Consider the following 72,089-nt stretch of genomic DNA (forward strand, 5'->3'; position numbering starts at 1 on the left):
TTTTAAAAGACATCAATATATACATATATATACAAGGCGAGTCTTTTAACATCAGATCCGCAAGACAAATTACAACCTGTGGGAGGAACTACCTGGTGAAGTTGATCCCGAGTTGTTGGTGTCAAACAAGTGTATACATTATAATAGACACCTTCACCAAGCGGCTGAATACCAGGGCAATTAGGGGGTTGACAATGCATACACCACCCCATTCTATGCGCACGTCATCGACGAGCAAAAGTACTGTGACCTTGTCCAATTCGAGAAGGGTGAGACTTTGTCCAAATGACGATTTGAATGTGGGCAGGAAGAGAGTAGAAAAGAGTGGAGAAAGAAGGAGGAGAAATTTTTGGAACCCATCATTTACCAGCAGGAACGTTTGCTCGTGTTTCAAAAGATATTTATACTCAGTTCTAAAGTAGATTTTTTGTGGACTATGGCTCCGGCGCTTGCAACTAGTGGTGTCAAATGGGCTGGGCTGGGCCGGGCTGGCCCGGCCCTCAAACAATGAAGCCCTCATGTTTTGAGGGCCGGACCAGCCCTACCCTCATTTACTTCAAGGGCCGAGTCGGGTCGGGCCAATGCTTAAATCTCGAAGCCTTTTTTTACCCGCCCCTCAACCCTCTCGAGAGGGCTTGAGGGCCAGATACTATGTTATACATTTGATTTACAAAATAAATTTAGAAACATTAGTTAAAAATGATAAAATCGAATGCACTTCACAATTAAACCTTCAAACTACTAAAAAAACTTGTTAAAGTTGTATTAGTCAATTAAGATCAGTTAAATTCATTTCATAAAATATTATAATGAAATTATAAGGTTGGCAAACTTAATAGATAAACGTTTTTTTAAGTGATTTTTAGCATATTAATGTTAAAATGAAATATATTGTAAAAAATTTTATTAAAATATATATAATAAATGTTGAGGGCCTAATGAGGGTCGGGCTTAAGGGAGGGCTTAAGTTTCGAAGTCTAGGCCCATACCCTCCCCTCAAAGGCTTGAGGGCCGGGTCGGCCCAGCCCACGAATGTGTGAGGGCCTCATTTTGAAGGCTTTTTCGGCCCATGGGCCGGGTCGGGGCGGGCGGGCTAAGGGTTTGAGGGCCATTTTGACACCCCTACTTGCAACCACATACTTCAAAGTACTTTTGAGATCATAAAAATAGAAGATGGCCCGACTACCAAAATGACGTACCCTCTACAGAGAAACAAGATTGAGTATGTCAAATGAAACATCTAGTCTATGTAGACTGGATCCTGAAGAAGAGTCTGTTCAACAGTTGGGGAGCATAACTCGTGGTAATATTTGAGGCGTTGGCCATTTACTTGAAATTCGTTGTTATCTTGTGGATTAAGCAAAGAGATTACCCCATAATGGGTCACAGCTGACACAATGAAAGGACCAGACCATCGTGTTTTCAATTTACCAGGAAAAATGTGTAATCTAGAGTTGTAAAGTAAAACTTTTTGGCCAATTTTGAAATCTTTACGCAAAATGTGCTTGTCGTGCACTATTTTCATATTAGCTTTGTAGGATTTCGAGAGATCATATGCATCACTCCGAATCTCCTCAAGCTCATTTAATTACAGTTTTCGCTTTTTGCCTGCCGCGTTGATATTATAATTGAGGCTTTTGATGGCCCATAGGGCACGATACTCAAGTTTAACTAGAAAATGGCAAGGTTTTCCAAAAACGATGCGGTAAGGAGACATCCCTATAGGTGTCTTAAAGGCCGTTCGTATGCCCACAAGGCATCCGATAAGCGGAGAGACTAGTCTTTCCTTGAGGGATTGACAGTTTTCTCCATAATGGACTTTATCTCTCTGTTGGAGACTTCCATTTGGCCACTCGTCTATGGGTGATATGGAGTAGCAACTTTGTGAGTAACTCCATATTTCTTCATTAAAAACCCAAAAAATTTATTACAAAAATGTGTACCCCCATCACTGATGATAGCTTTGGGGACACCAAAATGAGAGAAATTATTTTCTTTTACAAATTTCACGACAATTTTATGGTCATTTGAGCGACATGCGAGTGCCACAATCCATTTGGACACATAGTCCACAACGACTAGAATGTAGATAAAACCTTGAGAAATAGGGAAGGGTCCCATAAAATCAATGCCCCAAACATAAAAAATTTCCACAATTAAAATAGGATTTAGGGGCATCATATTGCATTGGGTAATGCGACCTAGGTGCTGACAATGAATGCAAGCTTTGCAATGTTTGTGTGCATCGGGAAAAAGGGTAGGCCAGTAAAAACCACATTATAAAACCTTGGCCACAGTTTTCTTCCCATTGAAATGACCATCGCAAGATTGTTCATAGCAAAAAGATAATACGTCAGTGTGTTACCTCTTTCATGGCGGGGTTAAGGCGACATTGCGGTTCCCGCAATGTCTTTATGCCGTCATCTAGAAGTATGTGGTGCATGCATACACTAGGGTGTATTCCTTTGATATCATTTAAGGACCAACCGATAGCTGAGCGGCGTTCACGAATGACATGAATCAAACGTGCTTCTTCGTCGGTAGTCAAGTAGGAAGGAATTATTATAGGGTGACTACCATCGGAATCGAGATGCACATATTTCAAATCAGAGGGTAGAGGTTTTAAATCCGAACTTGGAGGATTGTGGATCAAGGATTCATGAGGTACCGCCTCTTCAATGGAAAAGAGCGAGTCAGGTTCTTCTGAACCGGTTGGTAACGCAGCAGTAGGGTCAAATAGTGGTACTGACTCTAATAATGCGTGGATATCCTTAATGTATGAGTCATCGTCAAACTCAGGATTATCAAAAGAAAGAAATTGGTGTACCTCGTCTGCGGGAAAAGAGTTTGTGAAATATTCATGTGCCAGACTATCAACCATGTTAATCTCACCCTCAATGTCAGGATCGGGAAGTTGTTTCATTAAGTTGAGCATATTGACTTCTCCAGAAAGGTTCCCAAAAGACATTGTCATTGAACTATCCCAACAATTGATGAGAGCGTTAGCAGTTACAAGAAATGGACGTCCTAAAATGATAGGAATGGAGTCACAAGCAACTTCGGTATCTAGAATGACAAAATCAACTGGGTAGTAAAAATCTTGGACCTTGACAAGGACATTTTCTACTATGCCCTTTGGGTGCTTGATGGAGCGATCCGCGAGTTTCAAGGTCATGCTGGTAGGTTTTAATTAATGAAGACCTAACTGTTTGAATAAGTAGTAGAGAAGTAAGTTAACACTCATGCCTAGGTCTAAAAGGGCGGTAGCGGTATACTTGTCGCCCAACGTGCATTGCACAGTTGGTTGACCTAGGTATTGTATTTAACCACACCATTGGTAGCAATATTAGAGGGAAACTGCTCAGTGAGGAACGCTTGTTGAGGGACATTCGTTCATCGTTTGGTGGTGCACATGTCCTTCAAAAACTTTGCATGCCTGGGCAAATGCTTAAGTGCATCGAGAAAAGGTAGGTTTATGGTCAAAATTTTGAAGGTTTCTCGGATCTCATCGAAATGCTTGTCAGGTTTGTTCTTTACCAAATGGGCAAGGAACGGAGCTTTTGGGCGGAATCGTGCATATGGATCAGTGGTGTCTTTCCCTAGGGACGTGGTTGCAGATTTGGAAGGAACAACTTCGTCCGCTATAGGTTGCGAGGTAGGAGATGGAAGGACGTCAGCCGCAGCTTTCGTCGATTGAATGTCTGACATAAGTATGTGATTGTCGATGGTTCAGCTAGAATGAAGGGTGGTGATGGCATTCACCTCACCCTAGCTGGGATTACTAGATCCCGGTGCATTGGTGAGTTCAAAAGTAGTGTTTGTGGGCTTAGGGTTAGGAACGACTTGGCCAGGAAACACGCCCTTTAGACTTTTATCCTGTGATAACAGCTGAAGAGACTGTTGGATAGATGCTAGGATTTGAGGCTGTTGATTCATGTAAGTCAGTAAAGTTTCAGATGTTTTATTAGCAGTGGATTGTCCCAGTGGAGCAGCAGGAACAAGTTCACGGTTATTGTTTATGGGTTGATTTTGGTAGCCTTAACCTGGATTAGCGGGAACAGGGCTGCGGTTGTTTTGGTACCCTATATTGGTGGTGTTGGAAAACTGACTTTGCCTTTGTGGGAATTCCGTAGGATTCCCTTGATGGTAGGAATTATAGTTCGTGGATGGCCGTACAGGAGGGTTGTTGAAACCTTGATGAGCTAGCTGTTGGGCAGGGGTACGCCAAGCCAAATTTGGATGTTGTCGCCAAGGTGTATTAGGGATGTTGAAAGTACAAGCCTCTTCAGATGGTTGGGGAGGGCACTCGTATGCCAAAGGACAATAAGAATCGGAGTGCTCAGGACTTAAGCAAAGAAGATATGGGGAAGCGTTGGCAGCCATGACTTGTTTGGATTTTTGATCATTCACTTGAACAGAAAGAGCATCGACCTTTTTGGTTAGGGACTCGATTAGAGTTTTTAATTCCGGATCGGGTTTGACCTCGAACATAGACATAACTTTGGTAGGAGTGTCTTTAGAATATCTGGAAGAATCAGTGTTACCCCAATGGGTGTTTCGTGAAGCATGTTTCTCGAGAAAAGTGTATGCTTCAATAGCGCCTTTGTCCATGAAACAGTCGTCGTTCATGATATCTAAAGTTTCCTTTTGATGGTCAGAGAGACCATTAAAGAATGACCGGACTAAGACAGCGGTGTCAAGTTGATGATGGGGACATTCGAGAAGCAGATCAGTAAATCTGCTCCATGCTTCTGTAAATGATTCATGGGGATGCTGGCGAAAAAATTAAATCTTCTGAATCATCTTTATAGTTTTCTTCTGAGTAAATAACTTTATCATGAATGCTTGTACGAGCTTGGCCCATGTGTCAAGGGATTGTGGTGCTTTGCCCGTGAGCCAAACTGAAGCTTTATCAGTTAAGGTGAAGGGAAACAACCTAAGCAAGACTTGTTCGTTGGTAATGGTCGGATGGTGGAAAGTGGTGGCCACTTGCTGGACCTACTAAGGTGATTGTGTGGTTTTTCATGGTCTAGACCATGGTAAACATGTAACAATCCGAAAACATTTGGCAGAATGCAAAAATCACCTGGAATCTCATCGAGTTTAATGCAGGAAGCAGATCCTTCCTGTAAAGTAGTGTAGAAGTCCGAAAGAGGCTTCTCTACTGTGGGATTTTCTTGGGCCATAACTTTGGGAGGTAATGGCAACTGAGATACTTGATGAGGTTGGTTTACGGAGGAAGAACTATATATAGGGGATAACTTATGCAGTTGTTTATCGTATTTCCAATGACGATATGTATGTTCTAATTCGTTATTAGTACCAGACCGTAGTCTCATGCAAACACAAATTTTAATTCAAGGCTCATAAGGAACGAATTATGACATGAGGATTTATAATTACGGAAGGAGGGGGGTGAACCACGTCCTTCTGAGCTGTTGCTAATGTGAGCAGGTAAGATAAGATAACGTGTGAATATTCTAGCAGCCAGGTCACATGAGAGAATTGATGGTGGTTTTCCATGCTAGCACGTTCCTTAATTAGATAACCTCAATCTTTCATGTTTGCTAGACACTGATGGAATAGGATGATGATTAATGATGGTATATTATGCAATTATTATTAATATGATTATGATGAAAATTTTATTATTAGGAGTTTTTTTTTTTATTTATTTATTTATTTTTATTTTTTTAAGTTTACGAAATTAATGTACTATGGAGAAGAGGGGAAAAACACAGGTAATATATTTGTGCAACCGTATATGTATCCTAAACATGTGATTACGAAACATACAAATAAAGACGAGAAATGCCGAAATAGATGTGACTAATCATGCAATAAGCACATGCTAGTTATACACAGGAAGTCTACAATGCAACTTCATATTATTCATACGTGAATAGAAACATGTCCTAAGCATGCAATAATATATAACTACCAACACGTGCAACAAGATGCAAGCTAGAGGAATATCGAGAATGAACTCATGCAAAGTAATGCCACGTACGTGAATGGATGTAACATACACATACAAAAATAATCTAAGCAGACTGGTTGAAATCACGCAGACATCCAAGTATATTCAAATCATATTAACTGTATTAACGGTAATATGCAATGACGAACCACACATACTCAGGAAAAATTCAATACATGTAAAGAGTTATCATGCCAACATACAAATATGCGATGTAAAATAGGTTATAGCAATCAACCAAATAATTTCCTCAACAAAGTTTGAGGAGGAGTTGAAGAATGCGAAACTTGGAGCTTCCCACAATTCCACCTTTTAGAATTAAACGACCGAATTAACTCCTTAAACAAGTTGAACTCGTGCACATACTAGAAGTTAGATAAACAAGTCCAGAGAGTCCAAAATAGCACTGAGAAGGGAAGTGACTTGGGCCTGAAAAATGGAGGGTTGATACTCCAGTGTAGTCTCGCGCGTAACCCTAGAAAGTTTCGTCCGAGATTATGATATAAATTCAATGCTTCAACTTTTTACAGCATTCTTAGGATATCCTAAAGATGATAATTTTGATCTGGTTCACAGGTTCCTGTAAGCAGAAAATTAAAAGTTGGTATGAGCAGTTAAGAGAACCGTTAGAATCGCAAAATAAATGAAAAATCAAAAAGAGGAGGGGGTAGGAGAGGGGGGGTTGTCTAGTGATGAATTCCAGTTGTTATATTAAATGTCTGAAGTCCTTAGGTGTGCAGCGGTGGCATTTGATAAACAGTCATTTAGGGTTTGTCCTTTTGAGTCCAAAGTCCGTAAAATGTCCAATTAGTCAAGTTACCTTACTCACGTCGGTTGGTAGTATAGATCGAGTAAGGGATCATCCAAACCTTAGAACTAGGCAAGATTCACAACTGGATTTATAGCTTCAAGGGAATTAGTGAGTAGGATTTTAGGTTATTTCTTATGTTGCTCAATTAAAACTTGGAATGCAAGTTAACGTAAAATTACAACGATTGATTTCTTAATAAACTAAATAGAGAGAGATACAGGAAAAAGGTTAATCATAATCATGCAAAGTCAGTTACAAAGTTTAGAGTACCTTATCACTACAGCTCTAATCCGTCTCGAGTTCATAGACAAACCCGAAATGGCGTCAAGTATCGATCCCTAGTAAGATGCACTCATCTCTGAGTTCATCTCACTAGCACGAGGAGTTAAATTAACATTCCATCTCTAGAATATTACTTCAGCTCCTGGTTTGATTATACACTAGCTGGACAAACCAGAGGGCTAACGGCCACCATAGGGTCTCGCGCAAGACTTGACCTAGTGTTAACTAGGTCTTTTGCAAGACTGGTATGGTGTATCAGCACTCCAAACTTGGTCAGACTCAGTCATTTTGGGACTGGATGTATAATCAAAATCTATTTCCTAAATAGTGATTCTGGACTACCAAATTGCAGCCTAATCCTCACATGAGCATCATTAACCCTCCCCTTGGGAGGATTTTAGCTCATGGTCCTTGGATGGATTAATTTCTTTGATGTATGCAATGAAAAAGTAAAAAGAATCAAAGGAAGAACTGGAATCTAACTTGAAGAAATATATTTTATTAGAAGTTAATACTTCCTGTACCTAATACAAAAGCTTCAAAGTGAAAGGAAAATACTACGTATGAAATGTAAACACTAAAATGGAAATGCAAGAATTGATGTCTGCCTTTCTCTAAACTCCCAATATCCTCTCTCTCTCGTGAAGTTTTCCCTCATTTATTTCAAACTTTGTCTTTTCTAAATTTGTCTTTTCTTTTCAAATCTTCCAAACTTTTTTTAACTTTTCCTAATCAAAAATATAATCATTCATTAATATTTTGTCTTGTCTCTCCTTGCAAGGTGTCACCAAAGTGTCCATATCTTGCCACTTGTCCATCCATGATGGCTCATCATTTTTTGTGGGTCCATGTGCTATGTCTAGTGGCGGCCCAGATTTTGGCATTTTTACAACTTTCTGTCTTTGCGTAGAGCTCATCGTTCTGGCAGTTCACTTGCCAAAATCAGAGTCCAGGTTTGAAAGATGTGAGCTTGGGAAGTTTGCTGCTTCTTTACATGTGGTCCCGTTCTGCACTGGTTTTGTCCCTTTGGAATCTTCGGCTCTAGTCAGGCTTTGTTGGGCTTCACTGGGCTGAGTGGGAAGACTTCAAGTATGCACAGTAACTTTGATGTAGGTTTTATCATCATATTCACGTTAACTGTGAAAACCTGCAAAAGTACGAAAATATAATTATTTCATGATTATTAAACACATAATTAACCAAAATATTATGTCTCTACGAGATTTAGTATTACAGTTTTGGGTGCTTATCACTTCCCAATGGTTGTTGATCAGCTCCCAAATATGCATTTTATTACCCTTATATTACTGCATTACAGCCCATCTTACGCTTAACGAAAAGACAACTCATAGATTTTATTGCCTTTTTCAGGATATGGAGAATTTCAAACCACTTATCATAAAAGTTGAGTCTTAGCACCAAAAGGAGCCTTAATCACGCTTAATATGAAGAACAAAAGTTGCTATGAAAAGTGCAGAAAAAGTCAAAGTCAATAATCAAAAAAATCAAAGGTTAAGGTCAAAGCCCTCAACTCATAAGACCAAAGATAGAGGCTCTTATCTCAAAATATGACATTCTCCAAAACCTACCTTGGTCAAGAAGAAATCAAAAAGTAAAAGAAAAAGTAAAAGTAAAAGTGAAGTGTGAGGTGTCTCAAAAGAGATGGAGGAAGGTACATCAGTAAAAGGCAAAAGTAGGAGTATATAATATAAAAGTTAGGGAGAGAGAAAGCATCCATTGCTTCAGGGTCCAAACCATTTGGTTTGTTTTAATTTTCTTGCCTAGTTTTCAATTCAAGTCCTTTACTTTATTGTTCTTCATTTCCTTTTATTTAAATCTTGTTATTTTTCTTTGTTTGTTTTAATCAATCAATCTTATCTTGTTATTCTTATTTCAATCTTCAATCAATACTTCTTTCAATGTTTTCATGTCATTTCCATACCAAACAATTTGAGTTTTCATGTTTTCATTAGCTTAAAACTAGTCAAATCTATACTAAGAGTCTACCTTTCTTCTTCTTAACTCCCACACTCAAACTCTAAACAATTTAGGATGAATCTCACTTCTTACAAACTCTTTTGAAGATTACACACCACAATCTAAAACTTTAGTTGTTATGTGGCTCGGGTTCAACCTTATGCGTGAATGTAAATTGCAGTGCAGAAATTAAATTTCAAACAATCACGCAAATATGCTTGAACACACAAGGTATCCTCTTACATGGGCTTCGAGAAGGTTTAGAAGTTGCCTTTCAAGCTGTGCTTACAGGCTACTTGAAGAGAAGGCGACGTCGGTTGGCGCGTGATCTGAGAATCAAGCCCAACCTTTCGAGTTTTACCCTGTTTTAAGTTACAATAAAAGTCCACTTAAAAAGCCCACAAGTTGGGTTTTTGATAATTAAACAACTTTGCCTTCAAGGGCCCAAAACTTAAAACTAAACTAATACTATACTAATCTAATAGATTAACTAGTTTAGATTGTTTATCTAGATTAACTAGAGTTAAATGGACTTAGAGTGTTGATTACCAAGTTGATTCAAAGTGTGCGAGCGATGATTCACGACTTGTCTCGCACACTTGAACTTCCCAAGGCAATGAAAACTCTAATCTCTTGGTAAGTTTATAACTTCAACCAAGTTTCAACTCATGTTTATCCACAAAAATAATAAAAAACTATTTTTCATTTTTTTTTTATTTTTTTTATCTCTAACTATTACAAATAAGTTCCACTGATTTATACTACTTTATTATAAAATCCAGGTTTCGAGTTCAACTAAACATCTCAAAACAACTAGACCTGAAAACTCTGGACGATGGTGTGCTGACGTGGCCTCGCGGTCACCCGTCGGCAAGGGAGCGGTCGCACGTCCGGTTCTGGTGAACCTCCATCGGTTTTTTGCTACAGCTTCAGCTCCTCTCCAGCATGTTGATCTCGAACCCTGATTTGCAAAGAAGTAAGTCAGTAATGAAAAACAACGAAAATTTTAAAAAATAAGAAATGGAAAGGTGAGAATGGTGCTTCCTCCTTAGATGCTCAACCAAACACTCCTTCATCCCTGATAAGAGCCCAAAACTGTAGTTTTAACCCCTTAATAATCATACCGTTAGACCAATATGTGAATAATAAGTAAGAGTTAATCGATTATGTGTTTTATGCATTTCGTGCTTCAAAGTCCATTATGTGCGAGAAATGTGCCACTTTAGCGAGATAAAGATAAAGCGAAAGGTCAATGAGAACTTCCGAATGCCATATCTTTGGACTCGGACCCGACCGAATTGGGCCTACCTTATGTCAAAACGACCGCTCGGAAAGAGCTTTCCAATGGTCCAAGCCTTGACCCAATCAGAGGAGCAAAAGTAGACGAAAAGTCTGTGGAAGCCAACTGCAGCTCCTTTTGGATTTGAAAAGAATTGGGTTTTGGGCCCGATTCTAAAACATGACTCCAAGCCCATGCACGATTTTGGATCAATGTATAAAAACAAAAGCTTAGCTCTTTGTTAATGGTAGCTAGTTAGACCTAAAGTAATATATAGAATTCTAGATCTAGTTTTATTAATTAATTAAGTTTTAGTTCCATTTCAATTCTGTTTTAGATTAAATCTTTGAATGATTGTTCTTGATTGATTAGATAAATAAAATAGTTAGTTATCAATTTCAATTTTTTCATTTCCATTCTAGATCTCATTTAAATTCTTGTTCTTATTCCATTCCAAATCATTAAATTAGATTCATTATTGTTTAATTAAGTAAATCTCAATTTCTTACATTATGTTTAGTTTAGATTCAATGGGAAATGTTAGTTTGATGACTCAAGGGCTAAACCTCCATTAGAGGGTTGATGAAGCCTTGATGAAAACTTAGTGGTTAGTATAGAATTGGTAGTAGAATCTATTCCACTCTAGAAGGTCGTGTTTCGCCATGAGAAATGGGTGGGACGACCTTCACATGCTAGTTAGTATCCTAGGAATGCCATGAACACTAGGGATTAGACTCGAAATTTTTGCCGCGAAAAACGTAAGAATCGAGATACTGACAATCTATACTAGGTTATTAAGTTGGATTCGAGGTGGATTTAATTCCCCTATTTCTTTATCTAGAGTCAAACAATCGTATTTCCATAGCATTCGTAGCTTAAATTAAAGTTATCAATTTCATATTAAACGTAGTATAATCCCCCTCGTAAAACTCTTTAAAAACCGACTAATTAGATTAGAAAACAATTCGTGTGCTAGGGAACTAGGAGTGGAGCGAACTTCCTACTCCACTTAGTGCAATTAAAGCTCGAGTAGAAGCTTTGATAATTGAGACTATTAAGTATAGTTTTAGTTTACTTACGTTTTGAATTCATCGTTCAATTCGTAGGTAAACTATACATTTTACAGTTATCAATCCCCAGTAGCAGCTCCATTTGAAGTAGTTGTATTGGGAAGTATCTTCAAAAGATTAGAAGTGAGGTTCGTCATAAATTGTTTGGAGTTGAATGATTGGGAGTTTTAGAAGAAGGAAGGTAGTTTTTCTTTAGGATTTGTTTAGTTTCTAGTTGAATGAAGAACATGAAGAACATAAAAAAAAAAACTTGTTGAATGATAGATGTAAACACAAACATTGAAGTAATGGAAAATTTGATTGAAAGAAATAACACAAAAAGGAAGATTGGTTGATTAATTAACAAAGCAAATAAGAAGATTGAAATGAAAATGAAGAACAATAAAGTAAAATGACTTGAAAAATAAAAGACTATAAATTAAATCCTACATGACACTAGATTAAGTCTAGGTGCATTATCTCTCCCTAACTTTTAGTTTATATACCCCTATTTTATGCCTTTTACTGATTTGCCCTTCTCCATTACATTTGAGATATCTCACACTTTACTTTATGCTTTTTCTTTTGCTTTTTGATTTCTTCTTGATCAAGATAAGTTTTGGAGAATGCCATATTAGTGATAAAGACCTCCATCTCTGGTCTTCTAAGTTAAGGGCTTTGACATTTGACTTTGATCTTTGACTTTTTTAACACTTTTTCATAGCAGATTTTGGTCTTCATAATAAACTTGATTAAGGCTCTTTTTGGTGTTAAGATGCAACTTTCATGATAAGTGGTATGAAATTTTCTGTAACCTGAAAAAGACAATAAAAGCTATAAGTTGTCTTTTCATTAAATATAAGAAAGGCTATAATACAGTAATATAAGGATAATAAAACGCACATTAGGGAGCTGATCAAGTATCCAAAGATGAAGCATACACACTTTTGTCACTACTAGATGAGATTAGAAAAACCATGAGCATAGTTCTTCCACTAAAAACTTTCTCCTTTTCTTCACGCACCTCCCTACCACCATCATGTTCTCTTCCCTTCAACTTCTCACTCTCATATTCTTCCACTAAAAGCTTCAACAAGGCAGATTATAAGAGAAGGTCTCTGAAGATAATGAAAGATTTGTTTTTTCAGCAACAACTAACTTCGATTAAATAAAAAAAAAAAAAAATTGTTTAAACTCAATTCAGCAATGGAAAGGATAAGCTATTTGATAGTTTGTTCTATATTTTCTTGTAAAAACTTTGCCAATTTGGAGGTCTTTTGATTTCTCGAGAAGTCGAGAGTTTTAATTGAGAGAGAAGTTGATAGGAATTTAACCGACCTAAATAAATAGGCTGATTTAACCTTATTTTAATATACTCGCAAGCGCACATGTTCTATTATAGTACGTATGCAAATACGATGTCGATCCTATAGAGATTGCTATTTAGGATAATTGAGTACTAAAATATTATTTAACCTAATCCAAACAAAATTTTTTTATGGGGTTTTGAATTACTAATAACTAAAGATATTTAATTTAGGGTTTTTTAGATAAAACCCCCCACAGTTTGTGTCTCTTTGTAATGAACCCCCATGATTTGGCAACTCCCACTTAACCACCTACTCCATCCTGATTCTGTTTGGCCACCTCCATATTTGCTTTATTGGCCATTTTACCCTTGTCTTCATCTATTCACTCCCTTTCTAAAACAAAATCATGGATTGGAAGCAACCGAAATAAAACAAAATGTATTTTTTAAAACCAGAAAATACAAACCACAAGAAGGAACTGGAAAATTCAGACTGTTTTAGTAATGCTCGAATAGTGACAATGGAAAAACTCTGAAGCTGTGCGAGGCTGTCAGTTATGGGTGTTTGTTACTCGAGCTCCAGAGGAGTATAAGTTTAAGCTTTACTTTTTAATAACTTTTCCTTTAGAGCCATTTTCCCAAGAAGTGGTGAGGTCAGTAGATCTGGAATCCATACCTTTTCCCAAGAGACTCCGTGTATGTCCCTCTCACAAGCAAGTAATGGCCGACTGACATTTGTGGTACTCAAAAGCCAATGTGTCTTCAGGAACTTCGTCCCTTCTGTGAACGGGACGAGTAATGGATGCGCGACAGATGGAAGTTCTTATCTTGAAGTCACTCAAAAATTGTCCCGAACCGATGCCAACAATAGAGACATGAATGACGGTGTGGACTGCTGCAACAATTTGGATGTGAAAATGATGAAGGGGAGAAACAAAAACGAACAGGAAAACTCAGACTACCACCAAAAGAAGAGATTCGATCCAATCAAAATTATCCAAGGCATATCCCTGTGCATGTGGTAGAAAGGAGCTCACAAAGCTGCGCACAAAATCCGTCACCTGATATGATATGTAAAGCACCCATCATTCATCAAGTGGAAGGAACTATGGGAGATGTGAAAATTTTCACAAATACATCTGCTTCTGCAACTACTGAAAATCATAGCAGCATATCCCTTCAGCAATTGTTGCCAGATATTTCTTCACCAGATAACCCGCCCTCCAACAATCAAGATAGTTGCAACACCTTTGTAAACACAACTTTGTCGAATCTTATCGTGTCTAGTCTTCTACAGAACCCCGTAGCCCATGCTGCAGCAAGCCTTGCAGATATGTTCTGGCCTTTTATGAATGAGGAAACGCCTGCAGATTCTCCTTTGGTCAGCATTGAAGAGGTTCAGTTCAAACATGGAAGCCCATCTTCAAGTACCTCGGCAATTGCTGCTGCTACAGTAATGGCTGCTTCCACGTGGTGGGCAGCTCATGGACTCCTACTGTTATGCCCTCCTCCTCAACCAAGTTTTACTTGCATTTCTGAACAAATTAATTCATCGCCAGTGCGTGCCAGCGTAGTTACTCTTGACAAAAAGAAAAAGGATCACATGTTCAAGGCTTCACCTTGGGAAGGTCAACAATTTGAACCGCTGTTCTCCATGGCTGAGTTTAGCCATTTAATTCATGATTTTGTTTTATTTCGGTTGCTTCCAATCCATAATTTTGTTTTAATAAGGGAGTGAATAGATGAAGACAACGGTAAAATGGCCAATAAAACAAATATGGATGGTGGCCAAACAGAAACAGGACGGAGTGGGTGGTTAAGGGGCTATTTGTTTTTTTGGGTTAAGTTATAAGAGGGTCTTATAAGACCATGTGTTATAAGAGGGTCTTATAAGATGGTCTTATAAAGTTGTTTGTTTTTAATTTTAAGTTCCTCTTATAAAGACTTGAAAAATAGAAAAAACAAATACATGACATCTTATAGATGGTTATTTGACAAATATAACTCTACTTTACATCACATTTAACTTGAATATATTAATTTGAAATAAACGTATAGTTTGATTTTCGGTTTCAAATCAATTTTGATAATTAGAATATCAATTTTATGAAACTACCTTAATTGGCGGTGGTAGTGGTAGTGGTCTTAATAGCACGGTGGTGGTGGTAGTGGTAGTGGAGGTGATGATATTAGTTTTAATAGCATGGTGATGGTGGTGGTAGTAGAAGTAGTGGATGTCTTAATAGCACGGTGGTGGTGGTGGTGATAGTTTTAATAACACGGTGGTGATGATAGTGGAGGTGATGATATTGGTCTTAATAGTACGGTGGTAGTGGTGGTGGTGGTGGTTTTAATAGCACAGTAGTGGTGGTGATAGTCTTAATAGTTCGATGGTGGTGGTGGTGGAGGTAATGATGGTGGTGGTAGTGGTGGTGGTGATGGTGGTGGTGGCAGTGGCGGCAGTGGTGGTGGTGGTGGTAGTCGGTGGTGGTTAGGGTAATGGAGTTATTTGGAAAATAAGATAATGAAAATGGAAGAAGAGATAAATGAGGCTAGGGGCATATGGACGGGGGTGTTTGAGTCATTTTTCAAATTATAAGACTTATAGAATTGAAGTAGATCTAATTTTGGTACTTAGGGGCTATTTGTTTTTTTGGGTTAAGCTATAAGAGGGTCTTATAAGACCATGTGTTATAAGAGGGTCTTATAAGATGGTCTTATAAAAGTGGTTTGTTTTAATTTTAAGTTCTTCTTATAAAGACTTTTAAAAATAGAAAAAACAAATACATGACATCTTATAGATGGTTATTTGACAAATATAACCCTACTTTTACATCACATTTAACTTGAATATATTAATTTGAAATAAACGATATAGTTTGATTTTCGGTTTCAAATCAATTTTGATAATTATAATATCGATTTTAGGAAACTACCTTAATTGGGTGGGTAGTGGTAGTGGTCTTAATAGCACGGTGGTGGTGGTAGAAGTGGTGATGATATTGGTTTTAATAAACGGTGATGGTGGTGGTAGTAGAAGTGGTGGATGTCTTAATAAGACGGTGGTAGTGGTGGTGATAGTCTTAATAAGACGGTGGTGGTGGTAGTAGTAGTGAGGATATTGGGTCTTAATAAGACGGTGGTAGTGGTGGTGGTGGTGGTGATTTTAATAGCACAAATGGTGGTGGTGATAGTCTTAATAGTAATGGCGATGGTAGTGGTGATGGAGGTAATGATGGTGGTGGTGATGGTGGTGGTAGTGGGTGGTGGTGGTGGTGGGCAAAGGGTGGTGGTGGTGGTGGTGGTGGTAGTGGTGGGCAAAGTGGTGGCTGGGTAATAGAGTTATTTGGAAAATAAGATAATGAAAAGGGAAGAAGAGAGAAATGAGACTAGGGGTATATAGACGGGGGTGTTTGAGTCATTTTTCAAGTTATAAGACTTATAGAATTGAAGTAGATCTAATTTTGGTACTTATAGAATTGGAGCCTCTTATAAGACATTTCTAGTAGAATGCCTCTTATAAGAGGCAAAAAACAAACCAAAAAAATGTCCAAAATCACTGGGCCACATCTTATAAGAGGTTATAAGCCCTCAAGGATAAGAGGCAAAAACAAATGGCCCCTTATAGAATTGGAGCCTCTTATAAGACATTTCTAGTAGAATGCCTCTTATAAGAGGCAAAAAACAAACAAAAAAAATGTCCAAAATCACTGGGCCACATCTTATAAGAGGTTATAAGGCCTCAAGGTCTTATAAGAGGCAAAAACAAATGGCCCCCTAATTTTGGTACTTATAGAATTGGAGCCTCTTATAAGACATTTCTAGTAGAATGCCTCTTATAAGAGGCAAAAAACAAACCAAAAAAATGTCCAAAATCACTGGGCCACATCTTATAAGAGGTTATAAGCCCTCAAGGTCTTATAAGAGGCAAAAACAAATGGCCCCTTATAGAATTGGAGCCTCTTATAAGACATTTCTAGTATAATGCTTCTTATAAGAGGCAAAAAACAAACCAAAAAAATGTCCAAAATCACTGAGCCACATCTTATAAGAGGTTATAAGACCTCAAGGTCTTATAAGAGGCAAAAACAAATGGCCCCTAAGTGTGAGTTGCCAAATCATAGGGGGTTCATTACAAAGAGACACAAACTGTGGGGGGTTTTATCTAAAAAACCCTTTAATTTAACTATGAAAACAATAAAATTTAGATTTAAATTATCAATGGAGAAAACACTAGAACACTTGAAATCTTGAATCCACCCTAGACCGTTGTAGATTATCTTAGTTCAATTAATTTAAAATCATCTTTTTAATATGAGTAGCATGAAGGAAATGTAACACTTGCTTGCTCAAAGATATGATTGTGAAGCTCTTATATAAATCTATCTATTAGTTTGATTAAATTTTCAACATACAAATATAAATCCTTAGTAAAAGTTGTTTAAAGCACAACTCCTCACAGATTTAATTAAACGATAGTACCGATGCTTTGATTGTATGATTTGGTTAGTTCGGGTTTTGATTTTTGATAGCCGGAATAAAATGGAAGAATTTATGATTCTGTTTTGCTAGGATGAAGATTTCACTGGAGATGAAGATGAAGGGCGAGCACCCCTTAAATTTTGGCCATACCATTCCAAAAATTTTACAACTATCGCAGAATGTCATCTACATGCTATTCTCAAGCTTGAATTGAGTACCCTCTCTGTAACAAAGCCATGATCATTTTGTAATCCCTTTAAGTCTCAAGTCTCAGCCCGTTTCTTCGCATCCATGTCAATTTCTGTAAAACCAATGAATTAAACTAATTAAAAGAAAATATTTTAATTAACTGGACAACTTAAAAACAAATCATTATACGAAGAACGACAATAGTTTGACAGCAAATAAGTTTCAATTGACAATTGTAATAATTTCAAGAGTAATAAGGCCCTAATTTCCAACTCTCCTGATTTCCACCAATTTTCCAACTCTCTTCTCAATTTCCAACTCTCTTCCTAATTTCTTCTGGCCCTAATTTCTAATTTCTTTTTCTGGTAAAATCCTACACTGTTAACAGTGTTAGTTCAGAAAAGAAATCAAACTCAGTGTCAGTTATGCCCAATTTCCACTAGATTTGCTTGATTTGGCTCTGGATTCAGGTCCAAAGGCCCTATTCATATAACAACCATATTTTGCATGTATGATAAGACCTCTTATTGGGTGTTTCTTCCTTTTTATATATATTTTCTTCTTTTCTTACTCCACCTTATCTTTGTCGTGTAGTATACGTTTATTATGTGGAGATAATTTCTCCTGGGTATCGTGCTTTGGTGATGTGATTAGGCTTAAATCTTACTACTTTCTAAACAAGATTTGACAGAGATTACATGTTATGATGTCTTTTTAATCTAGACTCATTTCAGTCTTAGTGTTGGTTGTGAAAATATATAGGCAATAATGATCTGAATGAAGATGCAGCCATTTGGCGGGTTCAATCTATAAACATTAAATTATGGATAGATTTGTGGTTTTTCTTAATACAGAAGGTGGTGTATGAATGGGCAAATAATGCGGCTAAATTGAGACTACTTGCATGTGTATGGAAAGCTAGAGTTTTTGGGCTATATAAGTGTTTACTGGAAGCTCAGTTGTTCTTCAGAGTTTAGGAAGCAAAGTTATTTCAATTAGTTACTTATATGAGCTCCAACACCAACAAGTTTATGTCCTCCTCCAAAAACCCAACTTCTATTGAACTTCTTGTTACAGATTTTGCCTAAAAAATGAAGATGTCGTACACAGATCCTCCTATGATCACTAGTTCTGAGAAAATGAAGAGTAAGTATGCGGGCTACAATAAAATGATTCTTTTTTGTCGTGTTTTGGATGGTAGGTTGAATATAGGCACAATCAAATCAGCACTTGATAAAGCATGGTACTATTTCGAGATAGAAGAAATGGTTTATTATAAAGGAGAAATATTTCATATTAGGATGGAGTCTCAGGAATAGGTGGATGCTCTACTTCTGGGGCAGCCTTGGATTGTAGCTCATCACATTTTTCAGATTATTCCATGGACATAATTTTATGAAACAAAGGAGTTGAATTTCTCAAAGTTTTATGTGTGGATGCATTTAAGCCACTATCCTGATGTGTACTTGGATAAGGAAATAATTGAAGGCAATTTGGTGGAATCTGGCTATTTTGGCATGTCTCATCTCAACTATTTAGAGATATATCCTAAGATTGAAATACAACCTAATTGTGTTCGAGTTAAAGTGTTGCTTGATGTTCATGAACCAATTCCTCTACGCTTCCTTCTGCCGAAATCAGTTAATGGTGTTGACTGGATCCCTTTTGTGTTGAGTATCTGCCAGTTTTTTGCTTTAAGTGTGGTTTTATAGGGCATCATTTTGCAGCCTGCAAGGTAACAGATGAATGTCATGGGAATGAAGTTAGAATTTCACTAGGGGGACAACAGTTTGAGTTTTACTCTTCCAAAACTAGACTTATTCAAAAACCCATTAGAGAACGATATGTGTTTGGTTTTTCTATGTTGTTTGGTACTGACCTTAACCAACCACTTCTTCCTCTTATTACAAATTTGTGGGTGATTCTTCTGTGAACTCCAAGTTAGCTGCTCCAACTGTTGAACCAACAAAAAGACCCATGATAGTTGATATTTCATCACCTAAGGTGAATTGTACTTGTTGGTCCAAGTAATGAACATGTATGGCTATCTGCACAAGATCATTTGCCTCTCAATGTTGAAGTACATAACCCTATACAAATGGGTTTTTCTACTCAAATGTCTTATCAGTGTTTTCATCCGTTAGCTGAAGTTGAATGTCCTCCAGGTTTCATGCAAATTTCTAATGATCCTAAGAACCTCCACTTTATTGATTTGTCTCAATTACATGAACACACTGTGCAAGAAGGGTTTTATTCTTTTAAAAGACAGGAAATCTCGCAAGGGGTTGCAAGTACAGAGTTGCTAAAAAAGGAAAAGGAGAAGTTCAATGACATGGTAGAAAGTTTCTTTGTTGAAGATCGAGAAGCTCGAAGGAAAACTTAAGTCCGTGAAGACCAAGAGGTGGTTGTCATTCATCCCAACCTTGTGACGAAGACTTCTACTGACAAAGGCAAAAAAAGTCAGTCGGTTAATGGTTCTGGCCGTAAGCAGAGACCCCAAGGAATCCATGAGTCTTTTATCTTGGAATAGTCGAGGGAGCGACTGACCTTCGATAATGGAGGAGCTAAAAAAGAAAATCAATGATGTTAGGCCTTTATTTATGTTTGTTATGGAGGCTAAGTGTTCTATAAATAAAGGAGTCGATCAGTTTAATTAGAAGGTTAGGGGATTTTGAGTCTTTTGTTGTACCAAGCCAAGGGTTATCTAGTGGCTTGTGAATCTTTTGGGAACAAAGTGTAGTTGTCAAAGTTATTATGTTCGAATCCTGGTTCATTCACTGTAAACTTACTGCTAAAGTTAATGGAGTAAGTGAATGATTCTTTTTGTCGTGTGTATATGGTAACTCAAAGTCCTTCATTCAGAGATTGTAGTGGTCCATCCTTGCTATATGTTTAAACCGACAAATGATGAATCATGGTTGCTTATTGGTGATTTTAATGAGATAACATGTCAAGAAGAAAAGTGTGGTGGCAAAAAATTCAATTAGTCCAAAGTCAGGCCTTTCTTAGATATGATTAATGATTGTGAGTTGTTGGATTTGGATTTTGTTGGTAGCATTTACACCTGCACTAATAGACAGAATGGTTGCAACATAATATGGGAAATAATTGATAGAATGATGGCAAATGAAACTTGGAGTTCAAGATTCATAGCTGGTAGAGTTTTGCATGAGATAGCCACAAGTTCAGATCATAAATTCTTGATTTTAAAATTGATACAAGATAGGGTAAATGTAAGATGGCCTTTCAAGTTTGAAGTAATGTGGACGCAACATGGAGGATGTCAGGAGCAAATAACAGATGCTTTTCAACATGAGTGTTATGGTTCTCCTTTTTTTTATTTATGTAAGAAGCTTCACAAATGCCAAAAAAATTTAAGATAGTGGAACAGACATGTGTTTGGCGAGGTTGAATGTGGTCAAACAGAAATTGATTGAGATCCAAAGTTTAATAGAAAATGCAAATGATACAGAAGAGTTACTTTTGGCAGAAAATGAGTTGATAGTGGAACATAATGATATCCTTATGCAACAAGCAAATCATTGGGGGCAGAAAGCTTGTTTAGATTGGTTCCAATTTGGAGAGTAAAACACTCAATTTTTTCACACTATGGTAAATTGTAGAAGGGAAAGAAATTTTATACATTCAATCAGAGATTGAAATGGTGGAATTCTAACTGAAAGGAGATAGATTGGTGATAGGCTCATGGAATTTTTTTAGGACACTATGTCTACTTCGGAACCTGATCTTATGTCACAGATTTTCAATGTTGAATCACCATGTCTTGATGAGGGGGAAAAATAAATTTGCTAATAGGAGTTGATAATGCTAAAATTGTGGTTGCTCTTAAACATATGAAGCCATTTAAGCCTCCAGGACCGGATGGTTATCATGCATTATTCTTTTTTCAGTATTTTTAGCATTTGGTGGGTGATCAAGTATGTGAAGCAGTAAAGTCTTTTTTTCCTTCATGGCTCATTTTCACTACAGCTCAATCATTCCTTCATTGCCTTAATTCCAAAAATCATGAATCCATCTCTACCAGAGCATTTTAGACCAATCAGTTTAACTAATGTGGTTTACAAAATTATCTCGAAGATTATTGTAAACAGATTGAGGCCTATCATTCAGTGACTTGTTGGTCCATTTCAGATTGCCTTCTTACCCAAAAGAAGTATTCATGACAATGTTTTGCTTGCCAATGAATTCTATCACAAGATCAGAGGACATGGAAACAAGAAAGCCAAGTTTTTCGCTCTAAATATTGATATGCAGAAAGCTTATGATAAAATTGAGTGGAGTTTTCTAAGATTGATACTTACCAAGTCTGATTTCCCTGTAGTTTGGATCAATAAGATAATGTTCTGTATCTAGAATGTATCTTATTATGTGCTACTAAACGGTGCTGCACATGGTTTCTTTAAGCCTTCGAGAGGATTAAGATAGGGAGATCCACTTTCTCCCTATCTTTTCATATTGTGTTTAGAACTTTTATCATTGAATTTCTTGAAACTTCACAGAGATGGACTGATTCATGGATGCAAATTGGGAAGAAATTGTTAGCCAGTGTGTCATTTAATGTACGCGGATGATCTTTTAGTGCTAGGTAAGTGTGGATTTGATGAGCAAAATCAATTGAATAAGCTATTAAAGGAGTATTGCAGAGTGTCAGGCCAGACTATTAACAGAACCAAGTCTCAAATCATCCATCATCCAAAACTGCATCGGAGGTTTGTGTACTTTCTGCGGAGATGTTTCAGTATGCCTTCTACTTTTGTAACGCCAACATATTTGGGTGTACCTACTCTAACTGGCAAGGGTAGAGTTCATAAGTTCAGTCCTTTACTTGAGATATTTCAAAGAAAGCTTGTAGGGTGGAGAACCAATTGTTTATCTAAGGCAGGCAGGCCCACTTTGGTCAATGCAGTTTTATCTGCATTACCAACTCATTCCATGTCATGTACTATTTTGCCTGCACAGATAGTTGATAGAATGGATATTATCAAAAGATCTTTTCTATGGGGACATACACCTTCAACTAAGAAGCTTCATTATTTTCCATGGCGCTTAGCATGCACTTCGAAGCATAATGGAGGATTGGGTATAAAGGAGCTTCAATTACAAAATTATGTTTTACTTGCAAAGAAGGCATGAGATTTACTTAATCCAACATCATTATGGGCTCAACAAATGAAACAAAGGTACTTTCACACTACTAGTTTCTTGAAGGCTGCAGTTAAAGCTAGTTCATCATTAATGTGGAAAAGAATTTGCAAAACACGAAGGATTATCAATGATGGATCGTTTTGGAATCTGGGGAAAGGTACTTCTATTAGAGCATGGGAGGACAAATGGATTCCTCATTCTGAGGATCTACATGTACTTATTGGAAAACGGCCTCACTGTCCATTCGAGCTTGTTTCTGATTTCATCGACATGGATACCAATAGTTGGGATTGGAATAGGCTAAATGAATTTTGGCCTTTGGAATATGTTGAAAGAATTGTTTCAATTCCTATTACACCAAATGATGAGGATACTTTGGTTTGGAAATGGGCGGAATCTGGAGAATATTCTGTCAAGTCTGCGTATAATGGTTGCATTCAGTTGATTAATGATACAAATATAGTGGTTCCTGATAACTATATTTACAAATATGTTTGGAAGATGAAAGTCTCGTATAAACAAAGATTTTTCGTATGACAATGCTTGCAAGGTGTCGTCCCAACTGCGGATTTATTGGCATCTCATCATTTCCAAGTCCAACCTAAATACACCCTTTGTGAGAGCTTATCAGAAACGCAAACCCATGTATTTTTTGAATGTTCTTTCTCTAGAGCTATTTGGTGTGGAACAAATTTAAGTGGAGTTATTGATTAGCGGAATACAAGTGGTGCAAGTTTTAAGGAACAGTTAGCGAGTTTAACAAGAGATATAAGGACAATGCAAGATGGTGATGTTCAGTTTTGCTACTTTGTTGGGGTTTTGTCAAATATATGGCTTGCAAGAAATGACACAAGGTTTAAAGAAAAACGCCCAAATCCAGTTCAATACATCAACAAAGCTTCAAAAAATATGCAGCTGGTTCAGGAAGTCGTGTCATAGGGAATTCACAGAGACAAATTTCTGGTTTATGTTAAATGGTTTCCACCTAAGGAAGGGTACGTGAAACTCAACACTGATGGTGCTTCTCTTGGAAATTCAGGATATGCAGGGGGTGGTTGTATTCTAAGGGATTCGGAGGGTAAATTTTTAATGGGAGCAGCTACTCCTATTTTTTATGCAACCAACAATGAAGCAGAATTCCTTGCTCTATTTTATGGACTTCAAATTTTAATAAAAATGGGATATCGGAAGATAAAAGTGGAGACTGATTCTCAATTGCTTTTCAAGGTTTTGACAAATAAATTTTTTAAGTGCAATTGGTAGGTTATTGTCCAGAATCACAACTCAGATCAAATTATTGCTCCATCACTTTAAAGAAGTCCACTTTAGTTGGTGTTATAGAGAAGGAAATGGTTCTGCAGACACTCTCGCTTCATATGCTACTGCTCAAGTAAAGAATTTTAGGGGCAGGGACAACAGACTGTGGAGTTCTCAACTTGGCCTTTCGAAAATTTGTCCTTTCTTCCAATTTTTCCTTCTGTATGGTGGCATATATAAAGCCCCACTGTTTGTAAATATGAATGTGTTATATGATGTTCTTGGCATTGTAAATATCGTTTGGTTTAATAAAAGTTTAGCTTTTATTAAACCAAACGATATATATATATATATATATATATATATATATATATATATATATATATATATATATATATATATATATATATATATATATAAATGTATAACATTTATGTGCTTATCAGAAGTCTTGGTTAGTATATTAACATATGTTTTTGGTGACTTGCCTTGGCGTACTCTTGGATTTAAAAAGAAAATGTTATGAATGTGTGGCAAGTAAATCCACAATGTGGAAAGTCGGATATTAGCTAGGCGACCAATGCGGCAATGCCCAATGGTTTGAGTGTTGTATTTAGACACCTACATATTGAAGTGTGTACTAACTTAAGCACATATATCTACCAAAAAAAACTTAAACACATAAGATGATACGTAATATTGAATATAGGCATCCAGGGCTCTAGGCACACCAATGGAAAAATTGTACGTATTCACCGTATACGAATATGAGATAATATGCTAAGCACAACAGCGAAGCCTACTTACAGATAAAGAACTCGTTAAAAAAAAAATACCACATTACAATATTTGAGATAATATGCTAGGCACATCAGCACTATTAAAACATGCTGATTGAATCGAAAGAGAAGATTAACACCACGTTGTGCTTAAGGAGTTCACATTTAATTGGTAAGATGCCCAAGAGATCGAGTGGTGGTGTGAATGGTATTTCAGGCGTCATGACAGATTGAACTAGGGAAGTTCTTACGTAAGTTAATTTCCAAGTTCTTGTAAGGGTAAGTTTCCAAGTTCTATATGGAGACTCTTAATCCAACTATAAATCATACACGTACTTTGCACGTGTCCCAAAAACAAACAAAACTTTCATAACCCAAAAACAAATAAAAGTTCAGAGTTGATTTTTTTTTGCTTTACACGTGTCAAAAAATGAGCACAGCAAACCGATAGACAGCGCAACGGCTAACTCATCTACGCCACTTATAAGTAGTAGAGATATGACGTACAAATGTGCAATAATTGATGAACTTCAATACTTGATTTCTGACCTGCTATATTTACGATCATGCCCGCTTAAAATGTAGACATTTGAAACGCCAAGTCATCAAAAACCCTTTCAAAGACCGAAAATTAGGGTAGAGAATGGGTCAGACATGGTTATATCCGAATCCGAACCTGAATAGTTTGACAATATCCGAATTCAATCCTGAATCCAAATTAAATCGAAATTTTCAATCTAAATCTGACCCAAACCCAAACCAAATCTAACCGATCCCGATTGGATAGCACCAAAAATTTAAAAAAAAACCTAAAAATTATATCCGAATCTTTGAATCCGACATATTCGAATCCGACCCGACCTAAAAAAATAAACGAATATAAAAATCGACCGAACCCGAACTATCCCAAAGTCCCGAACTGTTACCCAAGAATAAAAAACCAAAATTGTCCCCGTGGGCATTGGCGGTTGGTCCTAAAATTCAAACGTTCCTCCCATGGGATACTGTAGACACAGAAATCATAAAATATAAAACCTTCGACCGAGCCATCGAGAATCTGTCTCAATCAAAATGGCTTCACCTGGTTCTCCTCGCACGCGAATTGATCAGGTCACTTTTCTTTCCCTCCTCATTCTATACACAACAAACCCTAATTCTTAATCCCTTTATACAAATCTTTAATTTTTTTTTCTATTTGTTCAGTTTTACTCCGCGAGAAAGAGGAAAACGACGGCTTCGTCACCGAGTAATAGTTTGAAGAAATCAGAGAGAGTAAATAAAGATGCAAGAATATCATTAGATAGTAATTCTCCTAATACTAAATGTACTTTAGACACTTACCTTAAAAACTCACAAGATGATAAGGTTTTGAGCCAAGGGCTTAATAGTAAAATTAAGAGGAATTTAGGTTTGGAGATTAATTTATCGTCTTCTCAATCGGTTAGAGGGGTAAATGAGGATAACGACAACCCGGAATTGAATAAGTTTGCGGACGATTTTTTGTCTTTCTATTGCAGGTATATTATTATTATTATTATTTTTAAAATTTTTGTAGGACTAGTTATGGTGTAATTAAAGAATGACAATTGATGCAGTGTGAAGGGTAACAAGAGGAGTGGTAGTCCTTCTTTGTTAGAAGTGAAGGGAGAGAAGAAACAATGTGTATTTAGTCATGATGGAATTGCTCGGAATGATGAGGAATGTTTGGAACGCGTTAATTCTGAGCTTATTGATGAATCGCGGAAAGCTGTTGTAAGTCATTCTGGAGAGCTTGATGTAAGTGATAAAGTAGTTTTTGTTTTAGAATTTAATATATTAGTATTTGTTGATTCTCATTTGATTTGTGTAGGGAAGTACCTGTAATGAGTCTGCTGAGCCTCAGGCAAGCTTAAGTAAATGCCAGAAGATGACAACCCCAAGCTTAGGAGCTGTTGAATGTATTACGCCAGGTTCTTTGATAAACAAGATGTGTACTCGTGAAACCCCCAAGTCTGGTCGAGGGAGCTCAATTTTTTCTCCTGGAGAAGCATTTTGGAATGAAGCAATTCAACTAGCTGATGGCTTGTTTGTCCCCATTGACGTGTTGTCCGTGCATAATGACAGAAAATGTGATGTTTTGAAAAGCCAGTGTGTAGAGGAGTTATGTAATTTGGAAACCAGGTGTGGAGAGAGTTTGAAGGGAAGGCCTGCTGAAGGTGAAAGTGTGTCCAGGTTTCCAGAAACGAAGGTGTATTTGGGATTAAAAGAGGACCATAGTAAAGGAAGTGTTGGGTCCACAGAAGTTGTATCACATAAAGAGGCATCCCCACTGCCAGTGCGGCATTTTGACTTTTTGTATGAGGATAGAAACTTAGATGCGAAGTTTCCTCACCGTTATTCTATTGAGAACGCAGAAAATATTGTTTCTAAAGGTAGTGGTCAGGATGAGAAGGACCCTATGAGTTACAAAAGTTTGAAGGCTACTAACACACTCTCTCGTTGTAGCAAAGCTGATACTAATGCATGTTGTGCTTCTGAGGTTACAGTGAAATCTTCTGTTTTTGTAAACTTAAATGTGGATGTCTTGGTTCCATCTTTTGTTAGCAATAGAGAAATACACCAAGCAAAAGAATCAGAACCTCTTTCATTGGTAGTTGAAAGAGAGGCTGACTTGTATCTAAAGAATGATGCCGACATGCCTAGTCCACAGGACAAAGCCACCTTGAGTCCTTTGATTGCTCAGAAAAATCATGATGAAGCTGGCACTCCATCAAGTTCTTCCCCAATAAATGATTATCTAGAGCTCAGCCATTGGCTTCCTTTTGAAGTATGCAACGTTTATAGGAAGAGAGGCATTTCAAAACTGTATCCTTGGCAGGTAATTTCTCAACTTAAAGATGACAAAATGATTTTTTTTTCATCTTATTACATGATAGAGAGATGGTTGAGAGAATTAAAGCAAAAGTATGTTCATGACTAGTTTATTGTGTCTCTTATGAGGTGGCTCTTGATTCTTTGCCGGAACTTTTCTTCTATTATGTTCTTTTTTGTTAGTAAAGCTACAGTCAACATCTCTTATATAATACTGAAACAATATGTACCTTTAGCCGCATGGACAGACTAAACTAATTTGTTAGAGGTTATTATTTTATTTCATTATTATTTTATTTGTTTATTTATTTTGGGTTTTAGGGTTCTAAAGTAATCACCTAGTGCAGAGATAAAGGCTATCTTCCATGTATTCTAGGGGTGTAATCAGTTGTAGACACGTCATTTTTAGTTATTTCTTTGTCAAATGCTTAGTGGAATCATCAGTTTAAATTTGATCCCCTGTAGCTGCGGAGATAATAATGTAGATCTTACTTGCGGAAGCTTCAGTTTAATTGAATCTACACTTTAATTGAAACACAATTAAAAGACGACCTAAAAATCACTATTTTATTGAATCTCTCAATCACAAATCACACACATAAACACAACTACTGAAACCCTAACTACAAGCCCGTTATTTAAAGTAAACCTAGAAAGCATAAACTAATAGAAGCACGACATGTGTCCAACTAACTAATGGACTCGAACCATGGGCTTGGACTCAACTAAGGGGCTCACGCCCATAACATGTAGAGGGAACATAGGCGCACACCTATGACACTGATAGACTCAACTAATGTTCTACATCAGATAGTATCTCTACTATTTTATCCAGCATAATCTACTAGAATATCTATGGGAAAAACATGGAGATTAGTCTCTGCATATTGCCAAAACATGGTAGACATGTGGGCACTTGGGAAATTGTTCCCTTGGACCTGGATCATGGTTCCTGCTTCCTTGATTCCACAGCCTTGTTCTTTGTCATTTTTTAGCTTTATTTAGACTTTAAAATCCATGGGATATTATTAGAAGACTTTGCCTTTTTGAATGTATCTTATAGTTATAGTGTACATTATCATCTGTATAAAATTTCAAATTTCTGTTTGTATCTTGTCCAATGTGGTACTATTTGATTGCTTCACTTTTTTCGTTAGTCATTCTGGTGTAGTTCTAGTATGGTTGAAGCCTTACAATGTTTGTATATTGGTCTATGCTGTCAAAGGCGTCGCCTGGGCGGCCGCTTGGGCAGGTTTTCGACGTCAACTCCTCTCCTGCTTCAAAGTCCACCCATGACCTTCCTATCAGCAGTGGCGCCACCTAGGCGGCCGTCTTTGGTAAGGCGGGAAAGGCATTTAAAACTAAAAGCAACTTAAAAAGTATGCATGATTTATCACTATGTAATTTGTATGGCACTATAACATTTTAGTGTTTAAATGTTTATGAAATATAATTTATTACTATAAGAATCTATTCATAAGAGTAAACAAACTGTAAGAAATGTATTTTTTGAGATGTAGATATATATTTTTGGGTCAAAGTGTATGTTGACTGGTCAAAGAAACTGCCAAGGCGTCCAAGGTCGGCTGAGACTGGTCTACTGCCCAGCCTTACGCCTTTGACAGCATAAATATTGGTATCGCAAATCTATTTTTTGTGGCTATAGGTGGATTTACGTACATTTCATGTTTGAGGAAACTGAACTAACAATGTTTGTTTTCTAGGTTGACTGCCTTAAGGTGGATGGTGTTTTGCAGAAAAGGAATCTAGTTTATTGTGCATCTACAAGGTATTACTGATAAAGAACATGAACTCCTGTACTCTATGAAATTCTGTTCTTTTAATCTCTTCATGTACCGAAGCTGCAATATTAGCCGTGGATCAGTATATACATGTGAAGTTCCAAAATTTAAGAGAGTTTATTAGAAATTTGAGAAGCTATTTGACTGTTGTGATGGTTTTTTGATGCAATTGGAATTGCAATTAAACAAATTCTACGAATTCTCAATAAAACCAATATCTATTCAATCCAAAAACTCCCTTGGCCAAAGGTCTACAATTTCTTATATAGGAAAACAACTTCTAAAACAAGTAAAACTCCCTTAATTCGGAATTAAAATACAATTAAAGCTAATTCTAAATTTCTAATACTCCCTAATGACAGAAACTAATATAGGACTCAATTAACAATGTGAAACCCTAATAATCCCCAGGATTTATATATTGATTGGCTGGGCTTTAGACTCCCGATGTGGGATTACGATTAATAATCTCGACAGAAACCTATGATTACATTGAGTTGTAGTTTTTAACTTTTACAAGACAACTATGTGGTAATATGAGAACCAGTACAATTTGTTGACTCTGCGCAGTGAAGATGAGGATTTTGAGATGGTTGAGTTAAGAACTAGTGAGGATTAGTAGAAATGAGTGTCTTTATGGTTTTCAAATACTTGGTAAATTAAGGGAAAATGTTGAGATAAGTTGTTTATGTCCAACGTATAGACTATGATTATATTTGTTAGAAAAATATGCGGGCTAAGTGTTCTAGAAGTGCGAAAGAATACAAATATCATAAGGGTTGAGGTGGTAAACTTCAAGAAACTTGATACACTGAAAAAAAGTCATGGTCCTTACGATGTGGGGTGGAAATCACCTCTTTAATTACAATTGCCAATTTTCGATACTTATGTCCAAAGTGTTGCTGCATTGGGCCTAAAACTGTTTGGAGTCTGCTAGTAATGTTATTTGTTATATTGATATTATCAATTGCTTTAAATTAAATTTTAGGAATTGGTTTCTTGTTGATCTTGTAGAAAGGTAGATTTTATGGTATGATTGTAAAGAAATATATGTTATAAAATGATGTCAGCTTTAAGCTTTAGTTGCTATGAAAATCTCCAGGCTCCTTCTGAGAAATCTTATGGAGTGTTTTGGTTTCTTGCTAATGAATGCGGCCTCCATTTCAGTCAAAATACTACCTGAAGCAATCTCTAGTTTCTTTTAGGTTTCTTCCTAGGTAACTTAGCTTCTGTTGCAATCTGTTCAATTCTCGAACTAATCTTCTTGTTATTTTTTTGATCTGGAAAGAATTTTTCGTGTAACTTTTATGTATCTTAAAGGTTTTGGGTGTATATGGGTTTTGAGTTTGGTCCTGGAACAATAGTCTCTTTTTTTGCTCGGTAAAGTTGAATCACATTAAAAGTGAAATGAAAGTAGGCCGAGGAAGCCTACTATTACAATGAAACAAAGTAAAAATAAAAAGAATAGCCACAGGAGTCTAACCCGAGAACCACAAATCATCCTACATCTAAATACAAAAGCCTATCCCACCTCACCACAAAATACTCAAAAGGAATACTCATAAATTTTTTAATAATCTTAGACCACTGGAACAATAGTCTTCGCTATTGCTCTGTGTAGATGCAATACTTCCCATTTTATCAATTTAATGCATCTTATCGAGCACAGTTCCTTGTTTCCTGTTTTCTTTTTCCCTTCTTGTGATCAGGGTGTATTAGGGGTCATGGGGTGGGGTTTTGATCTTGAAAGAATTAACTACTGGCTAATAATTCAAGGTTAAGTGTAATCCTCTTTGATTATATTAGTATATCAACTTGTAGTTATAAAAAAACCCTTTACCGTAAAAAAACATGAAAGCAAGTTATGTTTTTTTTACATTATTTTTGCTATTTTCTCCACATTTATTCACTAGGAGACGAGATTATAGAGATACTGGAATGCCTTCCCACGATAAGAGACTTGTAGCTAACTTTGTAGACCTGCTCACATAGTTCTGGGATATGTCTGATGCTTAATCCTTCTTGTGAACTCAGTGCTGGTAAAAGTTTTGTTGCTGAAATCCTGATGTTACGGCGTGTCATATTAAGTGGAAAGATGGCAATTCTTGTATTGCCATATGTATCAATTTGTGCAGAAAAGGTACTTTTGCTGTCTGAGTGTTGCGTTCAGTTCCTGTATCTGTTGTTATTCTTGTTGTTGTTACTATAACTGGCTTGTTTGTGATAGGCAGAACATTTAGAAGTACTTTTGGAACCTCTTGGTAAGCATGTTCGTAGTTTGTACGGTAACCAAGGAGGTGGAACACTGCCTAAAGATACTTCAGTAGCTGTCTGCACAATAGAAAAGGCGAATTCATTGGTGAACAGATTGCTAGAAGAAGGGCGTCTTTCTGAAGTTGGAATTATTGTTATAGATGAACTGCACATGGTAATTAATGGTCATATATAATTCACTTACCTACATTAATGTCAAATACGAAGTCTGTTTCCTTCCATTCTCTTGTCCTTGAGTTAGATGATGGTAATATGGTATGGCTATGCTAATATATTGTAAAACTGGTTTTCTAATATTGTTAGTTGCTTCAACAGGTTGGTGATCAGAGTCGTGGGTATCTTTTGGAACTCATGTTGACTAAGCTTCGTTATGCAGCTGGAGAAGGCAATCTTGAGTCATTTAGTGAGGAAAGCTCTGGCACTAGTAGTGGGAAAACTGATCCTGCCCAAGGCTTACAAATTGTTGGGATGAGTGCGACCATGCCAAATGTCGGTGCTGTAGCTGATTGGCTTCGAGTAAGTGAAAGTTTTCAATTGCCACAATCCTCGTACTTTCTGCCGTATAATCACAATTTCTTTTATACGCTTGACAATCCTGCTACGAAAGGATTTTGTATATTGTGGTTTACATTCATTAGTGAGTAGTTGAGGGGTCGATTACAAGTAACAGATTACTATTTTGCTGATAAAAAAAAGGGTCTGCAGCAGCCAGCAGGTAGACACTTAAACCATTCTGAAAGGCGATTCTATAGTGCCAAGAACAATATCTTGCCTTCTTTCTTAGATTAAAATTTAATTAGTAGTCTATGCACATTATTACATGAGTCTCATAAATGGAGGTACTTCATTTGTGCTTGGCCGAGGTAAAGTTTGTTTGTTTTTTTAGACATGGTAGAACTTGCAAATTGACAGCGCAGCGATTATTTCAAGTTGCATTTTACTTATGAACGGTTTACGTGCAATGCATCTAATTAATGCTTTCTTTCATTATTACAGACAGGAATTGTTTCACGTTGTGCATGACAGTTACAACTTACAAGTACTTATAAGGGATAGTTCTACAAGTACTTATAAGGGATAGTTCATTATTCTATTCTAGTTCTAACTACTAGTTGTAGACACCAGGTTTTTCTTTTCCCTCATAAATTATGCATGCAGGCTGCATTGTACCAGACAGAGTTCAGACCCGTTCCTTTGGAAGAATACATTAAAGTTGGAAATTCCATTTATGATAGAAAAATGGACCTTGTTCGAACTATGTCAAAATTTGCTGATCATGGTGGTAAAGATCCAGATCATATTGTCGAATTGTGCAATGAGGTATGGTTATTTATTTATATATCTATTTTTTTGAGTTAATATTTATAAGTTAGAATCTTTTTTTTGTTGAAGGTTTGGTTGACTAACCGTGCTCTAAGGTGTCTTCCTTCAACCTGAGCTTATGAACGAACTGTTTACCTTGATGCAGGTCGTTCAAGAGGGTCATTCAGTGCTTATATTTTGTTCTAGCCGTAAAGGATGTGAGTCAACTGCAAGACATGTTTCAAAGTTCATCAAGCAGTTTCCAGTTGGCACTCATGATCTTAGTGATTTCGATGATGTTGATTCAGCCATTGATGCCTTACGAAGGTGTCCAGTGGGATTAGATCCTATATTGGAAGAGACTCTGCCTTCAGGTGTAGCTTATCACCATGCTGGCCTCACAGTAAGTATTGCCATTCATCTGTTTATGTTGCAGTCATATATTGACGTTATTTATAAGTGGAATTTTGTGCATGTTGCATTGTTGCCTATGAAAATTATTTAGTCATTTTTATTTATTTTTTAATTTGTTATTGCTTATAGTCTTAATGATTTTTGAGAGTTATGGTTGGACTGTTCACTGTACAGGTTGAGGAAAGGGAGATTGTTGAAACCTGCTACCGTAAAGGACTAGTACGTGTATTAACTGCCACATCTACTTTAGCTGCTGGTGTTAACCTTCCCGCAAGACGAGTTATATTTCGACAACCCAGGATTGGTCGTGATTTTATTGACGGCACAAGGTACAGACAGATGGCTGGTCGTGCTGGTCGAACTGGAATAGACACAAAAGGAGAAAGTGTATGTCTCGATGCTTAGTGCACATTGGTTGTTTTTGGTGCTATTCATGGTAGCTGGTAATGTTTTTCTTTTGTAGATGAAGTGTTCAGTAATACATTTGGTGGGAGTTCTTACTGAGGCTATCAATGGCCCAATTTGGGTGGATTTTCGAAATTCCGCTACCAAACCGATAAGAATATACAGTAGCCGAAACTGAACTGAACCGATAAGCTTTCAATGTTTCCGAAACCGAAATGAACCGACTTTATAACTAGAAATAATTGCAAATTTGAACATTTTTTTCTTTATATTATAGGTGCCATCAAATTAATGAATCATCATTGAAGTATGTGCAGTTGACCAGAATTATAGTAGATCAATTAATTTCAACCACATTTTATTGTGTATTTCTATAAGCCTATAAAATAAATAATTAGTGAATGCCTCGTATCGGTTCGGGTTCATATCAGTTTGGGTCAAGGCAAATCCAGAACCAAACTGATATTTAATCGGTATTGAAACTTCAAACCATTACCGAATCGAAACCGGATAACCAGTATCCGAAACCTCTTTTTATTTGGTTTGGTTTGGATCGGTTATCGGATAATTTGAATCCATTGGCAGCCTTACTACTTAGATTGTTTGACTATAATTTTGTGCTAGCGGTTGTCATCATGCTTCAAGTTAAATTATATCTTTTTTATTCAGTAAAGAGAAAGACGGAAAAATGGTGTGATGGAAACGAAGAGAGAAGAGAGAATACACCCTTAATTGATTTTGGCCCCCTGTCACACAAATATATATAATTTTACAAAATTAGGTTTGCATCCATAAACCTCCGGCCTTTGGATGCCCTTAGGAAATCTTCCATATATGAAAGAACCATTAACATTTTATGTCTTTTTGAATCTGTTTAGAAGCTTTAAAAGTTAAGTCCTATTTGGACTTTTTCAGCTAATGTTCTCATTTCTTTTTCACTAATACCAGATACTGATATGCAAACCAGAAGAAGTGAAAAAGATTACTGCTGTTCTTAACGATAGCTGTCCGCCATTGCAATCTTGCCTGTCTGAAGACAAAAATGGAATGATTCATGCAATCTTAGAGGTTGTTGCTGGTGGTATTGTTCAAACTGCTGGTGATATTCACCGATATGTTAAGTGCACTCTTCTTAATTCAACAAAACCATTTGAAGATGTTGTCAAATCAGCTCAAGATTCTCTTCGATGGCTGTGCCATAAGAAGTTTGTTGAGTGGAACGAAGATACTAAAATGTACAGCACCACACCTCTTGGACGTGCATCGTTTGGAAGTTCTCTCAGCCCAGAAGAATCACTTGTAATTCACAAAACAAATAATGTCATTTATTTTGAGTTTTTTGTCATCATTAGCTTGTTCAATAGAGAAGCACACTGAGTATCTGTACTTTTGCTTATGTGTACTATTTACAGGTTGTGCTGGATGATCTTTCAAGGGCAAGGGAAGGGTTTGTGCTTGCATGTGATTTGCATCTAGTTTACTTGGTCACACCCATCAACGTTGATGTCGACCCAGATTGGGAATCGTACTACGAAAAGTTCATGCAGCTATCTACTCTTGAGCAAGTAAGCCGATTGTTAATAACCGAATCTTATTACTCTAGACTATTTTCACATAAACATGCCGACTATTTTCTATCTATTTGAATCTGCATTAGATGTCAACTATAATTTATTTCTCTGTTTGTGGTAGACAAATGACATGCTATTTTATGTATGATGTGTAATTGTTCACTGATAAGGTTTTTTCGCCTACAAATTGGTGTTTTGATAGTTTAATAGTTGCAGACTTTTGAATTATTTAAGTTGAATGAGAAGTGATGGGTTTACTCTCTTTCTTTTACACGCTGTTGTCCTCGTGCCAATAACCACTAGATTAAAAGAATCATCGTTCCGTATGATTCCTATGTGGCATCTTTGGGTAGAGCCAAAAGCGGCTCAGCTCATGTCCAGATTTCTATTCCCAACTTACACCAAACTACAAGAGCGAACTAGAAACTGACACGTGCACTCCTTTATTCTCTCTCCCTGTCAAACAAAAGTACGAATACTACTCTTTCTCTCTCCGGTCGTCTCTTCCAATAAAAACCAGAAAACTCTTACAGCCTTTGCTTTCTTCTCCTCTCTTCCCCAAAGAAGAAGAAGAAGAACAGAGGTTTCGTAACTACGTATGGGTTAGATTTTCCATCCGTAGTTCAATATTTGTAAAGAAACAAGTTAAACTACTCAAAGAAGATCTTTGTGAAGATGAAGAACAGTGACATTCTAATTTCTGCAGTGAAACACAAAGTCATAAGGAAGACAACGAATGCAAGCCAATGTCTGTTCGACCTTCACACCAATTTCATGGAGATGGACTTCTCATGGAGAAACAGTAATCAGTGTTCCATTTCACACATTGATGAGTGAAATGAATCAAATCCAAAACGATTTTTCTATTGAACAAAATAGATGAATGAAATTGAATCTTTAATTGAAGAAGCAGAACCCATGTATTACTTTCCCCCACCACTTATATCATACTAGTTGACAAGGCTCCGGAAACAAAAAGGTTGATTGCTGTAAAGTCCTATTGAGTTGGTTTATGACTTTATCTTTTTTTCCTTTTTAGGTCCCAATTCAAGATCAAGCAAGAAAATATCCATTTCTGAAGTCGACATAGTAATGAATCAATTAATTGGGGTTACTCTTCACGAGCATAGTTTGAGATCTTTAACAAATGCTGAAATACTTTGATACAAATTATGAGTTTCTCTTAATAGTGCTTTACTGCGTTCAGTGTTGTGAAGAGATCTTACAAATCAAATCACTGACTCACAGGTCCTTTAAATAATTGGAAGCATAACAAATGCCTAAAAGACTAAATTCACCCCAACTCAAACCCATACCCATGCCATAGAATGGGAGATGAGAATTTGGAGAAGAAAATCCAAATTCTTTAGACCACGAAAAGACAACCAATCTAGAGTTTTTATAACTTAAAAAAAGGAAGGTGTAATAGTTTTAATGGCGATCAAGTGGTTCTGTTAAGAGAGAGAGAGAGAGAGAGAGAGCAGCAGCAGCAGCAGCACTGTTTAACGGAGAGAGAGAAAAAGGAGTGTACTTGTCAGTTTCTAGTTGGCTCTTGTTGTTTGGTGTAGTTTAGGAATAGACGACTGGACATGAGCTGAGCCACTTTTTGCTCTACCCAAAGATGCCACACCGGAATCACATGGATCGTTGATTTTGTTAATGTAGTAGTGGTTATTGGCTTGAGTACAAAAGATTGTGAAAGTAAGAGGGTAAATCGATCCCTATTGTTTACTATCTTGTGAGAATATCTAGATGCAGGACAATTAGCTTGATTACCAACTTGATTCTGGAACATGTTTAGTTAATTAGTTTCAATAGGTTTTGATGCAATTTAACCCTTAAATTGATTCCAAAGTTAGTTGCTGTTATCATTATTGTACTTTGAAATAATGTCTAACTAGTATTTTTCGGTTAGGCTAATTCTGATTTTGGGGAATCTTCTGTTGTGATTATTACGTTACTAACTTGCTGTAATTTTTAGAAATATTCCTGTACTTAGCTGTCGTAACCAATGCCCTATGAATAGGATCTCCGTCTGTCAAATTGTATGGTAGAAACAGACTCCTGATGCAATCTTTGGAAACCTCCTGCATATAGTTCACATGTGTGTGTGTGTGTGTGTTTGGGTTTTACTTTTTATAATGTTTATGTTCTACTTTCTTGAGAGACAGTCTGTTGGAAATCGAGTTGGGGTGGCAGAGCCCTTTCTGATGCGAATGGCGCATGGTGCACCTTTGCGAATGTCAATCAAATCTAGAGAGAATAAGAAAGGGCTGCACAGCAGACTTTCAAACCAAAACTTTGCTATTGGCAGCTGTACGCTTTCAGATGATAGTACTCTCCGTGTGTGTAAGCGTTTTTATGTGGCGCTCATCTTGTCAAGACTTGTTCAAGTGAGTTTCTGTTCTTTCAAGAATTCTTCATCTTTCTCTCGATCAGTAAGAGGTTTCTTTTGTCTGTTTTGTATTCGAGTTAAAGTATATATGTGCTTTTCTTTTTTCGTTTCATTTCTTTTTTAGGTTCTGTGATTTTTCATGTCTATACAACTAGAAAGAGAAGTGATATGGAAAAAGCAGATAAAATGAGTGTTTGTTCTTGAGTAAGAGAAACAGCAAGAAAACATTAGATGGAGAAGAAAAATGAAGTGAGAATACAACCTTAATTGATTTCAGCCATCTCGTTCTCATACTTTTACATGAAGTAATAGGGTTTGCATCCAAATGGATCCTAGGGACCATTTGGAACTCCACAGAACCCAAAAGAATAACAAATGTGAACTAGGTAGTAGGTACTTAGTGGCTGAGGTGTCTGACTGAGCTGCCCAGGTACGCCGGACAGAAAAAAATTCAATAACATGCATACACTTTCCCCATATTGATTCTGGAATTGATCAACAAAATTTGTTCTCTTTTGTACTTATATATAATCTCGTCTAGACATGCTCATCAAAGAAGACCCTCTTAAGTAGAAAGGACCACTTAAACAATGAAGATTAGTCTTTGGTATCATCAGTTATGTAAGGTTCAACAAACCTTTGAAAAGGATCTTCTAGTGATCCGGTGGACAACAAACTCCACAAAAAGAGACCACCCCGCAAAAGATTTTCTCAGTAAAATTCCTCTCTCTTGTCACTCATTGAACAAAAGTCATGTTGTGATTTTTACGGGATATCAAGTGGGCAATTTTTAAGATTCTGTCCATGTTAAAAGAGGAGGCAGAGTAGGTTATCTTGTACTGTACATGTAGAGGCTTAATTTTGAAGTGCTGGAATGCAGGAGGCACCTGTGACTGATGTCTGTGAAGCCTTCAAAGTGGCAAGAGGTATGGTTCAAGCCCTGCAAGAGAATGCTGGAAGGTTTGCTTCAATGGTTTCCTTGTTTTGTGAGAGACTTGGGTGGCATGATCTGGAAGGTTTGGTTGGCAAGTTCCAGAATCGGGTGTCATTTGGAGTGAGAGCAGAGATTGTAGAGCTCACAAATATTCCATATGTTAAGGTGTGTTCATTCTTATGATTCATATAATTGTCTTTTAGCTTTATATTAGTTAAAAAAGAGGTTGAGAGTCCAAATGGTTACATCCATTGGTTCAATGATTGTTAAGATATGTTAAGGTGTGTTCATTCTTATGGTCGGTCCTTGAGTTTTTTTCCTAAGCTTTACATTTGCTATAAAGATGTTGGCAGCTGTCGGTTCAATGGCTTCGAACATGAAAGCTAATATCTTTGTGTTTTAGGGTTCTCGAGCTAGGGCACTTTATAAGGCTGGCTTGCGCACTCCTCTTGCCATTGCCGAGGCATCCATTCCTGAAATAGCAAAGGCGATTTTTGAATCTTCATCATGGGCTGCACAAGGTAAGTTTGTGATGGATTATTAATTCAGTTATTTCACAGTGCTTGTTTAATAGTTTGCGTAACTAGGTGGCGGTTATGAATTTACGATGCCGTGTTTTGATTGCAGTTGTCCCTTATTAGCGATTGCTTGAGGTCTAAATCTCTCATTGACACCCTTTTAATCTTTGACTACCCTTTATGAATATCTTCGGTTCATCCCTGAATCCAGGTGTGCTCCAGCGTACACTGTCAAGGGACAAGTTGTTTATGACCTCTCTGATCCAGAAGGCATCCTTGCAACCCCGTTTGTGGGTGTTGACTGTAATAACTCATTGGTGTATAGCCTGGTTGTGGTGTGTTGGAATAGGTTCATCGACCTTAAAGTAGGTTCTGAAGCAGGTGTGTGTTGCCTTATGTAGAAACTTTGTGCAACTAAGACTATGTTTGTTAGGTTGTAAACAGTTTTTTGTGTTAATGGTTTCCACTGTGGCTTGTTGTTTTTCTTCTCAAGAAAACGTTTTCATGAATGCTCTCAATGTTTGGTGGTTCCAAAAAAACATGGAAATTTGTTTTCCTTGTGTTTGGTTGGAAGAAGACAAACCTATGAAATACAATTTCATCTGTTTGGTTGAAAACTTGTTTTTCACCAATGTGCACAATCTGTTTTTCTATGATATCAAAAGATAAATCTATAACAAAATAAATAGAAATGATGAAACTCAAAAGTAATATAAAAAGTGGATACACTAATTATGAGCAAAGTAAAAAAGTCAATACAATGAAAGGTCTAAAATTAAAATCCCCCCTCACACACACATTGTATTTGAAATAATTAGCAATACCCCCTCCCCAAAAAAAATAAAGAAAAGTCATAAATTGGAATATTACTAATGGAAAAATAATTGGCCTATCATAAATTAGGATTGTTAATTGGTTTTTTTATTTTTTTTTATAGATGAACGTGTGTTATCAATTCAAACCTGTGTTGCATGGGTATGCCGAAATTCCCTGCGTGTTCCGGTGTCGTCGTACCAACACCGACATGATACAGATTCGTGGTCGGAGTCGGAGTGACACGACACGATATAGATTCGTAGTCGGAGTCGGAGGGAAAAAAAAATTTATTCGAAGAGATAGAGAGGAGAGGTAGGAATATTGACTGGTGAGTTTCCCTTGCGCAAATTTTCTTCTTTTTCTTTGGTCTCAATTCTTCTCTTTCTCTATCTTGCTTGGTCATGGCAGCTGTACAAACAGATCTAGGGTTTTGGAAAATAGAAGGGAGAAGATCTACTTAAGTTGTTGATGTCAGACAACTTAAAATGGGTGGAAATAACAAAAATGGGCCAGTCTTGAAACAAAAAATACGGGCTGGGCTTTTCTAGAATGGGTGTTTAAACCTCTAACTAGTAATAACTGCTAATTGTTTGAAACTTTCAAAGCCCAATGGGCCTTGTCATGTGGATACAGCTAAATTTCTAGGTACAATTTCAAACTTCATCATTATAGAATCCAACTACCTTTAGCCCTTAACAGTGTGTTTTTCAAGATTCAATATTTTAGAATTAAAATAATTTCTTTATAGAAAAATTATAATATTAGCTGTGTCCCCGTGTCCTAATTTTCAGCCCTTGCCATGTCCAAATTGCCGTACCCGTGTCCAAACCCAACACTCGTACCCGTACCCATGCAACATAGATTCAAACATTGATTGGGTATTTGGGAAGACATGACTTGTTTTGGTATTTTTGGATTACGAAGGGTAGTGGTGTCATTTTGTATCAATTGACCACAAGGTTAATGGTCAACATGTGCCGTTTAATTTGGGGGGGGGGGGACCCTAATTTCCGATCTAGTGGGGGTTAAATCCTAATTTGCTCATCTAGTGGGGGTAGTTAACCAACAATAGTACCGGTGTTGGGTGTAGTCTTCAGATGGCAGAAGGGTTTCATCCAATGTTTTGGGAGGGAGGAAATACTTGTGGGGGTCTGCGCTGAAAACCAACCGTACCTCACAAGTTAGCGCATAGGGTTTTCCATTATTGGCCAAAAATTAGGAAAGTGGTTTTCCACGTTTTAAAAAGCCATGATCACCAATCAACTGTGTAATAAGGTTCTTATTTACCACGTCCAAGCCAACACTTCTTGTAAACCTTTCACTTCTTTTATTTCTCCAACACTATTTTCCACGTATCAATTAATGCCTAAGATTAATCTTTTCACCATCTACCTTTGCATATCTATACAATAAAAAAGGGGAAGTATGCTATATCATTTCTATTACTTGTAATTTTCTGAAACGTATCCTGGGTTCCATATGGCAACGCAGTTGTGACTGAGTGAGATGCAACCCCTGGCAAGTGCTTGTTGGTCTATAAATGAGACAGAAATGTTGGGGTAGAAACCTTTATGAGTGCAAACCTAATTGTTTTTTTTCTTCTATATGTCCATGTTTCCTTATCTGAAAACATTACCGAGCATTGCATCTTGTCATCAATTGTACACGTATGTTATCAATGGCAATGCACTTTTAGATTCCCATAGTGTACATCGATTCATTGATAGGAGTCACTGATTAGTCACAAACGTTTGAAAGTTTTAGCCTTTCGTTTAATTTTTTTTTCATATATATATATATATATATATATATAGGGAGGGATCCATATACAACACTTTATACAATGGCCTTCATCTCTTTCTAGAAATTTCGAGTTGATTTTTTGTAGATGTCAACCTCCCACCATGGATAACATCCTTGCAAAAAATGGGCTCATTTGGGAATTTCTAAAGATGGCAAAAGGGGGTTGCAAATTTTTAAATCCTGCCCGTTAAAATAAACTCACATTTTCAAATCAACTTTTGAAAGAGGTAGAAATTTTGAAATGATTTGAAATTTTGTGGATATGATCTTTATAGTGGTAAGATCATAACCACAAAGTATTAGTCCTTAGTTCAACTTATAAAAGGGTGTTGCATAAAAAGTGTTGTATATATATATATATATATATATATATATATATATATATATATATATATATATATATATATATGAATACTGTTTTCGTTGTATGCTACTTTTTATGCCATTCAGTTTTCTCGTTTGTAGTTGTGCCCACTAAATTTCACCTATAATTGTATGGTATTAGAAGGTTCAGCACAGCGGCGTATACAATTGGGGGTGGCCAAAAAGATAAAAAATGGTGCACGCAGAATTGTTCTTGACAAAGCAGAAGAGGCCAGAGTAGCTGCATTTTCAGCTTTTAAATCGCTTGGACTTGAGGTCCCTCTGTTTTCTCGACCCTTATTGTCGATGATCACTGATAATCCTGTTGTGCCTGGTGCTTGGGCTTCTTCTGGTGAAGGCTCAACGAGTAACTTTGTTGGTACTGAATTCAAGGAGTTTCCGGCTAAACCAGATGCAGAAGATAGAAAAATGGATGCTGATAATGCTGCACCACAACCTGAAGCAAAATTAAAAAAGGTTCAAGAATATGGTCTTGAACCTTCAAGGGAGCTTGAATCAATTACTGCATTGCGATGTACATCTGGTGCTGAGAAACTGGAAGTAACTCTGGGTAATGTTGGTAAATCAGGTTGTGATGATATTGCATATTCCAGCATACCACTATCTTCACAGCTGGGAACTGGTGGAAATTTTAGAGCTTTAGTTGGCCTGTCTCGTGAGCATATACAAAAGGAAGGGGACGATGGAGGACTTGCATGTCAAAACAGCAATGAAAACATATATGAGCAAGGTCCTCGAAATGCAAGTAGTACTCCTGGTGGATTTGATTCTTTTTTGGATCTCTGGGACACTGTCCAAGAGTTTTATTTCGATATTCACTTCACCAAACGATCCGAACTGAATCCTATTGTTCCATTTGAAATTCATGGCATGGCCATTTGTTGGGAAAAATCTCCGGTTTACTATGTCAACCTCTCGAAGGATTTGGTTAGCTCTAATAAACAAAATATTGAAACAAATGAAGACTTTCCGAGGAGTACCATAGGTGACTCATGTAAAGGTGTACCTACGGATCATTGGTGGGAGAGTGCTAAACATAGATGGATTAGAATATCTAAAATCATGGCAAGAAGCAATGTTAGAAAAATCAGTTGGAACCTAAAAGTTCAGATTCAGGTGTTGAAAAGTCCTGGAATTTCGATTCAGAGGTTTGGTAGCTTTCGCTCCTCACAAAAGAATATGGGCATTGAACTGATAGATGCTTCATACTTTTTGCTTCCTCCAATATATGTTCCTAATGGCATAGACATGTGCATAGTTGCTTGGTTACTTTGGCCTGATGAAGAAAGGAGCTTTAGCCCAAATCTTGAGAAGGTAACTATACATCTATGATATCTCATTTCAACTTTCTTGAGAAGTTAAATTTACTTATTCCACTTACCATTTATATTGGTAGCTTACAAGCTTATGACTATTGAACGTTTGATGCCATGTTACATCTAACCAATCATGAATATGAATGTATCTATGTTTTTTTTTACTAAGGAATAAGTACAAAAGGGCGATATGACCTGAACACGGGCACATATTAGTTGTCAACATCACAAAAAGTAATTACATTTCATCGTGATTGTAAATTTGATTGTGACGATGCAGGAGGTTAAGAAAAGGTTATCCAGTGAGGTTGCTGCATCTGCTAATCACAGTGGTAGGTGGAAGAATCAAATGCGCCGAGCTGCACATAATGGTTGCTGCCGTCGAGTTGCACAAACCCGAGCCCTGGGTTCTGTCTTATGGAAATTAGTTAGTTCAGAAAAACTCGTCGATGCACTTGTCAGCATTGAAAATCCTTTGGTAAAGTTACAACACCATGGTTGCAATTTTTTGGTTTATGATGTTTTTTCTTTCTATCTAATTGACGTGCCTGTATTGTAGGTTAATGTTCTTGCGGACATGGAAATTTGGGGAATAGGTGTTGACATGGAAGGATGCCTCAAGGCAAGGAATATATTAGTAAAAAAGATAAAGCAGCTTGAGCAGGATGCTTACAAGCTTGCTGGCATGACCTTTTCACTCTATACGTCTGCTGATATTGCAAATGTACTGTTCAGACATTTAAATTTGCCTATTCCTGAGGGCCAAACCAAAGGAAAACAACATCCAAGCACTGACAAGCATTCTTTGGATCTCTTGAGGTACTGTAACTTAATACATATTTGCATATCATTAGAAAAACCCCAAACATGTGAACTAGTAGTGAATATAAGAGTATTCGAAATGTTATGTGACTGCAGTATGGATTTTGAGTTAAGCATGCTTAGTGAGATTTACTTTATTTTATTTATTAATGTAATTGTGAGTTGTTGTTGTTGTTAACTTGTTGTGATTTTCTGTTAGGATATTCCATCCTATTGCTTTGTATTCTCTGTTTATATATAATACATCTCTATCTTTACCGTTAAAAAAAAGTACTGGTTTTGAGTTTTGGATAAGATGCTTATCAGCAGAGTAAATCACATGAATAGTAAATAAAAGTTTATGATTATTAATGGATTAGAAAGTTTGGAGAGAAAAGAGAGTTACACGTTACGTAGTTTCGGGTTTTACATGATAGAAACTTCCTAAATATTCAGGGGGGGGGGGGTGTGGCGCTGTCCCTGAACTCTAAATGGACCTGCGCACAACAAAAGTAGCAATGTAGGACATCTCCTGAGGGGATTTAAGGTTTGGGTGTCCCTCTTAGAACTCTATCATAGTACAATTGCGTCACTCTTAGTCTGTTTTATGCTGTGCAATGTGTGGGTGTCTTAGCCAAATCTACGAGGCACGAGCTTTCTGTTGAATTTTTATAAATAGAGGTAAAGAACTTTGTATGTGTAAATTGTAGAGATTTTGAAAGATGGTAAAGCATCTTCAATACGTAAAAATACTCCTGAGATATCAGAAGTAGTTCTGGAATTTTTAGATTCTATCAATTTTTGTTGCAAACAATTATTAGTTTGGTTAAGAAATGAAAAATGGAGGAAAAATATCGGTAACTTTCTTGGTTCACGTTCTTTTCCAATTAAGAAAGATAGAGATTAATAAATGTCTTTTTCTCAATTGATCCGTTTGGAGGAGAAAGACATCAAATGTCTGAGTTTCTGCTCCGGAAGGCGGAAAGCTTGCCCCAGCTCATCAATTTTCAGAAGTTACTGACATGTCCTTTGTGTTTGAAAAAGACCTGATATCCATTAAAAGTAGTCCCATATGACCCTTGCTGTGTTAAAAAACAAAGCTATCTGTGGATCCCACCCTTACAATATTCAACTATAGTTTGATGTGGTTAATTGGTGATTTTAAGTAGTGTTATTGTATTTTACTTCGCGCGAATTGCGGATGAAATTACCAAATTTTTGCAATACATGTTGATTTTGACCACCGATCTTTACAGAAGCGGAATTAGTACTTTAAATTGATAATTTCAATTTGTTATTGTTTCTGTAAATTTAACAGGTGCACAAAATGCATCCTCAATTATGAGGAAAAATAAAAGGGTGAACTAGTGTTACCCCCCTACTAGATGAGCCAATTAGGATTTCCCCCCCACTAGATGGGAAATTAGGGTCCCCCCCACTAGATGAGTTGACCGAATTTTTTTTGTGTGTATTTAGGGAGGAGACCCTAATTTCCCATCTAGTTGGGGGGAAATCCTAATTGGCTCATCTAGTGGGTAATATTGGTTAACCCAAAATAAAATAGCAAACTGGGATGTACCTACCCAATTTTGGCTATTTTGCTCTTTGGATTTCAAAGTTGTTATCATTCAAGTTATTTAGGTAGATAGTTCTTTTCTAATTAAGGTGTTGTGCCTATTTGCATTCATTACAATGACTTGATCACCTTAGCAAGGTTTTCATCAGGTATCCAAACTCCAAAGTATTGGTGAAACTCAATGTGTCCACACTGTTAATACATACTGACACGCAATTTCATTTCTAAAGGTCAATAACCTGAGTGTCTTTTTGGAAAACTTTCTTTCCTCACTCGAAACTCTGCCTATAAGCGAATGAACCTGCGTACAGAAGTGTGCTACTGGGTTTTATTGGTTGATGCTATGCTTTTCCCCTTATAATCATTAAGATTACTCATTAGTTGTTTTACTCTTTTTCCATGATCTTCAGGCATCAACATCCTATTGTCAACATCATCAAAGAGCATAGGACTCTAGCAAAGCTCTTAAACTCTACATTGGGATCAATATGCTCACAGGCCAGGCTATCTATGAGCACACAAAGATATACATTACATGGTCATTGGCTCCAGACCTCCACTGCCACTGGACGGCTCTCAATGGAGGAACCCAATCTTCAGGTTTTTTTTTTTTTTAATCTTTTGTGCACAGGCAAGTTGTAAATGATAGTGACCAGTTACCTTTTTCTATTCTGGCAGTGCGTTGAACATACAGTTAACTTCAAATTTGATAGCATCGATGAAAACCAAAACAGTTCAGATGCTGATCATCATGTTGTTAATGCTCGCAAGTTCTTTATTCCTACACAGGTTAGGACCTTACTATTTCATCCTAATATATATATAGGGAGGGATCCATATACAACACTTTTTATACAACAGTTTATGCAGCCCGAGATAGAGCCACATTCATTATGTGCACATTATAGCCACATTTTCGACATACAAATGAATTAAGGCTTGGTTTTTTGTGGAGATGATCTCTCCACCATGAAAATCATTCTCACAAAAAATCATAATATTTAGATATGTCTAACCATGTAAAAATTAGTGTTCATTTTTGAATTTTTCATCTAATAGTCCAAAAATTTTGTGAGCATGTTCTAAGGTTAGACTTCTTTGAATGAGCTGATTTTTTGTGAACATGTTCTCCATGGTGGGGAGATCATATCTACAAAAATTTAGCCCTTAATTCAACCTTTAAGTCAACGATTTTGATTGGATTCGTTTACAATGTGGCTACAATGTGTCTATAAGAATGTGGCTCTATCCCTTCCAATCCCGCTCTTAGAAATACATACTTATTTTAAGTTAAAAATAAGTACGTAAATAAAGCTTCACCTAAAAAATGAATTCAAATGTAATTTTTTGTGGATATGGCATATTCACCATAAATATCATCTCCACAAAATTTCAGCTCATTTGAAAACCTTTAATCTAGATAAAAATTGTTGTCATGTCGAGTTTTTGCAATCATATTTTATCTAGGTTAGAGGTTTCCAAATGAGCTGAATTTTTGTGGAGATGATTTTATGGTGAATATATCATGTCCACAAAAAATTGCGTGTAAATTCATTTTCTAGGTGAAGTTTTTACGACGCATTTTATTTTTAATTTTAAGTATGTACTAAATATATATATATATATATATATATATATATATATATATATATATATATATATTAGTCAAAACTTACATGGTTTGTGTGTTAGGCCTCATTCCTTGGAACTTTTTTTGATAGGAAAATTGGTTGCTTCTGACCGCTGACTATTCTCAGATAGAACTTCGGTTGATGGCTCATTTCTCTAAGGACTCTCCATTGATTGAACTTCTTAGTGAACCAAGTGGTGATGTCTTTACTATGATATCTGCAAGATGGACTGGAAAGCACGAATCGGCAGTTAGTTCTAAAGAGCGAGAGCAGACGAAAAGATTGGTATATGGTATCCTCTATGGCATGGGTCCTAATACCCTTGCTGAACAAATATGCTGCAGCTCAGACGAAGCTGCAGAAAAGATTCGAAGTTTCAAGAGTTCTTTTCCTGGTGTTGCATCGTGGCTGAATGAAGCAGTTGCAATTTGCCGTCAAAAAGGGTGAGCTTTTTTACCCCCCAGATTATCTCAATAAAAAAGATGATGTTGTCTAAAAATTAATTATTGGTAATCAAGGTCCCCAGATGAAAGGCTTGGTATTATTTAAGGAAAAGTTTATCCTTGTACTGTAACGACAGTCTTTTCGGTTAGCTGCAAAATCATTGATGAATTGTAGGGAAGATATAGGTCTGGTTTGTGTAAACCCGAACCCGGACAGGAATAACTTTGGTGATATCCGAATTGGAATCCGAACCTGGTTCCGATTGAAATATATTCTATCATACTAAAAAATGTGCAAAAAACACCTACCAGATTCCTCATCTGACATCCTGATTCAAATAAGGTATTCATCTGCAAGTAGACCTTCAATCCGATTTAGAGTTGTTGAGAGTGAAATACCCATGCTAGAGTCCTAAATATAGGAATTGAATAGTGGATCTTCCTCTTTGCAGAGCGAAAAATCCAACTTAAGAGTGGTTTTAGGACAGATTTGCTGCTAAGACTTTTGAAAAATAAAAGTTGATTCATATAGCACATGACCAAGTTCTACTTGAACTGAAATCACAGACAGTTCCTTCACCCTGGTGGTTATCTTCTTCTCTAAAGAACTATATGAAACTAAAACAAGAAATAGTGAGAGAATGGGGTTTGGGAAAATTGGGTTCCTCCTGATAAAGAGAAGATTGTGTAATTATTTTTCTATTTTACATGGACAGGCAATGTTTTAAAAATAATCCGTGTTGGATACGTATCTACGTGTTTGTGTCGGACACACCACAGACACAGATTGCATGTGATATACCCCAATTTTGATATTTCGCCTTGTCAGACACTTCGTATCTGTGTTGGCTATGGACACAATGTAACTGAGTTATTTTTAGAAGACAGGGGAAGGTGGATTTCAGAATGGAAGAACTGTACCTAATCAGATCTAATTGCGGTTTTTTATTTTCTAAATCCGGCCAGGATTCCAAACGGGTTAACAGACCATAAGCCCAATCCAACCTGATTAGCTAATGGAATATACTAGGGGATCAACCCTAGCCGTTTTCATGACCCAGCAATGTGTTTAATGTGGTGTATTGCCGATATTTTGACTTGGAATATGGCTCTTCGTCTACTTCTCTTCTGTGGTGTTCACTGTTCTTTGTTCTGGTGGGTGAGTACAACTTTTTGGTGGTCGTAGTAGCAGCAGTTGTTGTAGCTGTAGACATGTAGTTGTAGCTATTTCAATTTGATGTGCTTTTACTTATTTGCAGAACACTCTTCAGAACGTAAGTTACCTGGAAGAGTTTGTTATTCATTTGACTATTGCACTTTCTGAAGGTTTTCTAACTTAAAGTGCTATGGGAACTGTACTTGAAGCAATTTTTTCCCCCAATAAGCTTATAAAGTTATACACTTATACTCGCTTCAAAACTGCAACACAGATACATTGAGACCCTTATGGGGAGGAAACGGTTTCTGTCAAAAATAAAATTTGGAAATAACAAAGAAAAAGGGAAGGCTCAGAGACAAGCTGTGAATTCTATATGTCAGGTAGTTCTAATTTTATTGTACTCGATAGTTTTGGTTCTTTCATGGCAGTCTTTGTGGTGCTGATGTTTGATTATCCAGGGGTCTGCTGCTGATATAATCAAGATTGCTATGATAAATATCCACTCTGTGATTGTTGATGAATGTGAGAAATCTGATGCAACCCTCAAATATGGAAATCAATTTTCCATGCTTAAAGGCCGCTGCCGACTTCTTTTGCAGGTTGTTCTCTACACCCAAAGGCTACTGGCTCTGCTTTTCCCGTAGTTCTTACAGGCTGATTATTTGCAGAAAGTCTACTGAAAAGTTGAGATGTAGTTTTTAGTTTTCTTTCATTGTCAGTTAGGTCAGTTGTTTTCTCTTATTATACTTGGTAGTAAGGTCTGTTCTTTATGTTGCTAGGAGCATTTTGTTTAGGCACACGAATAGATATTTGGTCATTGTATCATGGATCCTATTGACAATTCATGTGCAGGTACATGATGAACTCGTGCTGGAAGTTGATCCTTGTTTAATTAGGGAAGCTGGATTACTACTTCGAATGAGCATGGAGAATGCTGTATCTCTTCTCGGTATGTCAGAACTTGATCGGCATGACTTAAACTCTTGGTTCATGAGAATATGTCGACTGAAATTGAATTTTTGTTTCAGTTCCTTTGCATGCCAAACTGATGGTTGGGAAAACATGGGGCTCATTGGAGACCTTCGTGGAAGAGGATTATAAAGAAGAAATGAAGTAGCATCTTTTCTACATTTTGGAAGACAACTTGATCATATTCATAGTGCTCACTGATAGAATTCTTGAGTATCACTTGCATTCATGTACATAAGTGGAGGGCTGTGATTTGTGTTTGCGGGGGCACCTACATATTTCTAAATTTGCGGGGGCACTAATCTCAATCGCTTCACTCAAAAAGTGTACAAATTTACTTGTTGCTAGTAGAGAACACAGTAATTAACAAGTTCACTTTGATGATTTGCTAGCAAATGCAGCTTAGAGACTAGTGGGACTGAAGAAAGCTTTTATAATGGATGGCTTGTAGTTCTACCTGCAGTTGCTATTGAGGGTGGGAGTAGTCACCTTTGAGGAGTTTCATGACATTGGGAGCTCTCAATGGTGGTGGCTCGTGAATTATTTGGTGTCCACTTCTTCTCAATGAGTGCTTCTGAGAAGAACACTATTGATAATACTGCAGGATCTGAAACAAATGACATTACTGAAGGATATTTCAGGACTTCCGTTTGGCGTATAGGCTAATGTTCATTTGCTAGGATAATTCTTAGCTTGATTCTTGGGGAAACGAAAAATAAAGATTCTGTGTAACATGATGAAAGAGGATTTGAGAAGGCATTTGACTATATAAGTATACAAAATGATGGTGCCAGAGGCCTGAGATTTTTAATTATGTTCGCTGAGTCAGAGTAGACAAGAGGAAGACCTGGATGCATTTAGACCACAGGGCAAACAGCTGAAACAGAGGAAGAAGCAGGTAAGTTAATTTCTGCAAATGGATATTTCTTGCTTGGATTTGGAATATCTGAGCTTTATGTTTCGAATATCTACAAAAGTAAAACTACACATGCTCGAGAAAACTAAGAAGATAATTGAAATAAAGTTTGTTGAGGCTCCGGGAGTTATTTTTTCAGTCCTCCCAAATTTTTTGGTAGTGTAATTATCAGATACCAGCTCCAACTTCTCAATCTGAAGCTTGACAGCGGTACTTCTTGAATGCACATAGCTGTCTTCTTCCTTTGGTTCATCTTTAAAATCTTCCACAGATCATTTGAGACGTATATATTAGCTTCTGTTTGTACACCCATTCTTCATTTATACAAGGAACTGTATGATTATTCATTGCTACAATTTTTCTTCTTTTTTCCATCCTTGGTGTAAGTTTTGGCTAAAGATTACTTACATTTGCTCCAGGGCAAGTCCCATAATCATATTCACCAGTTGTCATGTAGTCGTTACAAGCTTCTGCTAGAATGATCTTCTGAAATATAATGTCCTTTTTTCATCCAGAACCAAATGCAAGATCCGCAGTATTCCTTTGTGTTTATCTGTTTTTGATTTACTTTAAGTATTTTCTTAGCTTAACAGTACAAATTTGTTACATTTGTGATCAATATCATGTCTCAGCATTTGGGAGCAGCCAGATCTAGATCTAGGGGAGAGAATTCCGTGTATAAACATTTTTTATTTATTTTTAAGTGGCTCAAGTCAGGCAGCTTCTATAGAGAGATGGTTTCCGATTCATTATCAAATTCTTTCAAAGCAAGAGCTCTTTGGTTCTTTATCCTTCTGTGGCCTGTATGGATTGCTTGTGGCTATTGCCGATAAGGCTGAACACGGGATGGCACAATATACAAAATCATTTCAGATTCTTAGGCCCCCTCAGTTACCACACATTTCCACTTTTGTTTGAAGTTCCATACTTTTTATCATATATTTACCAGTTGTGCTGTAGTGATTACAAGCTTCTGTTAGAATGGTTTTCTGGAGTACAGTGTCATATTGTCATTATTACAAATGCAAGATAGCTTCTGTTAGAATGGTTTTCTGGAATACAGTGTCATATTGTCATTCAGCAACAAAATGCCAGATGACCCAGTATCCTTTATCTTTTAGCAGGCGTTTCACTATGGTATCTAGGTTGCATTTGCATTGTGTGATCGAGGTTAGCCATACAAGGATCAAGGATATAACATTAAAGAACATTCACTGATCATCTTATTTTACAACTGTAAAGGATCTAGGCGGAGCTACCACTTCTGCATCTTATCATAGTTTAGAAGGGACAAATTGTATATATTGGTTTAGACAAGATAGATGGAAGGAGCTACTTTTATTAACGTTTTTAAGACACCCACCAAAACCTTTACCATGGAGAGGGAGATTCATACAAGACAACGTTTATGACCCACGTTTCCAACAAATTTTATTTACAATAAAATTATTCAACATCTAGAGATGAGAAGTACAAACAAACATGGGTACGCACTGGAAGGAAAAGGGTAAATTTCTGATTCGGCCATGATAATGTCAATGTGTTCTCAATTCGGCCACAAATAGCAACAGAGCACATTTTATCAGCAACTAGTGGGGTATTGTCAGCAATTTTTTGTATTGAGTTGCTGGACAATGGCCGGATTAGGAACAAAATGACATTATCATGGCCGATTGGAGAATAGCCGAAGGGAAAACGGTCATGACACAGACTTCCTAAGCACTTGTTCTCGAAACTCTAGATGGAGAAGTAAAATTATACGCAACATCATTGGTTTCTGTGGTGGATAACACATCAAGGTTGGGAAAAAAGTTTAGCCCATTTCTACCGAAATAAACGAAGAAGAGATGGCTACTGAGATACCAAACCAACGATATTGTCATGTCCCAGGACTCAAGTTATATGGGTGTCTTATTCTAGATGTACTAGGGTAGTTTAGTATTTCAGTCTTTTAGAATCAGGTGACCATTAAATGGTGCCACATGCATGTCCTAGATATCATCAGGTTATAGGAGGGAGAGAGAAAGCAAAGAGGTATATGTATTGAACAACAATAGAGAAAAAAGAAAAAAGAAAATAGACAAAGAAACAGAGATTGTTACTATTCATTTCTCATTTATCACTTGTTAATGTTAAATGTGTCGTGGGTAAATATCGTCAACCCAATATTCCAACCCAAATATTATGGTTAATAAGAAATATCGACATCATTATCGATATTTTGTATTATAGTTTGTATGTTGCAGGTTTAAGCGGGAAAAAGAAGGAAGAAGAGAGGAGGGATACGCGGCAAGGTTTGATTGGTCAAAGCTATTATAGGTAGTAGTATAAAAAAACTGGAAAGAGAAAGATAGATTCATTCCAAATCATTACACAAAATCATTTGTAAAGAAAGAGAGCAGAGAGAGAGAGTGAGGAAATTGTAACTGCCATTGTTACTCCTTAATAAAACTATGTTTCCAGCTCAACTCAATCTTCACTTACTCATCTTTAGTTTCATCGTTCTTATGAATCGAAAGTGATTAATCTGATCACTACATTGGTGCTGTCTGGGTTCAAAGACAAAGATTGAGTGTTTGATTTTCGTTTTCTTTTTCTTTGATCGAATCCATTAATTGAAGTCTTGGTGAGGAAGAAAAAGGGGTGTTTTAAAGAAAGAGCATTCTTTTATTAGGTTCTTTGGTTAGAGAGAGTAATCAAGATGCCTCCAAAGCGTGCTACAACAAGTAAGGCAATGATTGTGAATGAAGGAAGCACTTCTCAGGCTTTATCTAAGAATGAGGAGCGAAGAACTCGAAGATCAACAAGTAGGATGATAGAAGAAGCAGAGAAAATGCAAGAGAAAGAAGTGTCTTTAAAAGATTTGTTGAGAAGGATGAATGAATTAGAAAAGCAGAATCAGATGTTAATGGCTGAGAATAAATTGATAAGGGAAGAGAAGGAGAAGCGTGATGAAAACGCTATGTATGAGAAGGATGATGAGGAATCGAGTTCAGGAACTCCAATAGTGAGAAAAAGCCATCTCGAGGAGAGGAAAAGGAGTCATATCGAGGAAGTCCAATCTGTAGCGAGAACAACTCCGAAAGAGGTGAATGAAGAAGAAAACAAAGCCTTAGTCGTCACAAAGGAGATGGTACAAGAAATGATGCAAAAGCAGTTAGGAAATCAGTTGTTAGGAAAAGTCTCGGCATCGATAAGAAAGCTGGCGGATGATGTCGGTAGAAACCCATTAAGAAAGGAGATAGAGAGGGCCTCGTTACCCGAAGTTCAAAAATCCAAAATTGAGCCAATATGAAGGGGCTACGGACCCTATGGACCATTTGTTTAGTTATCGACATCAGTTCTCGATATATCAGGGCACTGAATATTGGGATACTGTCTTATGTCGGTCATTCTCATCAAGCTTGAAAGGAAAAGCACTGAAGTGGTTTTGCACAATTCCAGAAGGATCCATTTCATGTTTAAGAGAGATTGAAGAAAGGTTCCTCACTAATTATGGTCACCAGAGGGTGAAGCCAAAGCAAGTGTCAGCTTTATTTTAGTTGAAGCAAGCAAATAAAGTGTCATTAAAAGATTTTCTAACAAGATTCAAGGTTGAAACACAGTCGGTGGAAAGGTTGGATGAGTCAGAGATGACAGCGGTCATAGCTTTTCAGGTGGGGGTAATCCCAGGATCTTATATGCATAAGTATCTGTTGAGGAAAGAAGTGCAAACTTTGCAAGAGTTGTATGATAAAGTGGATAGAGATATCATAGTAGAAGAAGGGTTAAGAACTGCCACGGTGCAAGCGGTGTTGCAAGTCACCGACACCGGGAAAAAAGAGAAGGATAGTAAAGATCGATATAAAAATCGAGACTCATCGAGGTCAGATAACAAAAGGCCTCAGGAGCATTATACAAGTCGAGATAATCAGTCTCAGCAGCGAAGGAAATATGATAGAACATTGAAGGAGGAGCTTGATCCTAGTAATTTCATAGATCTAAATTCCATGGCGGAAGATATTTTGCGGCGAATAGCAAAGGAAGATTTTGTGGTATGGCCAAAATACACTCTTAGAGAAATGGAAGGAAGGCCATATTGTCAATTTCACAAGATTGAGAACCACGAGACAAATAGGTGTCTCCAGTTATTAAATGAGATAGACAGGCTTATGAAAGATGGGAAAGTAAGAGAATTTCGTGCCGATGTCAGGCCTGCAGAAATAGCAACTATAAGAGAAAAGCCATTGGGCGTAATAAACATGATTTACAAGGGAGAAATTCCTCAGAAAAAGATTGTTCGAGATAAGATAAGGAAGATCTCGACGGTCAAAGAGGTGCTCGAGGTTAATATCGAGCCAGTGCCAGTAAGTCAGCAGTTGATATCTTCTAGCATTCTGGGAGCAATCATGTTCGTACCGGAGGATTTGTCTAAGGTAATGTTGCCACATGATAATACATTCCTGATCACTCTGCGTATTTCGGGCTATGATGTACAAAAGATATTAGTAGATTGTGGAAGTTCGGTTAATATTTTATTTTGGAAAGCTTTCAAAGGAGTTGGTCTCGATGAGACGCATTTAAAACCACCGAAGTTCAATTTATATGGTTTTAATGGAACTTCTACAAAACCTGCTGGGGAGATAAAATTGCCAGTTCGAGCGGGCCTCAAACGGTAATGACGAAGTTCGTGGTCATCAAACACCAATCTGATCACAATGCGATATTGGGAAGGAAATGGATACATAAAATGAGGGTTGTACCTAGTACATTTTATCAGGTACTCAGATTCCCAACTATATATGGATTGCACGAGATTAGGGGAGATCAATCAGAATCAAAACTTAAATTTACATAGTAACTTTTGGGTTTGAAAATTTCTCTCACAGAATATATGTAAATTTAAATTTAAATAGGTTAAGAAGACTGTGCAATTTTATATTGTCATATGTAAATTTTAATTTTAATATGTAAAAATACTATGCATGTTGTGTGTACCATACATTATATTTCCAGTCTAAAGTGTACTCGAACTATGGACCGGATATGGGCCCAAAGGACCCGATCCGATGGTCATCCAAATAAACATTTTGGATCGCTCAATCCATCAAAGTTCGAACAGTCCGGGGCCCATCCAAGTGGCCCAGATCCATGGATCCAATCCATTCGGATTATTCTGATCCAATAATCCGATCCGCGTAAGCTAAAAATCCTAGTGCAATCCGATAAGATCTTGCGCAAGGATAGAATGAAATCTTGGGGAATGATCCTATTTTAGATAGGATCATACTAGGATTCATCAAGAACGACAATCTCCGAGAATCCCTTTCTTGGCCGCCAAGGCAGGGGATTGCTATATATACGGAGGCTTCTGCATCTTCCAGAACTACGTGAAAAAGAGACTTGATCCCGGATTCCTCACTGGGTACGTAGGCAACCAGAACGTTGGTGCAGTCTCTCTTCCTCAAAAATCCCAATCCCCCATCTCTTTCGAGCCTTCGGAAGCACCATCACATCGGGAGTGTCGGGTTAACATTTTGCCCGACATTCTTTGGCGCCGTCTGTGGGGATGCAGGGATCCACAAACACGTGTTCTTCCGTCGGAGTGTGATAACCTCGACCTTATTTTTCGATCGTCCTTGTTACCATGGCTGAACAAACTGCGATGATTGATGCAGAAGTTGCCAATCGACATGTCGCGATTCGACAAAACATGGAGAATGTTCCAGGTACCACTACAGAGGTGGGGCAATCGAGCCGTCGTAGATCCTTTTCTCAGAGCGGAGGAAACGGATGGTTTGAAGCTGTTCCACACACTCTGGAACCATTAGGGACTCGGGGATCTAATTCCCGTGTCCCTCACCGCAACGCTGTGCGGAGCGCAAGAGCTACCAGAATACACATTGGGGATGGTCCTGCTGAGAAGCTCAGGGGTGGCATTGACTTCCACAACCTAAACAAAGCTTTCCCAGTGCATCCATACCCATTATCTCGCATCTCAGATCTAGTCAGTGTAACCTCGGGATTTGAGCGTTTGTTGTTCATGGACGCTTCCTTTGGGTATAACCAGATACCTCTACAGAGATGAATATCGACATCTTGGCTCGTGACGAAGCCATGATGGAGGAGCTCAACGATGAAGCCCTGAAGAATCTCATCACTTACTAGGACTTTATGGAGCGCAGTTAGGACAAGAAGTTGCGTGCAAGATTCCAAGCCAGGCGATTGGGTCTTATGTACAAGACAGATATGTCACTTACATTAGTTATCATTAGTTTCACCAATAAAGTTCACATACATTGGACTTTTCTTCCATTTTTTATCAATAAATTTCATTGCCATTTATGTTGTGTTTTAATTTCAAATTGGTCATTTAGTTTTACATTTGTTAAACCCAGGTGGCGAAGGCAATCCTACACTTCAGTTTCGGCTTGCGTGGTGCAGTGTGCCTACACCTGGCATCATGGTTCGACAATGAAAACCTAAGAACGATAATATCTCGCTTTTGGTCTGGGTGCGATTGTTTAGAGTATATCAAGCGTATACCCTTGGTGGCGAAGTCTAAGCTACACTCTGATTTAAACCCAACTACTGAGGCACTTCTGGGTTGTCTGTTGGTCTCCTCCAGGATCGTCTGTGGGAGAATCTTGGCAGTGTAACTACGCTTGTTCGTCAAGTGACTTAGTGGCATTGTTATCGTCGCGGCAACGGTAGACCACCGTATAATATTTTATAAAGATGGGTAGATATTGCACATATTCTATCCGTGTTACGTCCACTTGCGCAGGTTCTATGAAGAGAGTCTTACGGATTAGTGTCGATTCGATTGGAGATGCTGTCCCAATTCCAAAGATTCCACGTCTATTTCTCCTGATCTGGCTTCCATACTTTCATCTGATACTGACTTTGTTCTTCACACGACACGGATGCCGCGTTCGGTTATTTAGATACTATGTTATTTTGGTGTTATTCCGCATCACAAACCCCATGTTATTTCTAATGATGAGCTATACACCGGGCCGTGTACCACAAGCGGGGCATCTTAGGTGATGACCTTTACGAAGTCAGCCATGTTGGCTAGCTTTGCCGCATGGAGCATATATATAGTTTAAGGCTTGACTATCAAATAATTGATCAAGCCACAAGCCCAGTCGTTCAAGACATCCGAAATTCAACAAAGGCCCATCCAAAGGGCCCATTCCAAAACCAAAAAAATAAAAATAAAAACCAAACCAATAGTACTTGAACAGTGCACTTCAACTCTTGACCCTCTACCACCGGTGACCGGCAACCGGCAACCGGCACCGGCCGATTCAAGCATTTTTCCAACCGGTTCAGGTGGTTTCCATCCGGTTTCGACATTTTTTCAGCCGGTTCCCTCTAAATCCAGCCGGTTTAGGCATTTTCCTGCTTGTCCAGGCGGTTTTCCTGTTGGGTCCAGCACTTCCCAGTAGATTCAGTCGGTATACATGCTGGTTCCAACAGTTGCCAGGCCGGTTCAGGCCGACTTAGATCTTGGTCTGATGAGTATCCTACATTTTCAGGCCGGGTCATCATTTTTTCTTATTGGGTCAGCAGTGTGCTTGCCGGGTCAACCGGATTTCTAGCCCCTTGGTTTTTTCGGTACTTTATTTATTCAACACATAATCTTCATCTTGGTTTTAAGGACGGTTACACATTCCAAATATTCAACTTATTGCCTGAGTGTTTGTCTCTGCCGAGTTAACACAAGCTACGTCATACATGAACTCTATACCTAAACTATGATATGAACAGTTCAACCACTGGTACAGTATCGGGCTAACTCCCCCTTCAGTGCATCAAGCTCCGCGTCTCGCACGACAATTTCTCTGGCTAAGCGAGCAGTCTCTTTCTGATGGCTCTCATAGCGTCGTGTGGCTAACACCCGTACCTGCAGTTCATATATAAATTCACGTGTTAATTCGCTTCTTTACTAATAACGTTACAAATTCTAGTGTTGTTGTTTACCTTGTCTAAATCCCATTGTAACGCGTCAATCGCTTCCATAATATCTTCCGATGGCGCGATCGGGATGACTCTCGAGGGAGCAGGATCGATTTGGACATTGCCTATAGGCAGATCGACGGCCACAAGATCCAGATGATGCGGAATTAAATACTTCCGTTCCTGTCTCAGATACATTAGGGGTTTGCTCTCTATGTGACGCTGACGAACGCCCATCCGATGTACGCGACCTATATGCTACAAAGGTCGGTATCATACTACTGATAGGCACTATCTCTAAGGGTACTCTCGAAGGCCTACCACTCCTAACACGGAACCCAGAATCACTGGAACTAGTTGCAGCTAACCTAAAAGCCGGAATTGTATGGGGTGGGGTTTCTCCCAACTGCACACCCTTCCCTCGATCATTTCTGGGGGCATCTGGTTCCTCGTCGTCCTCTGAGCTACTGGGGGCATCTGGTTCCTCCTCATCCTCTGAACTACTGACTATAAGATTCCTCCTTCGCGATGGACCAGGCACTGTTCCTAGCAAGTAGAATTATCGTCAGTTTTTATTTATGAGTCGCAAAGTAAGTTGTTCTGCGAAAATGCATTGCTCGTCAATATATGAGTTTTACCTGTGGTAAAATTATTTCCACGCGTAGTTCCAACATTATTCTCCGAGTTCAAATGGGCACTGATAAGAGCCCAAAACTGTAATTTTAACCCTTTAACAGTCATACTTTTAGACCAATTATGTGAGTAATAATTAAGAGTTAACACTGATTACGTGTTTTATGCATTTCAGGTTTCAAAGTCCATTATGTGCAGAAATGTGCCACTTTAGCGAGATAAAGGAGCAAAGGTCGGTTACTAAGGAGTTCCGTGATTAAATGCCAAGTTTTGAGAAGACAAAGCCTTTCTAAAAGCCCGGTCAAAAGCTGAAAAGTCGACGCGGGCCGAAACAGCACACAAAGTCAGCAGAACTTCCAAAGGACATATCTTTGGACTCAGACCTCGGAATGTGGCCTACCTTATGTCAAAACGACCGACTCGGAAAGAGCTTTCCAATGGTCTAAGCCTTGACCCAATCAGAGGAGCAAAAGTGGACGAAAAGTCTGTTGAAGCCAACTGCAGCTGAAGAGGCCTTTTTGGACGGAAAGAATTGGGTTTTGGGCCTGATTCTCTGGCCCAAAACATGGCTCCAAGCCCATGCACGATTTTTGGATCTGAATGTATAAAAACAAAAGCTGAGCTCTTTGTTAAGGGTAGATAGTTAGACCTAGATTAGATTTAGATTAGTTAGCCTCCATTAATGAATTCTAGATCTAGTTTTTCATGTAGATTAATTAAGTTTAGTTCCATTTCAATTATTGTATTAGATTAAACCTTTGAATCTTGTTCTTCATTTTGATTAGATAAATAAAGTAGTATTTTTATCAATTTCGAATTTTGTCATTTCCATTCCTAGATCTAATTTCAATTCCTGTCTTTATTTCATTTGAGTCATTAAATTAGATTTCATTATTGTTTAATTAAGTAAATTTCAATTCTTTATATCATGTTTAGTTTAAATGTAATCGAAATGATTAGTAATGATTCTCGGCTAAACCTCCATTAGAGGGGTTGAGAAGCCTTGATGAAAGCTTGATTCGAATATCGTAGAATCGTCGTAATTTCCTTTCCACTCTAGAAACGATTAGTTCACCATGAGAATGGGTTTAATCGTTCACATGCTAGTTATGAATTGGTAGGAATGCCATGTGTAATTAGGGATTAGGAAGAACCAATTGTTCTCAAGCGATTCAATTCGATTACAACGATTCGTCGTTAATAGGATTAAGTCGAGTTAAGGTGGAATCAATCCCCCTCTAACTCCTTATCATAGAATCAACGTAGCATTCCTTTAGTTATTCCCATCGTCGACTAGTTGCATTCCGTGGATAGTTGCATCGTAGTCTAGTTGCATTTTTCGTAAATCTCTCATTAGACTTTAAGTAGAGAGTACTTACACTTGTGAACATAGCATGCGGAAGGACTAAGAGTGGAACGAATCACTCTACTCCACTATATCTCATAGACTTGAGAGTAGAATCTTTGATAAATATAAGGCTCATAAGTTTAGTTTTAGTTTACTTACGTTTTGATTTCATCGTTCATTTTGTAGGTAGACTATTCAATTTTACCTATATCAAATGGCGCCGCTGCCGTCTTAGTTTCACTTTCGTATTGTTTTCGTAGTGTTAGTACTGTTCTTAAAGTCCCATTACACCCACCCACCTTTGTTTGATTCATACTGTGGTTGTCCATTTCAGAGTTGAAAAATTCTGGGTAAAATTACATCGATCTTGCTTGAAACTTTCCCATGTGGAGCGACCCCACTGTAATTTGAAAATTAATTTGTGGAGCGATCCGACATCCACCAGCAAATTTTTTCCGATTTTTTAGCAAATTTTGATTTGAACTTTGATTTTTCATATTTTTCAGTGTTTTAACCTGTATATATACACCGAACACGCGTAAACAAGACGCTATTCATAAGCGAAGCAAGGACCTTGTCGTATTCCTTTCTTCCACACCTCGCTCTCTGTTAGAGGTTTATACTAGTATATCAGAATTGTTTGGAGTGTTGATGTGTTTAGCTAAGTTTGGTTTTAGCCTTGTATGAGATTAAGGTCTGGCCGAACAAAAACACCGAACGTCATTACACAACAACGTCAACAAACAAGTCTATCTAGTATACCACCTACTACACCTCTAGCTACTATTTCACACACATCACCTGACACAATGCCTGACGAAGAAGAGAGGCCTCTCTCTGACTTCTACAAAGCCTTGAGCGATAGCCCCAAATCGTGCATCATTCTAGCAGACCCACCGGGAGATTTCCGAATCCCCCCAAATATTTTTAATTTGTTACCCGTTTTTCATGGATTAGACCATGAAAAACCTTATCGGCTTATCGCGAGGATTGAACAAGTCCTAACAACATTCCACCATACTACGGTTGGTAATGAACAAATTAAATTAAGGGTATTCCCTTTCACCTTAGCCGATAAAGGCGGCTCTTTGGTTAACTCGCCCAAACGCCTAATTATTGTGGACTCGTGGGCTAAACTTGTTCACCGTTTATGGAACATTTTACCCACCCCTAAAGACGGATGAGATGCTTTCCAAGATTCATTTCTTTCAACAAAATCCTCATGAAACATTTTCGAGGCTTGGAATCGTTCACCGATCTCCTTATAGAGTGTCAACATCATAACTTAGCGAAAGACACGTTAGTTAAATGCTTTTTCAAAGGACTTCTACACCACCATAAAGAAGTCCTTGACATAATGAATGGGGATAGTTTCTTAAGCAAAGGAGCTTGAGAGGCTTATAAATTTTTAGAGGACTAAACTAAGCGAAATAACAACTGGGGGTAGTGACGATTACTCCCGCTCCGCTAGTTCTTCTTCAACAGTTAAGGCTACCAGTATGTTTGAGGTTAAATCAGATCTTGAGTTTAAAACTCTAATTGAATCCCTCACAAAAAAGGTAGAGGCCATTTCTGTACAATAAAAGCCAATCCCCGTCATGAATGTAAATTCAAATCCATGTAGTTTCTGTTGGAGCCCTGAGCATCCCGACTCCCACTGTCCTATAGCCTATGAACATGCTTGTTCCATTAATAGTGAACCTAACCCCTTTGGAGACAAAATCCCAACTTCGGTTGGAGAAATAACCAAAACGCGTCACCTCCTCGGGGTACAATAACCAATATGTTAGGCTACACGCGGCTTTAACCAAGCCCCACTACGACAAGGGCGAGGGTCGGGGAATTTTAATAATTATAACAACCAAGTGCAACCTCGACAAAGTCAAGCACAAGGTCAAAGTAGTTATAATAATTATAATGCTAGTAGAGGTATCATTCCTAGAAATAATAACTACCCAAATCCACCCATAAATAATTCACTTGAAATAGTTCCAAATACACCACCACGTGACTACTACACCCACACAACCGGATCGCCTTGACACCTTCATACAAGTGAGCCAAAAACTTTTCCAAACCATGGCTCAATCTAACCAAATTTCTATAATCTGTTAATAATTTAACCAAACAAATGGCTCAAGATAAAGCCCAACCCAAAGGTGTGTTTCCGTGTAACGAAATACCTAATCCTAAAACAACAAATACAACCTTTGAGGTAACCGATAATACTAGTAACGAGAGTATGAAAATGTAGGTGAGCTAAAGGCCATCACCACCCTCCGCTCGCGAAATGGTTGATAACAAAGTAACTATGCCTATAGTTACGCCACCAAGAGTCCCCTACACCGCTATATTACTAGATACCTAAATAGAAACCAAGAGCCTACCACCAGCGTAGAGGTACCGGTTCCAACACAACCTAAGAAACAGGAAGCCACGGTTAAACACCCAGGTAATACCTTTGCTAAATATAGACAGAAACCACCGTTTCCACAAAAATTAGCCGTGTTAACTAGGGATACAAATTACGAGGAGATTAGGAATGTTTTTAAGAACCTAACTATAAACCTTCCCTTCCTCGAAGCTATAAAAAAGCTACCACACCATGCTAAGTTTCTTAAGGAATTGTGTACTACTAGGCATAAGACCAATATACCAAAAGGCGCCTTATTAATAATGTAACAATTCCCAACTCTATCCGGAACATAATGGAATTGTTAAGTACAAGGACCCCGGTCGCCCCATCAGATAATGCACCTTAGAAGATTCCTATCTGACGATCCGTTATTAGACTTGGGAGCTAGTGTAAACTTACTCCCATTTTATTTGTATAGACAAATAGGTCTAGACGAGATGCAACCCACTAGAATGACGCGTTGCAATTAGGCGATCGGTCTATTAAGTATCCTAAGGGTGTCGCCGAAAATATTCTCGTAAAAATTCAGGATTTTTACTATCCGCCGATTTTGTCATCCTCGACCGCGAAGTCGATTAGCGACTCTGTCCCGATCATCTTAGGGCGCCATTTTTCTGGCAACCGCCAATGCGCTCATTAATTGCCGTGATGGTTCAATGTCCATGTCTTTTTTGCCATCTTTCTCGTGAAGTCAATGTTTTAAAAACAAAGACCACGGTTACCGATTAGCCTATGGATGGAGAGGTTAGCATGATCGAGAGCGTTGTTCGAGATTATTTCAACAACACGTTCCATGATAATCATATGCCCAAATTTCTTTCCTTTGGAAGTTCAGACTCCAATATTTCCATCCCTACACTAGTCGATACACATATTACCGATGAGGATGAGATAGATGACTTTCTCAGAGATGTAGATGACTATCATAGTAACGAGGATATGACCAATCTAGATGAGCAATTCGATGAGTTTCTTCGAGAAGGTGATGAATCACCCTATCAAGAACTACTTTGCACAACATCCACCTCGATTCCCCTCCTTCCACCCTTTCAAAGGAATCTCGAGTTTGCACTCGATCCTTTTGTTTCTCCCGTGCTCCATAATTTTTTAAATCCACCTAGTAAACAAATACTACAGAAGGACAAACCACTTGACACCTTCAATTTCAGAATTGAGACAGTCCCTACACACACAATGAATGAGTTTTGTGCTAAAACCACATCCTCATTGTTTACAGGCTGTCTTTCTACAACTTATCCATATCCACCATATTCTCCACAACCATTCACTTTTCCACCCTTATTTACTAGAACACCCACTCATTCAAAAATGAAAAATAAGGTGCATGATAGGTTACATAATAGGGTTATCCGACTTCGCTTTCATTTCACTAGGTTGAGTCATAGGAAATCTTGGTGCTTGATTGTGTTTGGATATGTTTTCTGTGATATTTATTTATGGAATGATCCACAATTATTTCGGTTGTTGATATATGATAAACTGCATGTTCATACATACGTCTAGATAAAGTCTCGAGTATCTGACTATAAACGACTCAACTTTTGTGTTTGGTGCATTTCCTTTCATTTCCATATATATTGGAGAGTGTACCATTAAGGTAACCGGGCCCTCTCTATGGAGTGTGTGACTGTAAGTACCGGAACCTAAGTCCACGTTTAAACATAATTCACGTTTTCCACTCTTGCATGTTTTCTCGGATTTTTGAGTCATGTTTCTCTATGGGGTGAATTATGTCCTTCTTGTTTATTGTTTTCTTTTTAAAATTAAAAATAAATAAATAAATATATATATATATATTAAAGAATAAGCATAGTAACCTAGGAAGTCTCGAATTTGACTTTAAAAGACCCATCGCTAAAAAACAAATTTTCTAAGCCGTTGTAAAAATTTGTTTGGGGGTGGGGTGTTAAATGTTCCGCATTACTAAATATTTATGTCCCATTACAGTTGCTTAGGCCGTTTTATTATATTACGATTCGGGTTGACATAATCCATGAATTTAGAGTTCAATTGTTCGCATAACGTACGTCATGCACGCACTTTGAGGCGTTTTCCACTATCTTATATGTCATCCACGGTCGGAATGGAGTGTTTTATAGATCATTGGATTGGAAATTCTCTCCTGATCATTTCCATATCTCATTCGCAAAAATCGGACCGGTAACGAAGCGGCAATTTTGATTTGAAGTTTCGCGAAAAATCAAAAAAAAAAATCACAAATTTCGATTTTGGGCTTGGACCCAACCCGCGCCCACCGACAGCGCGACCGCGCCCTTACCTTTAGCAACACTCGCGATCTTCTTCTCCATCCACCTTTAACGCCCAAGCTCCAAAAACCTAAAAAACAAAATCAAAATAAAAAGAAAACTAAAATTAACCCACGCCCCAAATCAAATCCCAACCCAAATCGATTCCAAACACCACCGACCACCACCACTACCGATTTACATCACTAAAAACCACCGAAAATTCAAAATTTTGGTGCTGCCACGCCACCACTCCACCACCACCACTGTTGCTTCAACCGGTCGATTAAAATCCCACCACTACATCACATTTAAACCCCCACTACATTCCAAACTTCCAATGGCTCAACAACGCCGAATTTTGCCGGAGCAAGCTTTTACTGCCGACCACTTCGCGCCATTTTACGGTGATGAGATGATCAGTCGAGACTGGAATAGCTTGTGGTACTCGACTGAAGCCTATTACCACGAGGATTTAGTCCGACGGTTCTACGATACGAGGGAGTTGGAAGGGACAATGATTTTTGTTGTTGTGGCGAAGAGGCGGAAGGAAGTGATGACCGGTTTGTTGGTCGAGATTCTAGGCATTCCGCCTAGAATCCATCCGATGTCACCACCAGGGGAGTCCCAAAGATAAATGGGGTAGAACCATTGATGCACGAGACAGTTATTGGAGGGGACTATAATGCAAGATCGCATTGTGTTCGATAGGCTTCCCTTAGGACCAACCAGCTGGCTACAGCCCAGTGGATTGGTCGAACGCCCGGGGAAGGGAAGGTCGATATCGGCTGAATCTGCCTCCATATCTTATGGATACTCTAGGAGCGGAAGTACGACTTCTTCGCATCTTTAGAGTTTTATGAGCATGATTAGGGGAGTAGGGAGGTCTGTTGCCCCTTCTCCCCGTGTTGATAACAAAGATCATGCTCAAGTTAAGAGCAGCTCGGCGATCGATCGGACATACATCACTCTCCACCGTAACCCTCGTCTATAAGGAGTGTGTCCAACGGGTTTGGAGATTGGCCGAGGATAGAGAAGAAGAAGAAGAGGATGGAGGAGCTGAGAATGCCGAGGAGGCTAGGCGGACATCGGGATGCCTCCGGGATGAGGAGGACTTGACCTGTTTTGACGGATGCCTTGGAGAGGTCTTTGGGCGGATGCGAACGCATGGCTATGATCCATCGAGGCATGTGTTAAACTTAACACTATCTGTGAAGACCTCCGGACTCGACGAACAACGATGCATCACAACTTCGAGCTCCGTTACCGAGAGAGGACGAGAGGTGGGAACGGATGAAGCGACGAGCTAGAAGCTTCAGCCCCGATTCGGACGAAGTTCTTGCTTCGATTCCCACCTCATTCGGGGACTCTCCTTCGAGGACACCATCCATCGATGATGGCGTCGTCGCCCGAAGAACGAATGGTGCCGGCTCTTCAGAGCTTCGAGGCGATCTCCGAGCATGTTCCCTCCGCCACCGCCCGGAGTAGCTAGGGATAGTATAGTTTGATGTTTTATGTTTTATTTGTAGTTTCATTACTGTCATTTATTTTTATGTAAGTTTATTTCCGTAATTTGAATTTTGTAGTGTAATGTACTCCGAATGAAAATTTTAGGTATAAATACAGAAATATGCAACGTACTTAGGTCCTATTAACACTTGTATCAACATAGAATTTTTTTTCACAAACGATACAATGTACTATGCCCGATTTCACAAAAATAGCAATCTGTTAGGTTCCGTCAGTTAAGTGATGATGCTGAATTGGCAGTGCTGAGTTGGCAATGCTGAGGTGGAAATGCTGAGTTGGTAGAAAATGCTAGTGTGGCATGCCAAGTGGAAAATACAAATAAAACGAAAATGAAAAAACAATGACACATCATCACTTAACTGACGGAACCTAACAGATTGCTATTTTTGTGAAATCGGGCATAGTACATTGTATCGTTTGTGAAAAAAAATTCTATATTGATACAAGTGTTAATAGGACCTAAGTACGTTACATATTTCTGTATTTAAACCAAAATTTTAATATAAGGGGTTATTTTCAGTATGCGTGGTTGTTTCATATTGATCCCACCTTCCCAACTTGTTTGGGGGTGGTTTTATCAATTCAAGCATTATTTTTATAACCCTCGTGTTAGAATTTATTGCGGAGTCAAGGTGAAAATATGGTCGTTTAGGCATATCTATGATTGAGTATCATTGTAGGATGAAATCTAGATTAAATAGGTACATTCTATCATAAAATCAACCTAAAAGATACTGGGTTTGAATTAGAATCAAGGATATGAGTTGTTTCCGTTTTCGGGTTTGGAAATTTTAGGATTTCCGGAAACAGCCGTAATTAGTTTTGGCAACTTCCCCGATCCATTTTAGCAACTTTAAACCTATATAAACTTGATACAATCTATCCTCACAACTCACACTACACCTAAACTCCATCACTCACCTTTCACTCCTGCGATTCCCTCGTTTCGCTCATTTTCCGAAGTTTACGCAACTCCGAAGCGATTTTCAGACTCGCTCTGTATATTTTTTCTGAGTTTTTGTCGAGGCAAAGCCAAAGCTGAGCGACCAGCTTAAACATTGAAATTTCAATCTTCTTGAGCGCTGACCGCTTCTATCGAGCGCACTTCATCGACGACTTCGTGGACCAGGAAATTTCCAGTTTTTAGATGCGTAGTATCCGGATCATTCGCAGCTATTCCAAAGCGTAATTTTGAGATGACATCTCCAACATTGATACGGAACAGTCTTTGAAGATTTGTTCCAAAGCACTACTTATGGTGCTTGGTTTTGGCGTTTATCACATCGTTAGTGGGGAGCCGCTTTTATGGTAAGACCGGATGCACTTTATTCTCCGACTCTAGCATCTTATTTTTATGATAACTGCATTTTCTTTGAAAGACCGGATGGAGAACAAGTGTTCTCCATCAACATTGATAATGAACCAATGGAAATTACCGTGTTCTTGCTAGCATTTTTCTTGGGTGGCTATGCCCGCTGAAATACAAGACCCATGGTGCTATTGGGTCGATAATATGTATGTCTACACTTACGAAGTTTTGCATGAGTCGTATGGCGGGCATTTTCCGTATTGAGGACCAAGGGGAATATAACGTCGCCTTTGGTAGCCCGTCCATGAACATAGGAACTGTTATGTTTTGGATCATGCTAAACATTTTAGGGAATGACGTTTTCTTACGTGAATGATGCCACTTGCGGCGTCTTCCTTTGCTTTTAGCCACGGGGCGTATGTGTCATGACCTTCCCGAACCTTGATGTCTAGTTTAGCTCGATCCCATAGCATGAGGCATAAGTACCTTCTTATGCCCGTTCTAGTTTCTCGTATTATGCTATGTTTCTTTCCCCGCTTTTTGTACACGCTTCACGGATTGGATTACGGTCGACACTATACGACCCACCAATAGTATTATTCGATCTTTCCGCGTAATGACTTGGCAGGGTGGAGGATACAACCTCATCCGGTTGCACCCTACACCCGTCCGCACCAAGTGGCTCTTAATAGGTTAGCAATAATAGATGATAAATGGCGGGAAGCCCGGCAAATTATCATGGCATGGCAGATCGCGAAGGAACCTCACTTCTTTATGGAAGAAGAGAATGAGGAAGATGACGAAAATCGCGGGGGATAAGGTAAGTTTTCATTCTAGTTAGTGTTTGCTTATGTCCCAAGCAATTTCATTCTTGTTAATCCCATAATGGGTAGAACTTCGTATAGAGTTGTGTCGGTTTTATTTCCTATATTAGACGCTCTAACCTTGTTTTACAGATGTTCCCTGATTTCCACGCGTTTCAATGGTATTTTTCCTACCCTCTTTATTTAATTGCTTTGAGGACAAAGCATGCTTTTTGTTTTGGGGGGATAGAAACACATGTAATTAAGGCATCCGTTAGGATATAGATATGTATAATATGCATTTATTTCTAGTTAAAATTTTAAAAATTCAAAAATATAAATAAATAAGTTCATGCTATACACTTAAAAATATTATATTGGTATTGTTTCTTTCTCCATGCTCTTAACAATCTAGAAGTCTCACGTAGCTATTGCATCAGAATAATTGTTAGAAACTTAGGTTAATATATAGGTAATAATCTTTGTATCTATCTATAAATATATTACATGAGTATCTATGATTGTTAGCAGTAAGTTTCTGAAATCTAGGCTAGAGTACTTATTCTACAAATCCTGTGAGAATATAGCCTAAAGCCTTATATGAGCGAAACATTTGAGAAATGACACAAGGGAGAAGTAAAATCCGGATAGAGATATCACACGTCCACTTGCTTGATCACTATGCCATATCCTAAGCAAGAATTTAGGCCCTCTTTGGATCGATATAGCCGAGAAATTCAAACCTATGAATTATTTTCCGCTAGTCGGCCCTCTGAGCCTTTCTTTTAGCCTTCCATAAACCACAAAATCCTTTACCCTGTTACAAAAAACAAAATAAAAAAAAAAAAAAAAATTCAACCCACCCAATTTAGAATAAGTCTGAGAATAGAATGAGGAAGAAAGAAGTAGAGAAAAACACATGTAAACAAAAAAAAGTTAGTTAATTGCTTCAGAAAATAAAGAAAAGAAGTTTCCATCCAAGGAAAAGAAAAATAAAAATAGAAAGAAAATAAAAACTCCAAAAATAGAATAAAAGGGAGTCAAAAGCCAAAGGAAAAAAAAAAAAAAAAAAAAAAAAAAAAAAAGAAAAAAAAAAAAAAAAAATATGGCTAAGGATGGAAACAAAGTGTAGAAGCAAAAGTAAATAACAAGGTTTTCTCTAGTTACATAATATGAAGACTCTATTATCTCAGACTTGTCCTTTTTGAATATCCATTTCCTTCCTTCTTAAACCATCTCCTAATCCCCGCACACCCTAATAAAGACCTCTAGCTCAATTAGGAATATGCTAGTGTGATAGTAAGTGGCAGATGTGTTTGATTGACTCCGACTTCCTTGTTGTCATTGAGTTTGTAAGGTAAAGTGTGCCCATCAAGCACTAGAGTAGCTAAACTTGAGTGGAAAAATCAGTGTTGTATCTTGACTATTATTGTGAGAACCTACTTAAAAGACGCTTATTCGAAGTTTGAAAACGGACACGCTAGACATTTCATAGTATTACTCATTGTATATATGTTTATTATAGATGATTGATTATTATGCATATATTAGGTTAGGTTTTTGACTTGGTTATTCTTGTTCATAGCTAGTGAGATGTATAGATAGTTGGAGCATGAATAAGGAAACAATAGTTTTATTTCTTAGTCGTTGTAGTATAGATGAAGTTTGTGAGTACCTTCAATCGAAAACTCTCACGAGGCTATAACTTCGTCCACTAGGGAATTCCTAGTGGTTTAAGGCCTTGTTGCATATGGTCAATGCAATCGCTTTCGGTGAAAACGAGAAGTAGATAGAACTCCATTTTTGGTCACTTATGTTAATTTCTCATCTTTGCTTGAGGACAAGCAAAATGCTGTTTGGGGTGGTTTGATAAGAGCCCAAAACTGTAGTTTTAACCCTTTAACATCATACTTTTAGACCAATTATGTGAGTAATAATTAAGAGTTAACACCGATTCGTGTTTTATGCATTTCGAGCTTCAAAGTTCATTATGTGCAGAAATGTGCCACTTTAGCGAGATAAATGAGCAAAGGTCGGTTACTAAGGAGTTCCGTGATTAAATGCCAAGTTTCGAGAAGACAAAGCCTTTCTAAAAGCCCGGGTCAAAAGCTGAAAAAGTCGACGGGCGAAGCGTAAACAAAGACAAAAGTCGAGAACTTCGAAGGACATATCTTTGGACTCGACCCTCCGGAATGGGGCCTACCTTATGTCAAAACGACCGGCTCGGAAAGAACTTTCCAATGGTCTAAGCCTTGACCCAATCAGAGGAGCAGAAGTGGATGGAAAGTCTGTTGAAGCCAACTGCAGCTGAAGAGGCCTTTTTGGACTGAAAGAATTGGGTTTTGGGCCTGATTCTCTGGCCCAAAACATGGCTCCAAGCCCATGCACGATTTTTGGAAATGAATGTATAAAAACAAAAGCTTAGCTCTTTGTTAAGGGTAGATTGTTAATGGTAGATAGTTAGACCTAGATTAGATTTAGATTAGTTAGCCTCCATTAATGAATTCTATAGATCTAGTTTTTCATGTAGATTAATTAAGTTTAGTTCCATTTCAATTATTGTATTAGATTAAACCTTTGAATCTTGTTCTTCATTTTGATTAGATAAATAAAGTAGTATTTTTATCAATTTCGAATTTTGTCATTTCCATTCCTAGATCTAATTTCAATTCCTGTCTTTATTTCATTTGAGTCATTAAATTAGATTTCATTATTGTTTAATTAAGTAAATTTCAATTCTTTATGTCATGTTTAGTTTAAATGTAATCGAAAATGATTGCGTAATGATTCTCGGCTAAACCTCCATTAGAGGGGTTGAGAAGCCTTGATGAAAGCTTGATTCGAATATCGTAGAATCGCCGTAATTTCCTTTTCACTCTATAAACGATTAGTTCACCATGAGAATGGGTTTAATCGTTCACATGCTAGTTATGAATTGGTAGGAATGCCATGTGTAATTAGGGATTAGGAAGAACCAATTGTTCTGCGAAGCAATTCAAT

General features: G+C 37.8%; 2 protein-coding genes across 12 annotated transcripts; both read left to right on the top strand.

The window, feature by feature from the left end:
* Positions 1–25,521: 25,521 nt before the first annotated feature.
* Positions 25,522–51,353, top strand: LOC147511170 (MUS308 and mammalian DNA polymerase-like protein). 11 transcript variants are annotated; one of them, XM_086602946.1, is made up of 27 exons: positions 25,522–25,670; positions 25,764–26,077; positions 26,156–26,336; positions 26,410–27,417; positions 29,135–29,199; positions 31,247–31,352; positions 31,440–31,640; positions 31,802–32,002; positions 32,645–32,806; positions 32,955–33,006; positions 33,097–33,191; positions 33,377–33,589; positions 34,556–34,906; positions 35,020–35,172; positions 37,350–37,571; positions 38,454–38,672; positions 38,911–39,028; positions 42,150–43,342; positions 43,625–43,822; positions 43,904–44,163; positions 46,132–46,321; positions 46,400–46,510; positions 47,443–47,795; positions 49,226–49,334; positions 49,413–49,553; positions 49,807–49,903; positions 49,983–51,353. In XM_086602946.1, the coding sequence occupies exons 1-27, from the start codon at positions 25,632–25,634 to the stop codon at positions 50,069–50,071; spliced, it is 6,441 nt and encodes a 2,146-aa protein (XP_086459072.1). In that variant the 5' UTR covers positions 25,522–25,631; the 3' UTR covers positions 50,072–51,353. The 11 variants fall into 11 exon arrangements, 8 of the variants coding, with proteins under 8 accessions (XP_086459072.1, XP_086459069.1, XP_086459071.1 ...); XM_086602943.1 differs by having other exon boundaries at positions 32,955–33,191; XM_086602945.1 differs by having other exon boundaries at positions 32,955–33,191; positions 47,479–47,795.
* A 3,118-nt stretch (positions 51,354–54,471) lies between these two features.
* LOC147511171 (uncharacterized) lies at positions 54,472–55,497 on the top strand. The gene has a single exon (XM_086598379.1). It carries the CDS (start codon positions 54,472–54,474, stop codon positions 55,495–55,497), a length of 1,026 nt encoding a protein of 341 aa, XP_086454505.1.
* The last annotated feature ends 16,592 nt before the right edge of the window (positions 55,498–72,089 follow it).

Source organism: Coptis chinensis, chromosome 3, assembly GCF_015680905.1.
Source record: "Coptis chinensis isolate HL-2020 chromosome 3, ASM1568090v1, whole genome shotgun sequence".
Lineage (NCBI taxonomy): Eukaryota > Viridiplantae > Streptophyta > Magnoliopsida > Ranunculales > Ranunculaceae > Coptis > Coptis chinensis.

What these genes read in the sequence shown, in the direction of transcription:
- LOC147511170 (XM_086602943.1), top strand. Translation starts at nt 25,632, where the DNA reads ATGGCTTCACCTGGTTCTCCTCGCACGCGAATTGATCAG. An exon ending in TAGACACAAAAGGAGAAAGT is followed by an intron (nt 33,590 to 34,555) that starts GTATGTCTCGAT and finishes CACTAATACCAG; the next exon opens with ATACTGATATGCAAACCAGA. An exon ending in GCAATTTGCCGTCAAAAAGG is followed by an intron (nt 47,796 to 49,225) that starts GTGAGCTTTTTT and finishes ACTGCAACACAG; the next exon opens with ATACATTGAGACCCTTATGG.
- LOC147511171 (XM_086598379.1), top strand. Translation starts at nt 54,472, where the DNA reads ATGACAGCGGTCATAGCTTTTCAGGTGGGGGTAATCCCAGGATCTTAT.